General features: G+C 44.5%; 1 protein-coding gene across 1 annotated transcript; it reads left to right on the top strand.

Annotated features, from left to right (window-relative positions):
* Positions 1 to 9477: 9477 nt before the first annotated feature.
* Positions 9478 to 60576, top strand: LOC135404736 (calsyntenin-1-like). The gene is given in 7 exon segments (XM_064639480.1): positions 9478 to 10765; positions 10768 to 10805; positions 12476 to 12567; positions 13863 to 14088; positions 58732 to 58856; positions 60058 to 60204; positions 60429 to 60576. Coding segments are annotated over 7 exon segments (2043 nt in total). The 5' UTR covers positions 9478 to 9498.
* The last annotated feature ends 4272 nt before the right edge of the window (positions 60577 to 64848 follow it).

Here is a 64848-nt window from a genome sequence, read left to right as displayed (position 1 = left end):
TATAGCAAACAGAGCTAATAAACACCAGAAGTAAAAGAAGGGCCCAATATGGGACCCTTTAGAAAACCTTCCAGAAAATCCTCCTACCTATAATCCTGAGAAGAACGAAGGAAATGGGGCACAAAATCCAGATACAGCCCCTCCTCTAAGCCCTCCCCGCACACGGGAAAGGGCTAGGAGAGAACGGGAGTCAGAAGCACCTGAAGCGCCTGAAAAACTCTATCCCCTTAGGGAAGTTCCAATGCAGGGAATGCAAGGAGGAGTGGGATATGTAAATGCCCCATTAACTAGCTCTGAGGTACGAGAATTTTGAAAAGAAATGAAAATTATTGGAGGACCCACTGGGCTTGGCTGAACAATTTGATCCATTTTTAGGCCCAAATATGTATACAGGGGATGAGATGCAATCTGTATTGGGAACATTGTTTTCAGTAGAGGAAAGGAACATGATTAGAACCACAGGAATCCAAGTCTGGGACCGGGAGCATCCCCAAGGGATAAATGGACAGGGGGGAGAACAAAAAATGCCAATTGCACGTCCAAACTGGGACCAAAATACTGACGGGGGAAGACAGAATATGATAGATTACAGAAATTGCATTATTAAAGGAATTAAGGAGGCAGCCCCTTGAGGACACAATACGGCTAAGGCTTTTGATGAAAAGCAAACCAAGGATGAATCACGGTCTGAATGGTTAGAAAGATTAAAGAAAAACATACAACAATATTCAGGGGTCCAGTTGGACAGTCCGGCAGGGCAGCAATTGTTGAAAGCTTTTTTTGTGACTCATTCATGACCAGATATTAGACAGAAATTAGAAAAGTCGGAGGACTGGAATGAGAAAGATATGAATGAGCTATTGAAGGAAGCTCAGAAAGTATATGTTCGGAGAGACGAAGAGCAGGAAAAAGCAGAAGATTCAGTTAATGATAGCTACAGTTGAGGAAGTAAATAAGCAAGGGGGGGAACAAGCCTCAGGGCAGAGAAGGGCATGGGTACCACAAGGGAAATATGGAATTGGCCCCAATAAATATAAAGGACAGGGAACTCAATACCCTGGAGGACCTTCCAGAGCACTAACAAGACCAGGGATGCAAACAGCCCCTCCCAATGTACAAAGACAGGGAAGAACTTGTTTTTACTGTGGACAGGAAGGACATTTTAAAAGGGATTGTCCTAGGTGCCAAAAAGACATCCAAGTCTTCCAGTTACAGGAGAGCTCAGAATAGGGATGTCAGGGGCTCTTCCTCCTGGGGTCAGGAACAGGAAAAAAGCCCTTGATAGATTTAAAACTGGGACCCCAGGAGGACAATACCATCTTTCTAGTGGATTCAGGGGCTCAGAGGACATGTGTAACTCAACCTCCATTGGGAATAAAAGTATCAAACCAAACAGTCACAGTACAGGGAGCCAAAGGAGAACACTTTGAGGTACCAATAGCCCCATCAGTATTAATAAAAGGAAATGGGAAGGAGATTGAAGCAGATTTACTGATTACACCCCAGACGGAGGTGAATCTATTAGGCAGAGATCTAAGGGAATCTTGGGAGTAGGGGTGGTACCTCAAGGGGAGGGGGTGAAAGTTAAACTTTTCATCCTAAGTGAAGGTTTGGGTATAAATCCTGAAGTGTGGGCTGAAGACGGGAACAGGGAAGATTGAAAATAGAACCTTTTACAGTGGAGTTGTATACAGAAAATCCGATTCGGGTTCACCAGTACCCCATTCCCCTGGAAGGGAAAAGAGGCCTTACACCGGTGATAGAGAGTTTAATACGTGACGGATTGTTAGAACCTTGCATGTCACCATACAATACCCCCATCTTGCCAGTAAGGAAAAGCAATGGGACATATAGTTTGGTTCAAGACCTGCGGGCAATTAATAAGATAGTTCGTGTTCAACATCCTGTAGTACCAAACCCATACACCATAATGAGCAAAATACCTCCAGAGTGAGAATAGTTTTCAGTGGTTGACCTGAAGGATGCATTTTGGACTTGTCCCCTGGACAAAAATTCTCGAGATATTTTTGCATTTGAATGGGAGGACATAGAAACGGGCAGGAAACAACAACTCAGATGGACAGTCCTCCCGCAGGGGTTCTCAGAAGCACCTAATTTGTTTGGACAGGCTTTGGAAAAAATAATAAATGAATTTGAACCAAGAGAAGGAATTATTGTTCTACAATATGTAGACAATTTGTTGGTGGCTGGGAAAACCTGAACAGAAGTAGAAAAAGGAACAGTGAGGCTGCTAAACTATTTAGGAGAACAGGGATTAAGAGTGTCAAAGAGTAAACTTCAGTTTGCAAAAAAGGAAGTAAAATATCTGGGATACATCATAAGCAATGGTGGATGAAAACTGGGTCCAGAAAGGATAAAGGGAATCCTGGACCTTCCTCTACCAATGACTAAAAAGGAAGTGAGACAATTCTTGAGGTTGGTAGGATTTTGTAGGCTGTGGATTGCAGATTACAGTAGTAAAACAAAGCTCCTATATGAAAAACTAATGGATACAGCCTCAGGAAAAGTTTACAGTGTGGAATATTCCTCAGAAGAAATTGAAAAATTTGAGAAACTAAAAGAAGCCTTGACCCAAGCTCCAGTGTTATCATTACCAGACCTAAAGAAACCTTTTGACCTTTATGTAAATGCCTCAGAAGGGACTGCGAAGGGAGTTGTTACCCAAGCCTGGGGGGGAAGTAGGAAACCAGTAGCTTTTCTGTCAAAGATGCTGGACCCAGTAAATAGGGGGTGGCCGGCGTGCGTGCAGGCAGTAGCTGCTATGGCCATCCTTGTGGAAGAAGTGAGAAAACTAACATTTGGAGCAAAAATTAGGTTGGTTCATATACCACACACAGTAAGAACAATTTTGAGCCAGAAATCCGGGAGATGGATGACAGACTCCCGGATCTTAAAGTACGAAACCATATTAATAGAAAAAGATGATTTAAGTATAATAACCAATTCATGTGTAGATCCATCACAGTTCTTATATGGTCAGAACGCCATAGAAAATGAGGAAGTTGAACACAATTGTTTAGACATTATTGACTATCAGATGAAAATCTGAGAAGATTTGATGGATATCCCTATAGAAGGAGGGATGCACCTGTTTACGGATGGGTCATCAAGAGTAGTGGAAGGAAAACGAAAAAGTGATTACGCAGTGATTGATGGAGATCTCACTGTAATAGAATCAGGCAGTCTCCCAAACACTTGGTCCGCTCAAGTATGCGAGGTATATGCAGTAATTGGTGCACTACACATAATCGGCAGTGGGGTGGGAACCATATACACTGATTCTAAATATGCCTGGGGGGTAGCACATGTTTTTGGGAAAATTTGTCATGAGAGGGGAATGGTGACCTCTCAAGGGAAAGATTTAAGCCATTGAGAGCTTCTGGAGACCTTGCTCAAAGAAATCCAGGAGCCTCAAGAAATTGCCATTGTTCATGTTAAAGGCCACAGAAAGGGGAACGATATAATTTGCCAGGGCAATAATCGAGCAGACCAAGCCACCCGAGAGGCAACCCTGAGTCACAAGGTACCTGAGGCAAAGATAATGGCTCTAGTACTGATACCGAAGGAAACTCCACAACCAATATTTATTGACAAAGAAGAACAAAAGTTATTGGAAATAGGAGCTAAGAAGAATGCAAGGGGGGAGTGGTTCCTCCCGGATGGGAGGCAAATGTTATAAGAAGCAATTACGCGGGAAGTGTTAAAAGAACTGCATAACAGCACTCATTGGGGAACTCAAGCCCTGGTGGACACATTCCTAAGAGCTTATGGGCACCTAAGGGTATGTACATTTGCCAAGCAAGTTACAAGCAAATGCCTAATTTGCCAGAAAGTAAATAAGAGAGTGCAAAGAGCTCGTCCCCTTGGAGGACGAGAACTTGCAAGCAGGCCCTTTCAAAGAGTTCAGATAGATTTTACCGAGTTACCCTCGGTACAGAGATGGAAATATTTGTTAGTAATTGTAGATCACTTGACTCATTGGGTGGAGGCATTCCCAGTCTTGAGGGCAACTGCTCAGAGTGTACTCAGAGTACTATTAGAACAAATCATTCCCAGATTTGGATTACCTGAAGCCATAGACTATGACTGTGGACCACACTTCACCTCGAAGATTTTGAAACTAGTATGTGAAGCCTTGCAAGTAAATTGGCAACATCATACCCCTTGGCACCCCCAGAGCTCAGGAAGTGTGGAACATGTGAATCAAACATTAAAACGAACCATCCCCAAGCTGGCACTAGAAACGGGATTACCTTGGACAAAATGTTTACCGTTGGCTCTCTTTAGGATTTGAACAGCCCCAAGAAAGGATCTGATTGTATCTCCCTATGAAATGTTATTTGAGCTGCCTTATCCCTCATGTTATAAAGGTGTTAAAACCCCAACCCTGGAACTGGGCGACAAATACCTTAGGGAATATATCAAAATAGTAGCTGAAAGACTAGAAAATCTCAGGCAGCAGGGACTGCTGCCACAAATGGTGAAGTTAGAGATGAAAGTACACAATATCTCAGTGGGGGACTGGGTTTTGATAAAGACCTGGAGGGAAGAACCCCTCAAACTGGAGTGGGAGGGACCTTATCAAGTGGTACTAACTACCAAAACTGCAATCAGGACTATAGAGAAGGGATGGACTCACAGTACCAGAGTCAAAGGACCTGTGGCACCTCCTTCCTCTGTTCCTGAGTGGAAATGTGAAGGGGAGTTCCCCAAACTTAAAATAATTTGAAAGTAAAATTCTTTTACAGTTGCTCAGACAACAGCTGCTGACATGTCACTCCCACTGAAAGAAGCCAGGATCCAGAATCCTAGTAAAAGCAACAGAGGGCCATCGCCATGAAGGCTGGTAGTAAGAAAACAAACTCAACAAGACCAAAGCATAAATATGTGTCTTTGTTAAATTCTAAGTCGAGACTAAATGCGATACCTGTGATTTGCGCTTTACATCTCATTTGCAGTGTTTCAAGTATAGACAAACTAACAGGTTGCGTGACGTAGTGACTGAAGTATTACTGTCGCAAAACTTGCAGGTACACAAAGCGGCATGTTTGGCCTGTCACGAAGTGAAAGCAACAGAGGGCAAGACCAGGTTAGCCTCTATACTTGCCACAAGAAGATCTCTCTACCCTGCTGTCAGCTGCAACCCGATAGGCATGGGGAGTGGAAGTATATTCTATACTGGACCTCTACTTGCTTTAGCTGTGCTCCAGCTAACAACCATTGCCAATGATCGTTGCTCAAAGTGTCACCAAACTGCATACTATGAGACAGGTGTGGTAACCATCTTTATGGCATATGAGTACGTGAACAAAGTTTGTTATGATAAAAAGGAATTAGAAACCTGTATAGTAGGTGTAATGGTTTGAGAGTCCCAAAATCCAATTCTCGAGTCCAAGCCCCCTCCCACATCTCAGCCCAGTGTGAGATGGATTTTCCAGACACCACGCAAGACTCAAAATGGGGGGAAGGGATTATATTACAATGACTTTACAAATAAATATTCTAATACATCATATACAATCATAACTATCTTTTCTATGATAAAGCAGTATTTACAATGGATCAAATCTCTTCTTCCTCCAAATAAAAGTCCAGGAGGGAACAAGGAAGAGATCCTTCCCACTCTCAGAGCAGCAGTGTCTCTAGGGCAGCAGGCTCTCTTCTTCCATGCAGCAGCTGTAGCTGGATCTCTGACAGCACACACGAGGGGGGTCTCTAAGCCCCTCTCGGCCCTTCGACTCCAAGCGAGGGTCTTTCTCTTCCGTGGACAGCGTAGCAGGGACAAGGCTTGCCTCACCACGTCATATCATGGGGTGTAAGACATCCCATGAAGGTCCCTTCCTCGAGGGATTCACCCCTGAGTCAGAACATCTCAGGCAGCTTTCAGTTGAACGCCTTTGCCTCAAGAGTTCTATCAGAGCTCCTGTGCTCTGTCTCAGAGCAGTAAGGGGGCGAAGCCCTCCTCCGCATTCCTTCGGCCGTCCTGGTCCATCTCCGGGATGCCTTGAGCTTCTCAGCTCCTCTCTTTTCGGTGCTGTAGCACTCCATGACTCCTCTCAAGTAAGAGTCCATCTGCTCCTCCTCTCTAGGAGGTCTCAGAGGGGTTTGGGGAGTTTGTTTCAGTTCTTACCCAAACTCTCTCTCTCTCTGTAGAGCTTAGTTCTCTCTCTGCTGCTGGCTCTCTCTCTCAGACACCTCTGTGTCTTCCTGCTTGGCCCCATGCTTGTTTGCTGCTCATCTTCTGGCTCTTTGCCACTGTTCTCCGTACGCTGCTCCTGCTGCTGCTCACGGTGGAGGAGAAAAACTCCCAGCTTCTCAACTACAGATACTTAACCCAGTCTAACACTGTTCCAAGTCCCTGTAGCCCCCCAGCCGGGGCTGGGGGGGGCCATAGCCCCCCAGCGGGGCTCCTGCCCCTTCTCCTCGTAGCCTCAGAACATGGCCACCTCTCTCCAACAACCACAACTACAACTAACCTTCTTTTCTAGTCTGGGTGATATGTTTACATTTTGCAGAAGTGCTCATTGGCTCAACCCCAAGGGTAACCACCCCCTGGGGAGTTACCATTTTATAACTTTGGGGGGAAAACTGTTTTTTCCCCCACCACAGTAGATAACAGACGCTATGGGGTAGCAAAGAATTTGGGGCTGGAAGGAGCACGTCTAGGATTAAGCTGCCCTGTGGGTGAGACATGGATTTGTTGGGATATCACCAGCGAGTGGGGGGTCCCTGACCTAATATTGGAAGGGATTATTACAAATACTGAACAAGAGACAGCTAAAGATCATCTACTATTGTCAAAATTGAGTGATTTATACTCTGAATTGACACAGGAAGAGATCATAAATTTGGAACTCCCCTCAGAAGGACAAAACTTGTTAGTTGATTTAGCAGAAACAATTGCAAAAGGGCTAAATGTAAATTGCTGCTGGGTTTGTAGTGGACCTTTAATGACAGAGGAATGGCCCTGGAGGGGTTTTAGCCTAGATGCACGAGAAATACTCAAAGGGAATTATAGTTTTTCTCGTAATAAAATAAGTCGGCCACAAGGGTGGTTATTAAGCTCCATAGTGATTGGAAGAGATTGTATACTGAAAACAGGAATTAGGGGTCCCTTTGTACGATTCGCTTAACCGAGAAAAAAGGGCAGTTGGAGAAAAAGTACCCTATATTGGGATTAAAGGGCACTCAGTGGGAGGATCCCAGAAATGGGGAGATGAAGAGTGGCCCCCTGAAAGGATTATTGAATATTATGGACCAACCACATGGGCGCAGGATGGGACATGGGGTTACCGTACACCCATTTATATCCTTAATTGAATCATACAGTTACAAACTGTGGTCAAAATAGTTATAAATCAGACTGTGACAGGATTACAATTGAGAGCTGAACAGCAGTGTCAAAGTAGAGCCACAATATATCAAAACAGACTATCTTAGACTATCTTTTAGCAAAAGAAGGAGGAGTGTGTGGGAAATTTAACACCTCAGATTGTTGTTTACAAATTGATGATTATGAAGCAGTAATGGAAATAACCTCTAACATCCGCAAAATAGCCCATGTGCCAGTCCAAAGCTGGAAATCCATGCTAGATGGAGGGCGGTGGTCTGATCTATTTGGAAGAGCACGGTGGAAACAAGTGGGGTTTTTCCTTTCGTGTGCTATTGCCAGATTGGTATTTTTACCCTGTTTAATCCCATGTTTCATAAAATTGATTACTAGTGTTGTTCAAGGAATGCATATGGTTGACATGCCTATGGATCCAAAAGCTGCTGCAATAAGAGACCCAGGAACCCAGAAGATTATGGTCCTACGCCCCATCCCCAAACAAACGAAGGATGCGAAGAATGCGCAGAAATTGTTGCTTGAATGGGAACACTCCAAGAAAACAGAGGATATGGATGAAGCCATGGACATATTAGCCAAGTGGGAGAGAGGCCAGAGGATAAGGGGGCGATTTAATGTATAATCCCTTTAAACTTATCAAAAAAAAGAAAACAAAACCCAAAAAAAACCCTCTGAGGATTATGAGAAATAAAAATACGTTTTTTTTATATAGACGTATTGCGAAGTTGTAAAATATCCAAGTTCCAAAATCTGGACTTGAGTATCGGGGTCTTTTTCGGCTGGATAAGGGAAATATAAAAGTTCTTAAAAATTAAAATCTTTTGGGGCCATTTTGTACACAGGGGTTCTTTTCTCTCTTTGGGCTAAGAATAAAGAAAGATCGATCATCTTTGACAGGGGATGCCTTGCAGCCAATCAGAAGAAAGGGAAAGCCTCTTTTCAGAGAAAAGAAACCTTTTTAGGCAAAAATGAATATATTAAACTTATCTGAAAAAGGGTGGGATTTTGTGAAACTATAAAATGTATAAGATTTAAACCCAAAGGGTCTTTTTCCCCAGAAATTCGGTGAGAGAAAGACCTGGCGCACTGAATAAATTCTTCCTTTTTTCTTTGTTCCCTGAGTTTATGCCGTCTTCCTAAATTTAAAAGAGGGATTTTTCCCACACATCCTTGTCTTCACCAGTGCAGCTAAGACAGCAGTGCAAGGAAGAGTAAAGGATACCTAACTGGGCATCAACTACTTCAGATACTTGCCAGTCTTCTGTGAACTTCTCTGCCTTTATAAATTATAACTGAGAATCTGCAGAAAGTATGGGGGCAGAGAAAATGCAGAGATAGCTAAACAACACTTAAATCATTCCTGTTTGAAAAAGTTGACATTCTTTTAAAAAGCTTGGGTACAATGTCTGCTTCCTCTCAGTCACCAGCGATTGCATTTAGCAAGCTGTGGAAACGGAGCTAGACAAAGATTTTTTTTATTTTTTTTTTAATTTTTTTTTCTTAACAGTCAATTTAAACTTTGATTCCTACTGGTTCTTAAAGTCTTAGTTTACAAGTATTCAAAAAATGTTACAAACCTGCGTCTAGCTTTGTTGTGGCTGAAACACCCAGTCAGTACTTACAGACTACTTTTTTCTCGGATTGTATCAAACTACCAGTGCTCTAAATATGAGTGCTTCTGTATAATGTAGCCATCCTATGAAATTAGAGATTGAGTTTTTCTCTATGGCAGAAAAATGATGCTGTGCCATCTGGTTAAGCTTCATTTAGTCAAAGAGGGCTATGCACTGAGGAATAATTAATGAAGATCCAGTGTGAGGGTATAACATTCTGGGGAATTGTTTTGAATTTTTTTCTTGCCCTCTCCTCCCCACATTCCATCTTCTATTGGTATCTGTATAGCAGTATTTGGTGTCAACTTCATCCTTAAGCAAAGTGCCATTTAAAGGTGATGGTTTTTTCGTGGGTTGGGTTTAACTAAATAAAACTTCGTTATAGTAAAACCGAACTGCTCTGTCCTGACTAGTAGCTTCAAAGGTTTTCTTGGAATCCATTTCTTGGAGCAGGGATTTAAATTTTTTTTCTACTGGTCTGTTGCTAAACCGCCCGTGTCGCCGCTCGGCGCTGCCATGCTGGCCCCCGCCGCCTGCCCGCCGCTGCTGCTGCTGCTCGCCGCGCTGCTCTGTGGAGCAGCGGGGGCCGCCCGAGTTAACAAGCACAAGCCATGGATTGAAACCACCTATCATGGCATAATTACAGAAAATGACAACACGGTGCTCTTGGACCCCCCTTTAATAGCCCTGGACAAAGATGCCCCTCTGCGGTTTGCAGGTGAGATCTGTGGATTTAAAATTCACGGGCAGAATGTTCCCTTTGAAGCAGTGGTGGTGGATAAATCCACTGGTGAGGGAATAATCCGCTTGAAGGAAAAGCTGGACTGTGAGCTGCAGAAGGACTATACCTTCACCATCCAGCCCTACGACTGCGGGAAGGGACCAGACGGGGCAAATTCCAAAAAATCCCACAAAGCCACAGTCCACATCCAGGTGAACGACGTGAATGAGTACACGCCGGTGTTCAAGGAGAAGTCCTACAAGGCCATGGTGATCGAGGGCAAGAGGAACGACAGCATCCTCAAGGTGGAGGCCGTGGATGCAGATTGTTCCCCCCAGTTCAGCCAGATCTGCAGCTACGAGATTGTGACTCCAGATGTGCCCTTTGCCATTGACAAGGATGGTTATATAAAAAACACAGAGAAGCTGAGCTATGGTAAAGAACATCAGTATAAACTGACAGTAACAGCATATGACTGTGGGAAGAAGAGAGCTGCTGAGGATGTGTTGGTTAAAATTAGCATTAAGCCTACATGCAAGCCTGGCTGGCAAGGTTGGAGCAAAAGAATAGAGTATGAGCCTGGCACTGGTTCCTTGGCTCTGTTCCCTGGGATGCATTTGGAGACGTGTGATGAGCCAATAACCTCCGTTGAAGCAACGGTTGAACTGGAAACCAACTATATTGGTAAAGGCTGTGATAGAGACACCTACTCAGAGAAATCCATCCACAGGCTCTGTGGTGCTGCTTCTGGCACAGCTGAGCTGCTTCCCCCTCCTAGCAGTGCTGCAAACTGGACCGTGGGCCTTCCCACGGACAACAGCCACGACAGTGACCAGGTCTTCGAGTTCAACGGCACCCAAGCTGTGAAGGTTCCAGATGGGGTTGTCACAGTCAATATGAAAGAGCCCTTCGTGATTTCGGTGTGGATGAGGCATGGACCTGGAACCAGGGAGAAAGAGACAATTCTGTGCAACTCAGACAAGACAGATATGAACCGGCACCACTACACCCTCTATGTCCACAACTGCCAGCTCATTTTCCTCTTCTGCCAGGACCCTTCGGAGGGAAAACCTACAAACCTGCTGAACACCCAGCTTTTGAAGTTGTTCTGAATAGAAAGGGAGAACATTCTTCCTTTTCCTTTTCTGTGCTCCAGGGATTAAGATGAGCCGAGAGATATGCCTCTGCTGCACTTCTCCACTTGGAAAAATAGTAGTACAGTGTATTATTATATTTCCATAAAGTTAGTGCTTTGAGCCTTTTCTGGGGGAAAGGGGATATTAAGAGTTGCAAGAAGTTGTCTGTTTTACTATTGGAAGGGAAGGGGCCCCTTGATACTTAGTACTTATCCATGCTTCTTTCCTTCAGTTAATTAGGCAGGACTCATGGGACAGCTGTCTTATTGCTAGACACTGTCCTCTGCTGGGCTGTATTGGGGTCCTTCAGAAGGAATAGGTAAAGACACTGTGTGTGGTGTGGCTCAAATGCTCTAGGAGATACGTCTGGCTGCCTGTGGCTGTAGGCAGATATCACCTTCTGTCATCCTGCAGATGTTGTCATCCATGAGCAGGAGGGAGAGAAAACTATTTTGGTGTCTTTATGTAAAATACATATTTTTAGTGGATCCAAAAAAATGGAGCCTCTGGGCAGGGACAGATCTCAATGGAGCCTCTGAATTCACCTAGCTGTAGTGAAGATCCGATGCTGTTACTGCTCTCCCAATCTGAGAAGAAGGAAGAATCTCTCCAGTACTCTAAGTCAGAAGTGCTTCCCAGTTAGTAACTTTAATGTGCTTCTCAAAGCTTTGTTATAGCCAGAACAAAAATGACCTTGTTCTTCTGTGGTTTCAGTAATTCTGAGCAGCAGCAGCAAAGCCTGACAGATGCTGTCCAGTTCTCACTGTGCTCAGGGCATCAGCACAGGCACCAAAACTCTCTGTATGCACACTTAGACAACTGGTACTGAGTCAGTTTGCACCCTACTCTGACCTTTCGATTTATTTCTGCAAGCATAAAGGTTTTGGTTTTTCTTTTTTAAAACAAAAGTTCATTGGCTGCAGTTGAATGTCTGCTTTTGTAGTTCTCTAGGAAAGCTAGAGATCTTTTCTTTAAAAAGAAAATAAGAAATCACTAGGATATGAGTTAGGAGTGGAAGAACTGAGGAAGACAAGGGCAGAACTAATGTAACATTTGAAGGATGAGTTTATAAACCCAGTCCTTTGTCAACTCCACCCTCTAAGTGGCATGGGAAATTGGATCCACCCTGAACTGATTCTAGCATCAGGAAAGTCCTCCTAAAATAGCTCTGGGCCTTACAGAAGTTGCAGTTTCCTATCCCAATAATTGATGCTGTGGTGACAACCTCCATCTGGTACTTATGAGTCACAGTCATCACGTCTGCTAAGGGGAAGAATGTAACTTTCCCTTTGCTCAGAATCTTTTGCTTTGTCTGCAATGATGGTCCAAGAAGTGAAAAATTGTTTGCTAAGTTTGAGCATTTCTTGAAAGGGATGGTGTTCCCCATACTGGCAACTTGGAAATGAAACTTCAATCTGTTTGCTCAGATCAGTCTGAGAAAGAAACTGGTGGAACCATGCTCTGCCCTTCCTGAAACAGAAACAGGAACAGCCACCAGAAAAAAAAAGATCAAGGGGATCCTGTATCCTCCCCCCATCAGGCTGAAGGCAGCAGCTCAAAGGAAAGGAGGGAATGGAGGCAAGTCCATGCTCAGGGTGGTACGTGAGTCCCTTCCTTGCCCACCTTGTAATTCCAGGTTCCTCAGTACAACAGATATGAGGTTCTGGATGTGAAAGGCCAGTCAGTGGATGATGTGGACAACGGTCCATCTACACCAGAGTTGCCAAGGTCAGAAAGGCCTAGTGCCTGTATCACAACCACCTCCACAATGAAAAAAAGATGGGTTATAGCAAGTGGCTCCCTTCTGAAAGGAACAGGGTCCAATATGATGGACAGACCCTCCTCTTAGGGAACTCTGCTGCCTCCCTGGGGCCTGGATTAAGGACATCACTAGGAAACTTTCTAGCCTAGTACTGCCCTTGGACTATTACCAATTACTGCTTTTCCATGTGTGTGGCAATGAAGCTGCAACATGTAGTCCAAGGGTGGTCAAAAGAGGCTTCAGGGCCTTGGGATGGTTGGTGAGGGAATCTGGAGCACAGGTAATTTTTTTCCTCTGTCCTTCCAGTTGCAGGCAGCAACATAGGAAGAAACAAATGGACCCAGTCTATTAATACACGGCTCTGTGGCTGATGTCACTGCCACAGTTTCATAGTTTTTGGCAATGGGATGGCCTACACAGCACCAGGCATGCTGGCATCAGGTTAGATTCACATTTCTCAAAGGGGAAAGAGGTCAAGGTGTGTCTGGAGCTGAACTTGGCACGGGATGCAAAGAGTAACAAGAAGTTAACCAGAAAAGGAAGGTCAGAGAAGGTGTACCCCCTTGATTAACAGAAATGGCAAACTGGTAGCAATGGATGAGAAGGCTGAGGTAATAAATGGTTTTGCCTCAGTCTTCAATAGCAACCTCTCTTCCCACACCTCTCGAGTGGATGGACTGCAAGATAGGGACTGGGGCAGTAAAGTGCTTCCCACTGTAAGTAAAGATCATGTTTGTGACCACTTGAGGAACCTCATTGTACGTGGGACCTGATGAGAGGTATCCCAGGGTCCTGAGGGAATTGTCTGATGTAGTTGTCAACCCACTCTCCATCATATTTGAAAAGCAACAGGGAAATACCATCACTCCCATTTTTAAAAAGGAAGACCCAAGAGACTACAGACTGGTGAGCCTCACCTCTGTGCCTGGGAAAATCATGGAACACAACCTTTATGGAAGCAATGTTAAGGCACATACAAGACAAGGAGGTGATCTGAGACAAGCCGGCACGTCTTCACAAAGGAAAAATCATGCCTGACCAATCTGGTGGCCTTCTATGATGAAGTGACTGCAATGGTCAACAAGGGAAGACGGACCGATGTCATCTACCTAGACTTCTGTAAGGCCTTTGATGTGGTCCCACACAGCATTCTTATCTCTAAATTGCAGAGATATGGATTTGAAGGGTAGACTATTTAGTGGATAAGGAATTGGGTGTATGGATGCATCCAGAGAGTTGTGGTCAATGGCTCTATGTCCAGGTGGAGGCCAGTGATGAGTGATGTCCCTCAGGGCTCTGTCTTGGGACCGGTGCTCTTTAATATCTTTATCAATGACATAGACAGTGGGATCGAGTGTACCCTCAGCAAGTTTGCAGATGGCATGAAGCTGAGCGGTGCAGTTGACACAACAGAAGGATGGGATGCCATCCAGGGGGACATGGACAAGCTCAAGAAGTGGGCCCATGAGAATCTCATGAGGCCAAGTGTGAGGTCCTGCAGCTGGGTCAGGGCAATCCCAGACATGGGTACAGACTGGGAAAAGAACTCACTTTTGGCTCTAAAGCTCCAGTCCTGAAGCCTCAAGTTTTACTGGGAATTTTACTTTTATTTCAGACTTTCAAGAGTTCGCCCACTGAACTTTTGCAGAGCCTTTAAGTTCTTTGATACCTTGAACTCATGTACAGAGAAAAAGCTATACACTTTTCCCCAAGAGAACTTCTTTTAATTTAGTGATAAAATAAGTGTTTTGGCAAAAGGGTTTTAGAGGATTCCACAAAAGTACCCAGCACACAACAACCACAACTTAAGTAAAATACAACCTATCAGTTTTAAGTTACCCACAAGAAATTAAGGAAAGAAAGGAGTAAAGAAAGGAAGAAAGAGGTTAAGTGAAGAAAGAAGGAGAAAGAGGCTAGAATAGAGACTTCTATAGCTACCACCAGAGGTCACATGATGGCATGTTCCAGGAGAGAAGGCAGGACAAAAATGGAGGCCCTGTGCACCTCTATATGCCCTGGCAACTTTGGCCACACCTCCCAGGCGGGACATCTTGTTCACTGACCACTCATTGCCCTCCTAGCCGAAGTGAGGGGTGCCATAGCCAATCAGAGGCTCCAGGGAGTGTGGTGTGGGCGGGCTACCAAGCAGGCCTTATTTGATTGACATGCCAGCCACATGACTCCCATACCACATGCGCTCCATGCACTCCGCCATGTTGACTGCAGGCCTTACCATGTGAACAGGCCTGACCCCCCCCCCCCCCCGTCCCCCAGAGACAAGATGGTTGATTCGACACAACAAACAACCCAGTGAGATACAAATCTGGATTTTCACGGTGGCCCTGTGGAAAAGGACTTGGGAGTTCTGGTGGATGAAAAACTGAACATGAGCCAACAGTGTGCACTCACAGCCTAGAAGGGCAACCGAATCCTGGGCTGCATCAAAAGAGGTGTGGCCAGGAGGTTGAGGGAGGTGATTCTTCCCCTCTACTCTGCTCTCGTGAGACCCCACCTGGAGTACTGCATCCAGCTCTGGGGTCCTCAGTACAAGAAAGATGTGGACCTGTTAGAGTGGGTCCAGAGGGGTACCACAAAGATGATCAGAGAGATAGAGCACCTCTCCTATGAAGACAAGCTGAGAGAGCTAGGATTGTTAATCCTGGAGAAGGCTCTGGGAAGACCTCATTGCAGCCTTCCAGTATTTAAAGGGGGTTTATAAGAAAGAGGGAGAACAACTTTTTACATGGGCAGAAAGTGATAGGACAAGGGCGAACAGTTTTAAACTTAAAGAGGAGAGATTTAGAATTGATGTTAGGAGGAAATTCTTTACCGTGAGGGTGGTGAGGCACTGGAACAGGTTGCCCAGGGATGTTTTGGATGCCCCATCCCTGGAATTGTTCATGGCCAGGTTGAATGGGGCCCTGAGCAACCTGGTCTAGTGGAAGGTGTCCCCTGCCCATGGTGTGGGGGTTGGAACTAGATGATCTTTAACGTCACTTCCAACTCAAGTCATTCTATGATTCTATGATAGTCCATACTAAAGAACATCGTGCTGAGTATATAAACTGGGGTGAGTTGGCTGGCATAAGCTGATTGCTGCTCAGAGACTGGCTGGGCTTTGATCAGCGAGTGGTGAGCAATCATACTGTACATCACTTGTTGTTCTTGGGTTTTAGTCCTTCTTTCTATTGCAATTATTGTTATTATTAGTATTATTAGATTTTACTTTTTTTCAATTATTAAACTTTTCTTATCTTAACCCACAAGCTTTACTTTTTTTCTGATTCTCCTCCCCGCTGGGGGGGCTGGGGAGTGAGTGAGCAGCTGTGTGGACTTAGCGTCTGTCTGGGATTAAACCACAACATATATTTTGTGTTGCAACAAGTCATAAGGTGAGACTTTGCAAAGCAACTTCCCACATGCACTTAGCACAGCATTTGCTGGTCTATGCACAACTACCCTTGACTATCATTTCCCCCTTTCTCATAGGCATCTGAAGAAACAAGTTTTGATCTGTGGCTGTGGGGAAAGGAGGCAAAACCTTCTCCATCCTCCTTTCTCCAGTTTTACTTTCTGTCTTTGCATTAAAAAAAACTAGGCAGCATTTCTCATTTAATATTGCTGTAGTGAGTCTGTATTTCCCATGATAGTTCAGATTCTTATCTGGTATAAATTATCATAGTTCCAGTTGACTTCAATGAATTTAATAATTTATACCATCTGAGGATCTGCATCTGAAAACTCTATAATAAAAAGCAGTTGCTACTTTAATTAATCAGAAAAATAAGTGCCTAGTATGTGTCTGAGTCTAGATATCTTAATATCTGATACTCAGCTGCCAGCAGACCACCACATACTGGAGAATTAAAGTCCTTTGTCTTGTCTCTGAGTAACTGGGATTGTATCCTGTATTTTATCAAAATTGAAAGTGGAACAGAGACTGTCATAGTTCTTGACATCACCTTTACTGGGAGACCCAAAAGACAACATTCCCTCGGCAAAGTCCATGAGCTTGGCTGAGCTAGAAGCAAGTGCTGTGGTTTAACTCAGCTGGCAACTAAGTACCATACAGTGGATCACTCACTCCCCTACCCCTGGTGGGATGGGGAGCAGAATCAGAAAAAGAAGTAAAACTTGTGGGTTGAGATAAGAACAGTTTAATAATTGAAACAAGGTAAAATATAATAGCAATGATACTCATATAATCAAAGAGTCCTTGAGGTTGGAAAACACCTCCAAGATCATCGAGTCTAAGCTTTGGCCAAACACCACCATGTCAATTAAACCATAGCACCAAGTGCCACATCCAGTCATTTCTTGAACACCTACAGGGATGGTGACTTCACCACCACCCTGGGCAGCCAATTCCAATGCCTGACCACACTTTCAATGAAGAAATTCTTCCTGATATCCAACCTGAACCTTCCCTGGCACAGCTTGAGGCCATTTCCTCTTGTCCTGTCGCTAGTTACCTGGGAGAAGAGGCCGACCCTCACCTTGCTACAACCTTCTTTCAGGTAGTTATAGAGAGCGATAAGGTCTCCCCTGAGCCTCCTTTTCTCCAGGCTAAACACACCCAGCTCTCTCAGCCACTCCTCATATGACGTACTCTCTAGACCCTTCACCATCTTTGTTGCCTTCTCTGGACTTGCTCCAGCACCTCAATGTCTTTTCTGTAGTGAGGGGCCCAAAACTGAACACAGTAAATCAAGGTATGGCCTCACCAGTGCCAAGTACAGAGGGACAATCGCTTCTCCAGTCCTGCCACACTATTTCTGATACAAGTCAGGATGCCATTGGCCTTCTTGGCCACCTGGGCACACTTCTGGCTCATGTTCAGCACCTTCAGATCCTTTTCTGCCGGACAGTTTTCCAGCTACTCTTCCCCCAGCCTGTAGCGCTGCGTGGGGTTGTTGTGACTAAAGTGTATGACCCAGCACCTGGCCTTGTTGAACATCATACTGTTGGTCTCAGATCATCAATCCAGCCTATCCAGATTCCCCTGCAGGGCCTTCCTACCCTTCATCAACACTCCCACCCAACTTAGTGTCATCTGCAAACTTACTGAGGGTGCACTCGATCCCCTCATCCAGATCATCAGTAAAGATATTAGACAGAATTGGGCCTAATACTGAGTCTTTGGGAACCCCACTAATGACTGTCTGCCAACTGGATTTAACTCCATTCACCTCAACTCTCTGGGCCTGGCCATTCGACCAGTTCAGGTGAAGAGTCCACCTGTCAAAGCCATGGGCTGCCAGCTTTTCCAGGAGTATGCTGTGCAGACAGTATCAAAGGCTTTGCTGAAGTCCAGGTAGACTACATCCACAGCCTTTCCCTCATCCACTAGATGGGTCACCTGGTCATAAAAGGAGATCAAGTTGGTCAAGCAGAACCTGCCTTTCCTGAACCCATGCTGGATGAGCCTGATCCCTGTGTGTTCTGTGTGATCGCGCTCAAGATAATCTGTTCCATAACCTTCTCGGGCACCAAGGTCAGGCTGACAGGCCTGTAGTTGCCTGGATCCTCTTTCTGACCTTTCTTGTAGACGGCCATCACAGTTGCTAACTTTCAGTCACCTGGGACCTCCCCACTTATCCAGGACTACTGGTAAATGATGGAAAGATGTTTGGTGTCATAGGTTTACTTGTTCTAAAACAACCCAGCTTGGAATTTTTTCCCCTGCACCACTGTGAAAGAAAGGTGTTGAACGAGGGAGGGGGGTGACTAGAGTGATTCACACGCACAAAAGAACTATCCAGCAGCCCCACATTCCAAGCTAATGGGACTCAGAAGACTGGGGGGGGGGGAGGTGAGTTTTTTTCTCCGCAGGAAACAGCATCCTGACTTTACTTCTGCCCGGACTCAGAGAAGGTGTGTGTGTGGAGGGGGGGTTTTTTGTTTTCGGCCAGGTCATCTGGCTACCTTTGGCCCTGGTCTGCCTCTGTTCTCTTGCGCCCTGTTCTGCCCATGGCCCGGATCTGCCTCAGATTTCATCAGAGAAGCCAGGGCCATCTTTGAGGTGATACCTTAAGCCCCTAATGGTTTTTTATTTTTCTAATATTGGTAAGCCTTATAAGTTTTATAAGTAGATTTTAAAAGCAGCAACCCTCCCTCCTTTGTCCCTTGTCCCTTTCCCTTTCTCTCTAGCACCTTGTTTACACATTCCTTAACCCTCTTACCCCATTCTATGCTCCCTATATCAATCCTACTCCTGAATCCAGTAGAAATGTTTAGTCTTTTGTCAAGGCAAGGTCTAGATTGTTGGTAGAACAGCATATCAGGGCCTAAACCACAGAACACGGTCAAAAACTGGGTAACTACGTACCCTTTGTGCTCTGATGATGGTGAAGATGGGATGAACAGGGGGTCCCAAAAAGCCCCCCGACTTATTTTAAGGGGGTGGACCCGGGGCGGACCAGAGTAAAGGCCACAGGGTGGACACATCTGGGATTGGATGGATGGTATTATAAAATGTAACATCTCAGGCACGGCCGGTGCACGTCTTGTAACATCTTAGCCTTGGCATAATAAACCCTTTCTTATCTCACCCCTAATTAACTGCTCTGGAGATTTTTTCAGCACTTAAATTCCACGGCAACAGAGGGAAGAGGCCACCCCTCCCCTCCTCCGTTCACGTATTGGCAGCAGTTTGTACCCATCGATGAAGGGGGGGGGAATCTCAGCCAGAGCCAGCTGTCGACAACATGAGTCCATAGGAAGAACCCCCTTTCCCCTTTCTCCTTCCCCTTTCGGTGGGGGGGAGGATCTCCACTGGGCTTCTCCCATGCACCAGGGCCCCCATGTGGTGACCACCAGAGCCCAACAGCGCCCCCTGCCAACCAACACACAGCAACTGCAGGCTCTGCTCCTCCAGTGATCCAACAGCGCCCCCTGCTGATTGTGGTTAGAATTGTGCCAAAAGGCAAAAAGTACTGAACTGGTGGGATCTTTGGGTGCAGGATTGTTGTTTGTTTTTTTTTTTTGTTCTTTTGTTGTGCTGCCTATACACATATATCCTTTAATGAAGGGCTGTTATCTTTTCTTTCTCCATATTTCCTCAACTGGAGCCTCTCAATTTCGGATTTACAATTGCTTAGAGGGAGGAGCTTGGTGTAACAGACAGATAAAATACAAATGCCAAAAATTATGTTTCGCCATTGTTTCTGCCTGTCAAAAAACTTCCTACCAAAAATTCTGTCAGTTTTCCACCAGAAGTTCTCACCAGAATTTTCCCACTGGAGTTTTCCTGTCAAAGGATTCTGTTATTGTTCATGGTTATCATATCTCTTCAAACATCTGAATAGGTCTACGTGCCAAGAAACCACACACAACCTCCTTTGAACACTATAAAAGATGAGGAGAAATTTGGGAAAAGTAGGGAAAGAGGATTGGGAAAGAGAATTGGCTATAGCAGCTGAGAATCTCTCCCCCGCCTCGCCCTCACCTTTTCTTCTGCCACCGTATGCTGCCTGCCATCACCAGAGACTGGACCTCTGCCATCTTGAAGTGGACTGAGACCCACCATGCCACCTGCATGAGTTTCTCCACCCTGACCATATTTCTGAGGGCCAAGAGGTGCAGCTGGACTAGGACCTCTGTGAGCATCAAAGCCCACATCCTGGCTGCATTCCAGAGAACTAAAGCTGTAAAAGACCCCCTGCAGCTAAAGAGATAACATCCAAAGTGGCAGAGACAGGGAAAAAAAAGGGCAGAAAACTGCTTCTCTCTCCCTCCCCCCCACCCCACAGACCAGTTTGACGGAAAGGTAGTTTTTGGTGGTATCTTTTCTCTGCTTCTAAAAGTAATCTTAGCATTTTCCAAACTTTTCTTATTTTTTCCTCTTTCTCTTTGCATCTCTTAGCAATTAATAAAAACAGTTTTGGTATCAACAGATAACTTGTATGAGTTTTAATTTTGCTCAAGGGAATATTCGAATCTAAAAGTTCTTTCTGCAATATTTAAGCAGATCGTAACACTTGGTCTTCCTTGTAACTCATCCTCCTCAGCAAACACTTCAGTCTCATTAAACTGAGACATTTGGTAAGCTCTTCTGCCAGCTCCCTCAGTACTCTTGGGTGGGTCCCATCTGGCCACATGGACTTGTGGGTGTCTAAGTGGCATAGCAGGTTGCTGACTGTTGCCTCATGGATTGTGGGGCCCATTTCTGTCTACTGCCTCAGGGGGCTGGGTACCTTGAGGACAACTGGTCTTGTTATTGAAGATTGAGACAAAGGTGGCATTAAGTACCTCAGCCTTTTCATCACCCTTGATGACAATGTCCTCCCCTAGAACCAATAAAAGATGGACATTTTCCTTGGCACTCCTTTTGTTGTTGCTGTATTTATAAAAACACTTTTTACTGTCACAGCAGTGGCCAGTTTGAGTTCTAGCTGAGCTTTCTCCTTTCTAGTTTTCTCTCTACATGACCTAGCATCCTTGTACTCTTCCTGAGTTGCCTGTCCCTTCTTCCAAAGGTCATAAACCCTTTTTTTCCCCTGAGTTCCAGCTCCCTGTTCAACCAGGCTGATCTTATTTCTCGCCGGCTTGTCTTTCAGCACATAGGGACGGCCTGCTCCTGTGCCCTTAAGATTTCCTTCTTAAAGTATGTACAGCCTTCCTGGACCCCTTTTCTATTAAGGATTGTTTCCCAAGGGACTCTCTGAACCAGTCTCCTGAACAGGTTGAAGTCTGTCCTCTGGACGTCCAAGGTAGAGGTTTTGTTGACGCCCCTCCTTACTTCATCAAGAATTGAAAATCTATCATTTTGTGGTTGCTGTGCCCAAGGTGGCCTCTGACCACCACATCTCCCATCAGCCCTTCTGTGTTTGTAAACAGCAGATCTAGAGGGCCCCCACCTGTGGTAGGCTCATTTACCAGGTGTGTCAGGAAGTTCTCTTCCACACACTCTGGGAACCTCCTAGACTGCCTCCTCTGTGTTGATTTTCCAGCAGACATCCATCAAGTTCAAGTCTCCCACAAGAACAAAGGGTAGTGACTGTGAAATGTCAGCCAGTCATTTATAGAATACTTCCTCTTCATTCTGGTTGGGTGGTCTATAACAGACTCCCACCAGGAGATCTGCCTTGTTGGCCTTCCCCCTGATTCTCACCCATAGACAGTCAACCTTACTGTCACTATCATTGAGCTCTAGACAGTCAAAACACTCCCTAATGTAAAGAGCCACCTCACCACCTCTCCTTCCTCTCCTGTCCCTCCTGAAGAGCTTATAGCCATCCATTGCAGCACTCCAGTCAAAAGAGTCATCCCACCACGTTTCCATGATGATAATTATATCATAACTTTCCTGCTGTACCATGGCTTCCAGCTCCTCGTGTTTGTTACCCATGTTTCATGTATTGGTGTAGATGCACTTCAGTTGGGCTAAAGTTTACACACCCAGCACTGGCATGCCCAGGTAGGTAGCAGACTTCCCCATGGGATGGGTCCAGTTGGCATACAGGGCCCTCAGTTCCCCTCAGAAGGGAGTCACCTACTACAACTACCCTTCTTTCTTTCTTAACAGCTGTAGTTGTGATGTGTCTGGTTGACTGACTTGCTCTGGGCAATCCCCCAGATAGACCTTCACATTCACTACCATTTGCCTGACCCTTGAGTTCCAAAGCCTCATACTTATTCTGTAAGGGCACTTAGGAAGGCGAGGGAGGCCAGGAGGGGATTCTCCTACTGCCCTGAGCAGGGACCTGTTTCCATTCCATGCCATCTTTTATATGTCTTCCTTTTACCTGATGGCGAGAGGGTCAGGGCTCCTCTGACTCTTGCTGAACTTCCATCCACTGCATTTCTCTCAGGGATGGAAGGGTGTGACTCCACCAGTCTGTTTCTTTTTTGCACTCCCTGATACTCCTCATCCTCTCCACTTCCTCTTTAATCTCTGCCATCAGGCTGAGCAGATCATCCTGATGTCTTTCATGTCCATTTCTTCTTGTGTATAGGGGCAACTAATACTGACACAGGTTGGTTCTCTGGTTCCACTGCAGTGCCTGTCGCTGGGGTTGGAGCAGCTGCAGGGCCTGTTGTTGGGGTTGGAGTATCTGCAGTGTCTGTCATGGGGGTTGGAGTAGCCATAATGTCTGTCATTTTGTTGTCAAGTCCAGAGACCTTCTTTTCCCCTTGAGGGCACTGAGCAGTGTTGAACAGGGCTCGGTAGGCCTGAGCCAGGCCCCAGCATGTTGCAGTGATTTGTGTCTCTCTGGAATTACCAGGGCAACAACATACTTTTTCCAAATATTTTACTAGTGTTTCTGGATTCTTCACTTGTTCAGGGGTGAAGTTCCCAAACATTGGAGGTGCCCACTGCCCTCAGCACTTACCCATACTATCCCACACACCCTGCCACTCATAACTATCCAGCTTCAGGGCAGATCTCTGGGTGATGTTCCTAAATAGTTGTTTAATCATAAACAAGACATGAACAGCAGCAACATGCTGGTTCCTAGCAAAAGGACCAGGCTGGTTTCAAGGGTATTCAAAGGATATTCAAAATCTTTAAAATTCTCAAATGCTACTGTAATCAGCCAGGAGGGAGGGAGGTGGGAAGGCAGGAAGGAAGGCAGGAAGGCAGGAAGGAAGGAAGGACAGGTCTCCCCCCATAGGTTGGCTCTCTGAGGAGAAAAGACAAAAGGTGTAATTATTAATAGATCCCAATAGATGACTCCCAAAGTACAGAGGTGACTGAAATGCTGAGTACACATACCAGCTTTGCTATCCTATCATAAGCCAATACTACAAAGTACAACAAAATGATAATCTTAGCTCAGGGCCCATGGAGGATAAACATCACCACAGGGAACATATGCAGCAAGTAAGAGAACAAGCGCAACAACTCTAAGACCAAATAAATCAACATTGTGACCAGCAACTATTAAACCAAATCAATGAATGCTTATAACAAATTTGTTTTAACATGCTCTGGTCAGATCTGTCACTATTTCAACCCTTTGGGCTCCTCATTGAGTGCCAAAAAGGACTGACATGGTTTAACTCCAGTCAGCGACTAAGTACCACACAACCAGTTTGGGTCAACTGTCCTGGCTATGCTCCTTCCCAGCTTTTCATGCACTTCCTGGATGTCAGAGCATGGGAAACTGAAAAGTCCTTGATCTAGGGTAAGCACTACTTAGTAACAACCAAAACATCAGTGTGTTATCAACATTATTTTCATACTGAATCCAAAACACAGCACTGTACCAGCTACTAAGAAGAAAATGAACTCTGCCCCAGTCAAAACCAGGACAGCTATTCATATCTTTATACTGACTGTGAACATTACATATAATTATATACAATATTCTAGAGCAGCTACTTAGATCTGTCACTTTGTCTTTTAGTGTTAATTTCTACATTCATCCTCAAGGCATATGAACATTACTTGATGTTTGATATTAATTTGAACTTGGAAATAATATAGATTGCACATATATCAACTATTTATATCAATAATATGGTAAGAATTTGTAAAATGTTTCATAGAAAATATAGTCTCTGACCTATTCCAGAATGTGATACTGTAAATGAAGTGCCTATCACTGTGTTTGAAGAAAATGTGTCTTCCTTATTTACCGTTCTTGATTTAACTCTCTACACAGAAGAAATCATGATTTTTATATTACTGGAGTATCTTATGCAATTTTGCCTGTAAAGAACTCTTTTTTTCTACAAAGCATGAAACTTGCCCCTATTACTTTAAAATTTATATGCAATTTTGCTCTTTCTATTAGTAACAACAGGGCAAAGATATAAACAACACCTTTTCTATAAATCATGTTCAATCCTGGCTCAGGCATAATCCATGACTACTATCTAGTGAGAACACCTTTAGTGAATTACAGAAGTTTCTGTCTATACTCAAAAAACATCCTTAATAGGTCAGTGAGAAAAAGAATAAAATTTCATTCCAGCTTGTTCATCATAAATCACTGGTCTGACTGTCTTTACATCTTGCAAAGACTTTGCATCCATCTAGGCCTAAAAGTAACTTTTCCTGGTATGCATGAGTAGAAGCACTGATAAATGAGAGAATATTGGATTTTAGGACATGAACTTTTTTCCTGCTACCCAAAATTCATCTTTTACATCTCTAGGGCTGGTTGTTTCATGTTTCCTTTGCATCATCCCCTCTGTTTAATACCCTACTACATACTTTAGGAAATTGCTAGGTATTGCTAAGTCCTAAATCCTCCAAGTAGGGAAGGAGGGAAGTATTTTTGCTTTTTCCTCCTTTGTCATATTTTCTTAGAGATGTGTAAACAAGAATCAGCTATGAATCACCAATCTACAGAAACTAGGTATTTACAATCACAAATTGTGAGAGGTATTTTGACAATATTTGTCAGGTCCTACTACAGCCATGGGACTTGGTAAGGGGATACCAGGTTAGTTGCTTTGGACAATAGCTGTAGTTGCATTACCTAACAGAGCTTAGTTAGGCAAAAGGAACCCATTTGTCCTCGATCCATTCTCTGCCAAGCCTGTACTTGTGCTTGGGATTCCCCCAAACCAGGTGCAGGACCTTGCACTTGGCATTGTTGAACTTCATGAGGTTTGCGTAGGCCCAGCTCTCGATCCTGTCCAGGTCCCTCTGGATTTACTAGAGTTTTGTTATTCCTCCTTGCCACCTGACATCCTGACCTGTTTGGTCTCCCTTCTACAACTATAGAGCTTTATTCCTACCCTCTTTTATTGCTCCAATTTCATGTCAGTGCTAGTTTATGCTGCCTTAAAAAAAAGACAGATAAATAATAACATAAAAAAAACCCCAGCCTTAACATTCCTGCTTTCCTTGTGATCCTGTTCTTCCCTGTTCCAGCATACTCCATTTAATCTCAGGCTAGCCTACAAAGCCTGTTTGACAGAAGTCAAACCATGCTCACTACTGCTGTTGGAACAGCTACACCTGGAGACTAGAACAATACCAATTGCCTCAGTGATATTAGCTGAGGAAAGTGTTAGAGCTGTGTATTGATAATCTCCTCAACTCTTTTAGTTTGAGCAGTCCCTAAACAGACTCCAAATGCCCCTAGTGTTTTGGTGAAAGGTTTCAAATTCAAAGGGTCTGAAAACTGATTGTTCCTTCTCTCCTTTAAGTAGTAGTGCCATTTAAAAAAAAAAATGTCTACATCCTATCAGCCTGAATGGCATATGAACATCAGGCAGCAAAAGCTGGACGCTGCCATGTAAGAGGGAACAAACACAAGACTATACAAGACTATGGCAGCTGTAATATCTTTGTCCAGTCCTACTGCTGTGTATCTAAGTAGAACAAGCAACCCAATTTAATATAATTGGAAAATAATTTTCTGAATAAAAAATATTTGCCTCGTAAAAGGTTTTTATGCTTATTTAGTAATACACAGGATGTAGTGTACTCTAGGTGCATAGTACATCTACCTATCCAGAATCAGACCTAGCACAGACAAATGCAAACAACCTTTTCATAAGGGAAATGCATCCATTGAATAGTGGCAGCTTTGGTAACATGGACCTTCATACACAATGAGAACATTCATAGCTTCCTTTATAGCTGGATGTGAATGCACTAATCACTCATAAAAGTTCAAATCTTGTAGAAATCCTACTTATGCAAAAGAGCTTTTCACTCCCACTCACCTTGTGGGAGTGAACTCCAACTGCAAAAACCTTTCTTTTGTGGAAAAGGCATTTCCTTTGATGACTTTTCTATTTGTTATCCTTTTATTTTCACAGTGTGTCTTCTTCTTCTATTCTGAAATAGTAAATAAAAGCACTTTATTTCTTTCCTTTTTGTTTTTTATATTGTACACAAATTTCTATTGTATCTTAAATCTGTCTCCCTCCAAACACTGAACTATTTTCTGTCTCTTCATATGCAAGCAATGGATACTAATAATTTCCAGAGTCTCTGTATTTCTACTAGGCTTTTTTAATCTTAGTAGATTATTTTTTTTATTTTAACTGAGGACACGCTTCAGAAAAAAAGCATGAAAACCCTCCGCACAATATCTGATCCACACTTACTGCTAGCCCTTATCTAGATAGATGGCTTTTGATTAATATCCCTCTGACTTCAAGCAGGTGTCTTAGTTTAATGAGACTGAAGTGTTTTGCTAAGGAGGATGAGTTATGAGGAAGACCAAGCTCCTCTCTCTCAGCAATTGTAAATCCTAAATTAAGAGGCTCCAATTGAGGAAGTATGGAGAAAGAAAAAAATAACAGCCCTTTATTAAAGGATATATGTGTATTGGCAGAACAACAAAAAAACACAAAAAAACAACCCAACAATAATCCTGTACCCAAAAATCCCCTTCAAAAGGAAACAGTTCAGTACTTTCTGCCTTTTGGTACAATTTTAACCACAGTCAGTAGGGGGTACTTTTGGATCTCTGGAGGAGCAGAGCCTGCAGTTGCTTGGTCTTGGTCAGCAGGGGGCACTGTTGGGCTCTGGTAGTCACCGCGTGGAGCCCTGGTGTGCAGGAGAAAGCCTACAATGGAGATTTCCCCCCCACCACCGAGAAGGGGAAGGGAAGAAGGGGACAAAAGGGGGTTCTTCCCACGAAAACTCACGCTGTCTGTGGCTGGCTGTGGCTGGGATTTCCCCCTTTTTGTCGATAGACACAAACCGCTGCCAAACATGGGAGCGGAGGACAGAAAGGGTGACCTCCTCCCTGAAAGGTTCCTTGGTAGGAACAGATCTGGGCTGGGGGCAGAACAGGGCACAGGCAAGCTGGGGCCAGAAAACAGCCAGATGACCAGGCCAAGAACAAAACAAATCCGGAGCCTGTCCAACACACACCTTGCCCGAACCAAGGCAAAAGTGAAGTGTACCAGTTTCCAAGGAGCAGAGGAAAAAACTCATCACCTCTCCCCACAGCCTTAGAGAGGGCCATCAGCTTGGAATGCAGTCCTGCCAGTTAGTTCTTTTGTGTAGATCAATCACCCAAGGCAAAACCACCCTCCCTCATTCAACATCTTTCTTTTACAGTGGGGCAGGGGAAAGAAAAATTCCTGTTTGGTTTTTTAGAACAAGTGAACCTATGACAGCAGGCACAATTAAAGGTTATAGCAGGAGAAATCAAGCTGAATTTACCTCTACGCTATTTCAAATTAATTTTAATGTACATTTGCATATATTAAAATAATTTGCATGAGATTATCAGAATAAATAACAAATATATTAAGGGCACTAAAATAATTTAAATTCTTAAATATTTTCTAATAAAAGTCAGGATCGGCTAACATGCAGGAATATAAGCACTGACTGATATCGATAGCACCTCTTTTTTTCCTCATAATCCAACAGATTTGTATATGTATATAAATTTTTGTTGTCATAGTTATCCTTGCATTTAGCAATGCTTATATATACATTTGAACAGTACAACTGAACACATTTTGAAGAGGTAACAGCATTTAATTTGAACTTTAAATGTCTTGTTTTGAATAAGCAGTTACATTATGGAGTTAAATCAGTCAGCTTAACAACAAAGGGCAGTATGCAGATGAATTATGTATGTTATCTGCATTTTCTGCCTGCTGATAATTGACAGGTATCATAGCATCTTCTACAAACTTCCTGTAATTATATGCCACATATCAAATACTGACTTATGTGTAATGGTCATCTCCCCACACACATACACACAACATCGGTTTATGTTTTATTTAAAGCTTACAGCATTTTTAAATTTTCTGTTTCTTTCACTCTGGTTTCCAAGCTACTCTGCCACTCAACACATTTGACAATGTTAAATTCATAAGATTTCTTCAGTGTTACTTTGTCAGAGTCACTCGTTCAAGCTTTTGTTCCATTCTTTTTATTTCTTTTGTTTTAAAAAATTTAGTAAGGATTGCCCAATGTCAAAGAAAATTTACCTTGCCATTGTTTCAGAGAAATTACCTGTAGTAAAACAGATGACTCAGTTTTTGATATCAAGTTCCTGTCTTTACTGACAGATATGTTTTAGTCATTATGTATCAGCTTTAGGTAGTAACAGGTTAAAAACCCTAGTGTCTTAACAAAGCTGATTAAATACTTCATTCTTGGTAGTATTCATGTATTTCAGACTAACTCCACCTTAACAAGGATATATTAATTGGATAGCTCTGCAACTGGTCTCATTAGAGGCAAAGCTTACTAATTAAATTTAATCACTACTGGGTATCTTAACACATGATTCAGAATTATTTTTCTTCTAATTCAGTGTTCTGTTCCTTGGAAGGAAATTTTGCTGAGAAATATTTTAATAAACCTGTGATAATAAAGCTATAATTAAAAAGGTTTGAAGGGCTTTTACTTATATTGCCTCAAATACACAAATTTATATTTAAATCTAAGAACCTACAATCAGTAAATTATATCCCTGATATATGTAAAATAGCAACAGTAGTATATGCAGTAGAGTTCCTTGCTGTCATCACATACTTGACAGTATTCACTACCAGAGAAAATGCATGATACAAACCCCCAGCATTTACAAAAAATAATTGTGCATAAAGAAAATTTGATAAATATCTCTTTTGTTCCCATTAACTTAGACTTCATTTGTCAAGTTCTTTAGAAACCAAAGCTTATATTCTTATCCTGTATCATTGACTAAGTTGATTCTGACTCATACCCTAATTAAACAAATGATACTTTATATTGTTTCTCACTGAAAACATACTATTAAACATATTTATAAAGCTCCTTTCATCAAAAAACACTTAAACTTTCAAGATGTGATACCCTGGGATTCTGGTAGGAGGTAACAGCCTGTGAGCAGTCAGTGATGGAAAAGGGAATGTAATGTACTACCACCAGCTAGAAACATCCTGTGATGGTTTGACCTTTGGCCACAAGGTGCCCACCAAGCCATTCTATCACTCCCCTCCTCAGCTGGACAGGGGAGAGAAAATATGATTAAAGGCTCATGTGTTGAGATAAGGGCAGGGAGAGATCACTCAGCAATTACCATCATGGGCAAAACAGACTCCACTTGGTGAAATTAATTGAATTTATTGCCAATCAAATCAGAGTAGGACACTGAGAAATAAAAACAAATCTTAAAAACACCTTTCCCCACCCCTCCCTTCTTTCTGGGCTCAACTTCACTCCCAAATTCTCCACTTCCTCCTCCTAAATGTTTCAGAGACTGAAATGGTTAATGGCTTAAACATTGTCAAGATCACCAAAAGACTTTTTTCAAACTGCAAAGAAACAGCTGCTCATCCAGCAAAGCCCACCACTCCCTGAATATGCCTACTGCAAAAGGACCTTCAGATCAGATAAGGGTGTGCTGTTGTCCAGCTATCCCAGGTGCAGAGGGGTGTGCATACCTGAAGCTACAAACTGGATTTCCAGATAAGGGAAGAGACTGATAAGAGGAAAATCCTGGGAGATGGGATAATCCTTCTTACCATGTCCATGTCCTCCCTTACGTTATGACTCTACTGTGAAAACCCCTCCGGGGAGCATCGAAGACATTCACATCTAGCCTGGGCTATTCATCTTAGATGATGGACTGTAGGAGCGGCTGGACAGACAACACCAGCCACCTGGATGATAAAAGAAGAAGAAAATACTAAAGCAAAAATATTGTGGTCCTGAGCCAGCCAGAGCTAAGATTAGTGTGTGTGTGAAAAGAATCACAAGGTCAAGCTGGAAAGCCACTTGAAGCATGGTTGTTCTCTGTGGCTGGAAGCAATCACATGGGTGTGTGTGGTATGTGGGGAGATAAGGAAACATCTTGCTGGTTGGAGAGCTCGGACCCGGGGTCGGTAGAGAGTCTGTATATAGAAATGGAGTAATAAAGTTACAAGAGAGCTCTGCCTGGACAAATGAATCTTGTGGATTCATTCACCGCAAACGGTGCAGAGTGAGGGACCTTCACCGCAATGGACCATAATGGACCATGATTGATGCTGACATAATAGGCAGCTGTAACCTCTTAGAAGGTGTCAAAGACTTATGACATGTCCTGTGACATCATCCATTTTAAAACTCCCCACCCCAGGGGAGATATTAGGCATTCCCACCTGAGCCTGAGTGTATATAACTTATGAAATCTTTGAGTTTGGGGTGTTTCCCCCCACCCCTGACAGACCGAGACCATTACTTCGACAGGACTGTGACCACCACTTCAACCAACAGACATCGAAGATGCAACTACCAAGTTTCATTGCTGGATCCAGCGGGTGGTGACTATAGATATATCTTTCTACTTTTATCCTTTCTTTCTCTTTCTCTCCCTTATACATTTTCTTAAGTGTTATTTTTATGCTTTAATATTGCTGTATTACTATAGATGATAACAACCAAAATGGCTACACACCTGTTTTCCTTTGAAACAAGATTGTTCTAAAATAAATCCTACATATATATATATTTATAAACACCAATCATTCTAATCCACCCCAAGGGATCTATTAACAAAAACCTGGGTTACCCTCGCCTTCTGGGGCGGTTCATAACAAAGAGACAAAGGGAGACAGGGAATGGAGGTTGTGGGCAGTTCATCACATGTTGTTTCTGCCACTCCATCCTCCTCAGGGGAAGGACTCCTCACACTCTTGCCCTGCTCCAGCATGGGGTCCCTTTCATGGAGTGCTTTGCTTCAGCAACAGGCTGCTCCAGCGTGTGTCCCCAACAGGGTCACAGGTCCTGACTACAAACCTGCTCCAGTGTGGGCTCCTTTCTCCATAGGTCCACAGGTCCTGGCAGGAGTCTTCTCCAGTGCAGGTTCTTCTTGGGGTCACAGATTCCTTCAGGGTACATCCACCTTCTCCGGTGTAGGGTCCTCCATAGGTTACAGGGGCACAGCCTGCCTCACCATGGTCTTCATCACAGGCTGTAAGGGAATCTCTGTTCCAGCACTTGGAGCACCTCCTACCCCTTCTTCACTGACCTTGGTGTCTGCAGAGTTGTTTCTCTCACATATTCTCACCTCTCTCTTCTGGATGCAGTTGCGCATCAGTTTTTTCCCCCTTCTTAAATATGCTATCACAGAGGTGTTACTACCATTGCTGATTGGCTCAGCCTTGATGAGCAGTGGGTCCATCTTGGAATGGCTTCAAACTGAAAGAGAGTTGGTTTAGATTAGATATTAGGAAGAAATACTTGACTGTGAGGGTGGTAAGGCACTGGAACAGGTTGTCCAGAGAAGTTTTGGCTGCCACATCCCTGGCAGTGTTCAAAGCTAGGTTGGATGGGGCTCTGAGCAACCCGGTCTAGTGGAAGGTGCCCCTGCCAACATTAGAGGGGTTGGAACTAGATGATTTTTAAGGTCCCTTCCAACCAAAATCATTCTATGATTCTATGATAAATGATGAAAAGTGGCTCAGTGAGCACTACTGCCAGCTCCATCAGTACTCTTGGGTGGATCCCTATGGCGTTTGGGGTACTTTATATGATAAAGAAGGATGCACGCTCTTCTGAGATGGAGAACAAAGAGATTTATTTGAATTCGGCACTTTCCTTTATACTCTAGAACCATGTGACCTCCTTAACCAATAGGGTTGTCTATTTCGGCACATGCTCTCTTGGGCTTCTCTGCCCCAGTATGTCCCCCGTACCTTGCACACGCCTCCTACATCACCCCTCTCTCAATTATATAAGAAGGTCACAAAAACAGTGCAAAACCAACAGTGCAAACAATCAGAACAGTACATTGTAAACTACCAAAGCTTGCAATGACACAGCACATCACTTGCTTGGCTTCTTATACCTCTATGGTAAACCTTATAAAACTTTCTTACATTCCTAAAGGGTAGTGCAACTTGGAGAAATAACTTTATTAACCTAAAGGCCTTAACCCAACTGTGCATAGACTTATAATCTTTATTAATCTGAGGGTTTTGAATAACTGAGGAGAACAACTTTATTTAAAAAACAGGCTAAGCTTAGCAAAACTAAATTCTCTTAAAGTGACCCTGTGGCGGAGGTAGTGTTATCTTGTGAGGTGTTTTTGTGTTCAATACACTTGTCCAGTCAAACAACTCTCTTGTTCATTCACTTTCTCATTCATTGACGGCCGTCGTCCATTCATCTCACACACATTCATGGATTCTTTACAGACTGCTTTTTGCCACCTGGTCGTCCTTAATTGTAAACTTGAAACATAAACATAACTCCTTTATAACTTCTGCGTTACTCTGGTTCTTGCTGCTGTGGTTGTGTACCTAAGTAGGGCCTTACATACCTTGAAGGAATCCACTTAAGCTCTTTTCCTGCAGCCACACAGGTGTAGCCTCTCTCCCAAGTCACAAGATCTAGCGGTCCTGTCCACTGTCCCGAAATCAAGTCTCTTACCATGACCGGTGGTTTGGGAGAGGCACAAGCCTGGGGCCTGTGTTGCTTTTCATACCTGCTTCTTTCCAGCACTGTCACAATTTTAAAAAATTGATAACATACATAGCTTTTTACAGATGTTCTTGCGGGCTACACAGATTCCCCCCTTTTTTTGTTGTTTATCTAACATGTGTTTCAGTGTGTGATGTGCCCTTTCAATAATTGTTTGTACAGTTGGTGAGTGTGAGATACCTGTGACATGTGAAATTTCCCTATTTGATAGGAAGTAAAGCTGTTTTATTGTTAGTTTTTATTTGATTTGGGGTACTCAGGGTTGCTAAGCAACTAAGCCAGTGTGTTTTTACACTCTTGGCCTTTTTCTCCAGTGGGTGCTGTGGCAGTTATGTATTTTGAATGTGTGTCTACAGTTACATGTACATACTTTAATATGCCAAATTCGGGGATGTGTGTGATATCTGTTTGCCAGATCTCATTTGCCATTAACCCTCTGGGGTTAACGCCTTTCTGAGACGGCATGGGTGTGATTTTCTGACAGTTTGGGCATGACATTATGATGTCTCGAGCTTGATTGAGTGTTATTTGGAATTGTCTCTTTAGAGAACATGCGTTTTGATGGAAAAATGAGTGAGACAATTTTGCTTGCTCTAAGACTCTAGGTATGGCATTAAACATAGCTGCTTTATCAGTTTCTCAGTTTCCATCAGCTATCGACCCTGGCATGTCAGTGTGTGAATTTGTTTGTATTATATAGAAATCAAAACCTTCTATAATTGACAAGAAACCAAACAGAACGCATTTCAAACAACAGGTGAAAGTTAATGATATCTCGAAGAAATGAACTCTTGAGATGGGATACTAACTTTGCAGTATAACAGGAATCAGTTACAACATTAAGAGATTGTTCAGAAAATTTCCCTAAGGCAATGGAATGGTAGCCAGTTCCAGAACCTGCACAGAGTTTTGGTTCGTGGTCTGTACTTCTCATTCCATTGTCCTGTGTCAGGATTTACCCAAGTCATTGCAGCCTTTCGTGTTTTCCCAGATGCATCTGTGAAGACCCTGAGGCCTTTCACTGGTTCATGTTTGCATCTGGTTGTGGCCTTTAAAGGTAAACTACCAATTTCTGCCCACAATCTGTGTTTGGGGAGATGGATTGAAATGTCACCATCAAAGCTTGCTAGGGCAGCTTGGAATCTTGCATCCTCAGCTACCATCCAATCCAAGTTGAACTTCGTAGCTGGAATGTAGATGATGGCAGGATTCCTTCCGTCTAGTTCCTGCAGTCATCTTCTGCCTTTAATGACAAGCTTTGCAAACATCTCATTAGCAGTCTACACAGTTTTAGGTGGTGTATGGGGCAGAAACAGCCACTTAGAATTTGCAGTGGGTCTGGCTCTTTTCTGCACTCTTAGCCGGGCACTTAGTACTGTTGTTAACAAGTCAGTTTGATGTCCCACTGAGCCAATCCCTTGACAGGTGCGAACCACCTCAGCAATGCTGTAGCCTTCCCTTTCAGAAAGGGCCTGCAAAGCTTTTTTACAGCCTGAGTTTGCCTTTTCAAAAGCCAATTGCTTATACAGCATCTCTCTGGCTTTATTGTACTCAACTTGCTTGTTTAAAGCAGATTGCAGCCAATCTAAGCATCGTGAATTTGGTTCAGTACAACCTTGTAACACTTTTGTGGGGGACAGATTGCTATCTTGGTTTGTAGTGGGAAGGTTTTTCATAGCTTTTAGGGCCTGTTTGGTTATTACACTGTATATCTCTTTATGGTACTTAGATTGTGTATCTATTGAACTATAATTTCCATCCCCGGTTAACTGGTGTGCTGTGACACCTGCTCGTGGATCATTAGCATACTCAGAGCAATTCTTTTGAAAGTCAGCTAACCAGACTGTATATTGGATGTTATTAAGAACTAATTTCATTAGATTCTTCCAGTCATGTGGGGTGAAAAAATAGATGGAACTCAATGTCTCCAAATACTTGAAAGTATTGGTTAAGGACATGCCAGCATCTCTTACTGACTGCCTCAATTTCTCTGTAGCCTCATATGACAGAGGCTGAAATTGAGGGGGCTGACGTTGGCTAGTATCGATTGAGCATGCCTGAATATCTTTCAAGCCTCTCACTCGAAATGCCTCATCCTGACATTGTTCCCACTTGTTAGTTGACTTTCCCCTTTTTGCCTCCTCGCTCCCTCTTGCTGGAACCATCTCTGGTCCCTCCTCCTCATCCCTCCATTCCTCCCCCCCCTGTGGTCCCAGTAAACCCGGTTCCCTGTGGGGGGGTGGTGGTGGGTGGTGGAGGCGGCGAGGGGGCAGGGCTACCTCCCCCCTCATGCCTATGGGTGGGGCGAGGCAGTGCTGGGACCGGAAGAGATGGATCGGCTTTCGGTCTGTTTGGTGGGCAAGATGGCTGTGCCCAGTCCGAGACACATGGTAGTTGTTCATTCGCAGCGGGGGGGGCAGAGGGGCTGCGTTCTCCCCCTCATCACGGTAACAGAGCCCCATGCGCTGATCCCATGACTTTGAATCTCACATACCAGCAGCGGCATGCCAGAGGATGGCTCCTGACCCGCAACTTAACTCACGAACAGCTCCTTCCCCTCCCCCCGTTGGACTTTGTGCATTTGTGTTACTATGCCTGGGGGTTGGGCTGCTACTAGCAGTGTGGGGTGGTACTATGTTGCAAGTTTGGCAATTGCCTGTGTCCGTGTTTTGGTTCAGAATGTGTAGAGTTAATGTTTCAATGTTTCGTGAGGTCTCCATGGAAACAAAGTTCCCCATGTTTACCTCAGCTCCAGGCAGCTGCAAGCACACGTGGTTGGGAGTTCTTTGTTTGGCTGCTTTTACTTTCGGTTTCTGAATCGGCTGTTTCTCTGCGGTTTTCTTTCCTCTCGGCATCTCTGCGGGGGCCCCGGGGCTTGGGTGCGGCTGCGAGGGGTCCCTCGGTGCGGCTGGCGGCTCCGGCACGGCTCTCGCAGCGACGGCGGTGGCAGGGGGGCTTCTCAGCGCAGGCAGTGGTGGCGGCTCCTCGGCAGTGGCGGGATCGGCGTCGGCAGGGGGGTCCAAGCGCGGTCCTAGCGCCGCTCCGGCGGTGAAGCGGCGGCAAAAAGCGGCGGAGGTTCCTTTGGGGTCTGCAGTGCTCCTGGTGAGTCTTTCTGCGGCTTGGACGCATTGTGCTGTTGTTAGAGGCAGGCAGGGACCGGCAGAAGGCAGCTCCGGGGTTCCCGGGGTTCGCTGGGCGGAGTGGGGGGGTCTGGTTGCCGGCGGGGTCGTGGCGCAGCTTCGGCGGGTCCCGCGTGGCTTGTAAGCGTGGTGCGGGGCCGGCAGAGGCGGCGGGTGAACGTGGGCGGGGACGGCAGGCTGCACGGAGTTGCAGCACTTTCTGCTAGGCAGAAAGCCGATGCGGGCTTCCCGGGGTCTGGCGGTGGGGCTGGGGATGTTAGAGGGTGGCAGAGGGGCCAGTTCCGCGCGGCTGGTTCAGCCGCGGAGGTGGCGGGCAGCACGAAGTTTCCCGGCGGTTTTAGCGTGTTCCGCCGCCCGGGTTTCCGAGCTGCAGACACGGCGCCGCTCAGGGAATAGACCTGGCCGCGTGGTGGATGTTGGCGCTGCCTCTAAGCCTGACTCACCGCTTCGGTGGATGCTGGATCCCGCTCCGCTCTCTCTGGCTGCCCGCTGTTCCGATCTCCCGGCTTCTTGACTTCTTTCTTTTTTCTTCTGTGCACTTTTCCTAATATATTTTGAGGTCACTAAACTAAGATTACGTTTCCCAGACGCTGCTGAGACAACGATTTACAGACGTCTAGGGTTTTTTCGGTGAAAATTCCCATCTCCAAACAATTGAGACGATATCCGGAATTACCGAGTTTTCTGCCTGATTCAGGAATGCTAAACTAACCTAATATAGGTTCAAGTCCACGTTCAGGGCACCAAATATGGCATTTGGGGTACTTTATATGATAAAGAAGGATGCACGCTCTTCTGAGATGGAGAACAGAGATTTATTTGAATTCGGTGCTTTCCTTTATACTCTAGAACCATGTGACCTCCTTAACCAATAGGGTTGTCTATTTCGGCGCATGATCTCTTGGGCTTCTCTGCCCCTGTATGTCCCCCGTACCTTGCACATGCCTCCTACAGATCCCATCTGGCTCCATGGACTTGTGGGTGTCTAAGTAGTATAGCACGTCACTAACTATTTCTCCTTGGATTATGGGGGCTTCATTCTGGTCCCTGTCTCTGTCTTTCAGCTCAGGGGTCTAGGTACCCTGAGAACAACTGGTCTTGCTATTGAAGACTGAGGCAAACAAAGCATTAAGTACCTCTGCCTTTTCCTCATCCTTTGTCACAATGTTTCCCCCCTGCATCCAATAAAGGACGGAATTTCTCCTTGGCCCTCCTTTTGGTGTTAATGTATTTATAGAAACATAATGTAAGGAGGTAGCTGATGGATGGTACCTTACTTCTCTGAGAATTGAAAACTATCATTTCATGATCACTGTGTCCAAGATGGCCTCCACCATCACATCACCCACCAGTCCTTCTCTGTCCACAAACAACAGGTCCAGCAGGGTGCCTTCCCTAGTTGACTCACTCACCAGCTGTGTCAGGAAGTTCTCTTCCACACGCTCCAGGAACCTCCTGGACTGTTTTCTCTCTGTTCTGTTTCCAGCAGACATGTGGTAAGTTGAAGTCCCCCATGAGAACAAGGGTCAGCAAGCACGAGACTTCTCACAGCTGCTTATAGAATATTTCATCTGCCCCTTCATCCTTGTTTGGTGGTCTATAACAGACTACCACCAGGAGATCTGCCCTGTTGGCCTTCCCCCTGATTCTTACCCATAAATACTTGACCCTTTCATCACCACCATCAAGCTCTAGACAGTCATAACACTTCCTAACATACAGGGCTATCCCACTGCTCCATACCTTACAATCCCAGAGTGTCTCAGTGTCTTTTGTCTATCTTATATATATATATATATAAAAATATAAGAATATGCTCCTTTTCTCAAGCCCGAAGATCACCAACATTCATCTAGCTGTGCAATCACAATAGTAAATTAACAAGTGAGATTGATTTGTTATGTGTATATGGGAAACAAGTATGTACTTTATTGCCCCAAGCAGATATTTAATACATTTCTCACTCCATCACTTGGTGTTGATGCCTTAAGCCCCTAATGGTTTTTTTTTATTTTTCTAATATTTGTAAGACTTGTAAGTTTTATAAGTAGTGGAAGTAGATTTTAAAAGCAGCAAACCCCCCCTGTCGGGGTTGACAGAGAACCTGTCAGCAGCCTGGCAATTAGTGATGAGGAATGTAAACAACTTTTAGGAAATATTACTGTAATGCTGGACGGAACAAACGTAATGCAGCCCAGACCAAAGGTCACCAATCAAAATGTGTATAGTGTCACCAATAGCATGTCACAGCATGGACAGTGTCTTCAGTGTCACCAATAAGAGTGTGTGCAGTATCTACAGTTTTTTATGCTTGAGACTTTTGACCAATTGTGTTGTGGCACGATAGTGTACAAAGAGTATAAAAGAAACACTTGAGAGCAATAAACAGCTTCCTGTTCACCTTACACCTGGACTACGTCTGATATCTGTGTCGCTTTGGCCGTTCCGACATTATCAGCGACACCCCCCCCTTTTTATCCCTTGTTCCTTTCCCTTTCTCTAGCACCCTTGTTTATACATTCCTTAACCCTCTTACCCCATTCTATGCTCCCTATATCACTCATAGCCCCAAATCCAATAGAAATGTTTAGTCTTTTGTCAAGGCAAGGCCTAGATTGTTGGCAGAACAGCATATCAGGGCCTAAACCACAGAATACGGTCAAGAATTAGGTAACTATGTACCCTTTGTGCTCTGATGATGGTGAAGATGGGATGAATAAGGGGTCCCGAAATACACCCCAGACCCATTTTAAGGGGGTGGACCCGGGGCGGACCAGAGTAAAAGCCACAGGGTGGACACATCTGGGATTGGATGGATGGTATTATAAAATGTAACATCTCAGGCATGGCCGGCGCGCGTGTCTTGTAACATCTTAGCCTTGGCAAATAAACCCTTTCTTATCTCCCCCCTAATTAACTGCTCAGGAGATTTTTTTTAGCACCAAAATACCACGGCAGCAGTGTTACCCTTCTGGAGTCTTGCTTTTCCAGAAACACAGTGAGATGCAGAGCGAGGTGTCCAGGGGCAAGGGACTTCTCTTAAAGACCTAGTACACAAGTGGTTCATTCTGGAGAAATGAAAAGCACCTATCTGCAGTGGCAAGCCAAGGCTCTGAGTTCACTCCCCTGTGCTGGTATGTTGGGGCTTGTAGGGTGCACAGTATCTGGATGCATCTTGGCACGCGCTGTAATCAGTCAGGGGAGAACAAGTTTGGGCTTCCTTGTCCTGTCTCTTACAGGGAATTTAAACCCTGTTTTTATTGCATAAGATGCTATTAGAATAAGCAGTTACATTTTTTCCCTAGTGTCATGTTTCTTTGCATAGGTACAAATATCAGGTGACATACATGTTGCAGCATCGATTTATATGTCCATAGTAATTACCAAAGCAAATTACAGTGCATGAGTAAGCATAAGGGGAATGGAGAGAGGACTCCCCATCTGGATTAAAGTTTTCCATTGCCTGTGTAACATGTATTTATCCCTGTGCTTGCCTTAGAATGGATCTTGATCCAATAGCATGACACTGAATTATTTGGCACTATCAGTTTGCTGAGGTCCCCACACCACTGGCTATGTGGAGGCACTTGAAATCAAGAGGCAGCTGACTGCATCCATGACTGAAAACACCAGCTCTCTACATGTCCAGATGTTCCCTATGCTTTCATCTCTCAGTCTGTGAGGGTGAAATCACAGCTTTCACCTCTCAGTGCTTATAACTGAGAACAGAGGTAAAGAAACCACTAGGACTACTAATTTCTTAATCAGAGATGAGAAGATGTCCTATCTCAAAATAAGACAGTCTTCAAATCACCCAGTTATTGGGCGAGGGACAGAATAGTTGGTAAGAGAGGTTTAGAGAAGAGAGATTGGAGCTAAGCAGAATGCTTCAGTTCTTCCACTGCCACTTAGTCATTGCTGAGTTTTGCAGTGATAACAACAGGTTTGGGACTATAACTGAAGGGGGGTAACACTCCCTGAAAATAGCTTCAGTTGTAGGACATCTTTAAAAAGACTTTCAGCTTATTTTAATCCCAAGGTTTATGCCACTGTAAATCATATTGGCCAATACTTAGTGTCATAGAATCATAGAATCAGCTGGGTTGGAAAGGACCTCCGAGATCATCAAGTCCAACTCTTGATCCACTACCACTGTGGTTACTAGACTATGACACTAAGTGTCACATCCAGTGTCATCTTAAAAACCTCCAGGGGCAGAGAATCCACCACTTCCCTGGGCAGCCCATTCCAATGCCTGATTACCCTCTCTGTAAAGAATTTCTTTCTAATATCCAACCTAAACCTCCCCTGGCAGAGCTTAAGACCATGCCCTCTTGTCTTACTGATAGTTGCCTGGGAGAAGAGACTGATCCCACCTGGCTACAACCTCCTTTCAGGTAGTTGTGAGTGTCATTGATAATGGCAGCAATGCTCATATCACAGAAAAAAGGACTTGAATGATGATTCAGTATTTCCCCTTATAATGTTTTCAAAATTCTTTTCAGCAGCATTTTACCTGTTTGAGTGCACTGTTTTACATCTCTCTAGTTCTGCATGAATAAAGACCTAATGTTCTACCTCTCCAAATGCCTCTCAAATATTAAAAAAAACATAATATATATCACAAATAGCAAACTTTTAATGTTCTCTTTTGTCACTGGTTTGGTCTCACTGTAGACAACAATAATCTCCATTACTCTCTTGACACTGTTCTGTTATGAGACTTAAAGTGCACTTGCTACTTCACTGTGCAGGAATAGATTAAAAAAAAGAGACTAAGGGGAGGAATAATAGCATTGTAGTAAAAATAAACACAGCCTTGGATGGAGGAAGAGTCAGGATTAGCAGATACACACACTTCCAGTCATACTGCAGAAAGCAGTTTACACAGTTGGACTCACGCTGAGATCCTTTGCATGATCAACATCAAAGCATTCACAATTATGCCCCAAGTTTCACATTTTATTTCATTTCTCAATTCTCGATTATTTTTTTCTTGATTTGGCAATAGAACTTAAAGGTGGAAATGGGGGAGCCCATAGGAGTTGTGAGGTTGTCACAGAAACTGAGGAAGTGACTAGAGCAGATATGTGGGCAAGGAAGGGAAGCTGAGGAGCTGTGGAGAAGCAATGAAAAAAACTCCAGCAGAAAAACCATACCTAGGAAGATGGATGGGGAGCAATCAAGAGGAGAGAGAGAGCTAATATCAAGCAGGCAAATCTACAAACCATTTGGTCTCAAATATGCTCTGACACCCTTGCTAAGATAAAGTAGAATGGTTCAGATGGCTGACTATATGCCTAGGAAGACCTAAGGTACTCTCACCATATGGTACGTGCACTCCTAATGAAAGCCTAGGGCAATTTGCTATTAGCTTGTTCCTGTAAAACATACAAGATACGCACTGACTAATATTGCACTCCAGAAGTTGAAGAATTTTCTGACTTTTAGTATTTGGTTTCTCAATCCCAGCATTATTCTTACTTCATGCATGTATACATTCAAACATGTCTAAGGAAACATAACAAAACTACTACAACTTACTGAAAAGCCATATTCTCAGGTTGTCATCAGAATGCCATGTTAAATCTTTGACTTGCTTAGAAAACTGGAAATGTGTTAAAAATGCATTTAGACTTAATAATATACCTTATCCCCATTATAAAGGACAAACCTCAGATTGATCTGCTCACATGAAAATACCAAACGTGTTTTCTTTTTTTTCTTTTTAAAAAATATCCTCCTAAATGTGTTTCTTTTATCCCATTGCTTGGCATAATTAGCAATCACTGGTAGGCAGTATGTTCTGCTGTAGTTTATTTCCCTTAAGAAAAAACAAATGGATCTTATTTGCTTTCAAGCCAGCTCAGCTGGAGGTGCATCAGCAGAGTGTTTAAGCCTTCATGGACCTTCCTCAGGTGCAGGTGCCCTCTCTGGGGATAATGTAGTCACGGACATAGCTGTTTCAGTTCCCGGTTTAACTCTCTGCGGACTGTGTGATAGGTAGAGCATTTACAGCCTTCACAAACAAACTTTTTTCTGTGCAACCACCCATTTCACTTATAGGTAAAAAACAAGAGAGTTGAAAGCTGTGCAAAAAATAATGTCTTTTTTGGGATCCTCAGTACACCTAGGCAGCATATCTCTTCCTGCTCCCCCATATTCCTGTTCACTATTCCAGTCTGGTCGTAGCGAGAGCTCCTTCCTCTTTATTGGGTGTTGCCATTCTCCTTCGTCTTTTAAACTTGCTCACCAAGAGTTATTAGTAATCTGTAGTTGGTACCCTTTATTGCCCAGGCAAGACAGCTCTATTGGTTATTACCCTTAAAGGAATATCTCAATTTCTCACAGTGTCCCTTTCCTGGCATAAAATGGACAATTCAGGTTGCACTGAAAGTGATGGGGAGTTTGTAGAATGGAATAAATGCACACTGCAGGGTTCCCTGCCCCACCACAGCCAGAGCTCACTTTGCAGTGTGGGTTAGAGTCGTGTGTTGCCTTGCCCAACATGCAGCAAAGAAAAACTGCTTAGAGAACAATCATCTGGCAGTCTGTATTCTTTCTACCACCTCTGAGGAACATGAAACTGTTAAAGAAACCATGGCACAGTCAGCCTTATTCTGGCCCTAAATCTCATGTTTGTCTAATTTTGTCATAACAACTGGGGGTGTGTGCCTTTGGGTTAAAAATGAGTTTTGTAGGGTTTTTTGGACATAGCTTTTGATTCCCTAGCCTGCATTTTTAAAATAGGAGGGAAGCTTCCTAGTGTCAAATGCTGCATCTAAACATGTGGCTAATTACACCAGAGACAAGCAGTCTCAGAACAAGTTCCGAGAATGAGCATTTCCAGGATCACCCCAACATGCACATATTGACAGCCTGATGGTATTTAAACTGCTTTTTCTATGAACTTTCTTCCTAAATTTCCTTTATTAGGCAACTTGAAGCAACTGTGGTTCACTTCACTAAAGGTCTCCTATTTGCTTTCCAATACCATTTGGAGAAAGTAATTTTGACCCACTCATGACGACCTCCAAGATGCAGCTCTCCTGACTTGCAGTGCTGCTGGATTTCCAAAATAACTGTATGTTCCATCTCCTTTTAAGGTCTCTTGCATACCTTATGGATCAAGAGAAATATTTCAGTGGTTTTCTCTCTGCTGAATGCATTCAGGATAGTACCTGCATAATAATTTCCAGGTCTAGCACTTGTTGTTTGAATTGATAAGGCCTTATTTAAGGTTGTGTTTCAAAAGTACATAACACTTTAGTGTTTTTGTCTCCTTTTCTTCTTGGCCTTTGTATGCCAGGTATTTTTGTCTGCTTTTCCTGCTGGCAATTGCATGCCAACTAACTTATTGCTATGTCACAGAATATACCCTGTTTGTCACAAGCATTTTTTTAACAGAGTCTAAGTTGAGTGTTGAATGAATGCCTTATGTAGAGGAGTTTTAATTATTTTTCTGTCTGTGGAAGAGGGCAGTAGGGCCAGGATGAGGATGACTGGGTTGTCAGTGATGCCTTAAGCCCCTAATGGTTTTTTTGTTTTTCTAATATTTGTAAACCTTATAAGTTTTATAAGTAGTAGAAGTAGATTTTAAAAGCAGCATCCCTCACTCCCTTTCCCTGTAGTACAAATAGTTTACACATTCCTTAACCCTCTTACCCCATTCTATGCACCCCATATCACTCCTACCCCCGAATCCAGTAGAAATGTTTAGTCTCTTGTCAAGGCAAGGCCTGTTCTGTTTGGAGAATGCTTGTATCTTGGCCTAAACTGCAGAACACGGTCAAGAACTGGATGACTGTGTGCACTCTGTGCCCCGAAGAAGATGAAGATTGATGAAGAGAGGGTCTCAAAAAGCTCCCAGCCCCAATTCCCAGGGGGTGGGGTGGGGGGTGGATTGGGGCAAAAGTAACAGGCTGGACACACTTGGGATTGGACAGATATTGTTATAAAATGTAACATCTCAAGCACAGCCGGCACGCGTCGTGTAACATCTATTGCCTTGGCACGTTAAACCCTTTCCTTATCTCACCCTAATTAACTGCTCCCGAGTATTTTCTTAGCACCAGCTGAGCAGGCATCATCAGGAAGATAGCTGGAGGGAATCAGAATATATCATTACCTATTCTCAGTCTTCATCTACTTTAATTCTCTTACCAGACACATCAAATGTTAGTGCCGTAGGGTTTAAAAAATTTGGGCAAAGCTGGGGTGATGGGTGACTGATAATGACAACCTGTCTAAATGTCTGAGTGTCAGACAAGTGGAGAGAAAGAAGTTTGTGGTATGGGCTAGTTGAGGTGGAGTGATAATGTATTTGGGTTTTAACTGCTTTCTTTCCTGAGCAGGATTTGGCAGCTGGTTAAGCTGGCTAGCTGTACATGACCTTCGCAATGCTGTTTATTAAATTTTTTGCTAAGAAAAGTGAAATTTGGCAATCTCATCTTGCCCACAACTAATTATTATTATTGTTGCACAGACCACAAGCATGAATTACTTGAACAATTCTTGCTTTATCAGCAGAAGCAAAAGGTAGTCACAGTCAGATTTTTTTTCCGCACCTCCTACAAGGGACCCAAGTTAGGAGTCTGCTGTAGATGGAATTACTTGGGCAAAGGAGGAGCTCTCCAGGAGAGGATGTAGCTGCAGTTCTGTAATCTCTCCTTTCTATGAAAAACCACATCTATTCCATGTCTGTCTCACTATTTACAAGTGGAAATCTATTTTCTACTCCTTCGGCAAATCTGTCATGTGTTCCTCTAGCTCATTCAGATGTTGCACATGCATATATAGTTGGCACCATAGCCACAAGTAACCTGCAGAACCAGATCAGGGGTCCCACCCTGAGCCCTACAAGGCTGTGAGGTACTGGTTCACCCAGCACAGACAGGAGCCCTGGCACTTCCCAACGATTCTCATGGGAGATGAGATGTCTCATCAGCTCAGGGAGATGAGGCATCTCAGCATTCCTTTCCCTGCCCAGACTTTGTGATTACAATGAGCTTGCAAGCGAGGGGTAATATAGTGCTCTGTGCAACAATGGACAGGGTTAAAAATTAGAGGAGACTAAGAATTACAGGGTAAAATGCAGCTGCTGCTCCCTGGATGGAACACAGTCGACATGCCCCACAAAGGTTCCCTAAACAATGATAAGCACCTGTTACAGGACATGGAACGGAGAGGGAAGTGGAGTGGAGACACTGTGGCCTCCCTCCATAGACATCTCTGCATGAAGGGGAACATGGTTGATACTTTGTAGTTCAAATACCATACAGTATCTGTCAGCCAGGGGAGATAGATGCCAAGGACGACTACCCTATTTGCGTACTTATGACTAAAGTCACTCAAGCTCCACCTAAACCTGAAGAGATAGTATAAAAGTAAGTTGGGAATAGGGAGACATTGGAGGAAGACACCACCAAAACTGCTGGGATCAGTCAATGGGCTGAACCTGTCTTCTCCCCCTATAGGGATGCCTACTGGGTAAGAAACTCATTCTATGTGTGCTAAATGCTGTTATTAGTACTGATGCCTAAAACTGGCTCTTAAAAGAAAACCCCTAAGACTCAAATTGTGAGTTTTAGTGGGCAGCATTACTTTATTATGATGTCAGATGCATGAGAATATAATTTCTTCAAAAGCGTGCATGCAGAGTTGCAAAACCTTCTTGCTTTTTTTTAGTTACCTAATTAACAATTCAAAGCATTACCTAATACTGTTACATCCATTTCCAAAACCGTCCCTCCCTTAGTACCACCCTTGACACGCCTCTCAAATTAGAGTTGGAAGTCCCAAAGACCCCTTATCTTTGTCTTCCTCATCTTGTTCCTTGGTCTTTGGCACAGTATCACACCTTCTGGAATGGATTCAAGGCTTCTGAAAAGCTTTGACTAGTTATATCAGGTGTTATGTCTCTTTCTCAGTACATTTTTACAGATAGAAAACTCTTAACCTCATTAAAACCCCTTGTTTGTTGAAATTCTTAACAAAGAATGCCAAACAGCATTTTAGAAATCTTGTACAAAGGTACTTAGCAAGCTAAAAGTACTAACGAGCTATACTAAAATCTTATATAATATAGATTTTAAGGTATCAGTACTAGAGCTTGTGCTTATTTTGTAGTATTAGTAGATTGCTTTAAATAAGTTTTTGCAGTCAGACACTATCACTGACAACCTATGAACCTTATCAACTTGTCACAATTTGTATTAATAAACAGTATTATTACATAAACTGTTAGAGTGAGTCCTTTATAAGGTGCTAGCAGTTGCCGGCAGTGGATAACACATTGGGAAGACTTGCTGAGGAGTCTCCACACTGTTGGCTTAGCCCCCCCAAAAAGGGTAGACGAATCACCCTCCTATCCTGTGAATCTGTTCAGTGAAGGGTTCTCCCCTTATGAGATGCTGACAGACAGGTTGGACATAAGGGTTTCAGCTTTCCTGGGGCACTGACAGACAAAACACTCGGGCTAGAGAAAATCTCCCCTCTCTAAGAGTCGGGCAACCCCCACCCCCGCTTTCTCGTGACACTATCCCATCACTTTAGCATAGAAGACAATTCCCGACTTTAAAAACTTTTCCATTTCCAGTGAAAGAGTGCAGATGAAAAGGTGAGGAGCACACACAAGGAAGGGTGGGGTAGCTCTTACTCAACTGTGTCTATTTAAGTTAGGCATTTACCTGGAGTAGTCATAAGCCTCCACCTACAGACAAACAGGCGCATCCAGAGACACATTCATGCCATTTGAGACATATCTAAAGAGAGCATCTCTGGCAGGCGATTCATCCCATCTAGCACTTTCTCCACACACTAGAGAGGGAGTCTAGACAACTGGGTGTCTAACCTTCAGATGGCAAAAAGTAGATGAGCTGAGTTCAATGAAATATAGATAAAAATAAACACAGGGCATAAGAGTTTCCTCTGGATATCATCCCCTAGCTGTTCTTCTACAAAGTTAATGTTGTTGATTTTTTTTTAAATGTTAACTCTTACCTGAAGCCAAATATTTACTTAGTAAATAAACAAGCCAAACTAGCTGTTATAGATGTCTGTTGATTAGCAGCAGTTTTGTTACCACATAAGACAACTAATACAGCATTCCCATACTGTGCCATGGTAGCCTTTTAATCAAAGTCTATCAACAGATATCATAGAGCCTATGACATCCCAGGGGAAGATTCTCAATAGTTTCTCTCTTCCACTCCCTGCTGTTTAAGCAGAAAGCAAAAAGTTATTCAAATTGTTGCCTGAAAGAATCATTCGGGAGCCGAAAAATTACTAACCAGGCAATTATTATAGAGATAAGATAAAAGAACAGTTTTAATAGAAGGCCTTCAACCACCACGGGGGAACAGAGACATGTACACGTGTCCAGGGGGTTCCACAATTTAAGGTGTTTGCCCATCCAATCCCAGATCTATCTGCCCCCCAGATCCTCCCCCCCGGCACACCCCTCTGGAAATTGAGTTAGGGAACCTGAGACCCCCTCTTCTTCATCTTCCTCTTCATCACAGCACGTCCAGTCCTTGGAGCTCCTCCAAAGTTCTGGGTTTTGAAGGATGCTTTGTCTGTGGGGTATCTTGTTGTTCAAGCCAGGGTGCAAATGTTCTTAAACAGAAAGAAGGCCTACCTTGAGAGGAGTCTAAACAAGCTAAGGAATTTAGAAGGTTTGATATGAAATAGGGAAAAGGGTTTGGGTATATGTAAACTACTGTGCTAAAGGGTGAGCTAACTACAGCTACTTCTAAAATCTACAAAAAGCTAAAAATCAAAAAAATCCATAGGCATCAGTCCCCCCTTTAGAGATGGACAAAACTCTATCGTGTCCAATCTCTACTACCTATACTTAACATTATACCAGTAAGATGACTAATACCTACAACACTAACCATACAATAAGCTATTATGCAGATCTAACACTATATACAACTAACATGAATAGCTGCTTTATCCAGGTTCAGATTTGGTAACCATGAAGTAAGTTTATAGAAGATATCTCCAAGCTTATATATGGGTTCGAATAGTAAACTTTTTTCAAGCAATCACACTAAGGATTCTGCTTAGCAGAAGTCCTGATGTAGTTATTTCTGTTATTTCCCTTGAATTTTAACTTCCCATGCCGGTTGTAGCTTTGCCTTTTCTTTCTTTCAAAGCTTTCTCTGCCAGATCTCTCGTGTGCACAGTAATCAGATTTTTGTAGCTCTCACACGGTCCTCTGCACGACGTCCCAGTCCTTTTTGCACTGGTATTCGACTTCCTTTCTTTAATGACGTTCTGTGCCTGCTTTTAGCTTGGTATGCAACTTCTGGCTTTTTTCTGGAGAAGCGTTCCTCAGCTTTTAAAACAAGCTTGTTCGAACGCTACCATAATTCTCCTTGTTACAAGGCAGTCTCTAATCATCCCTGATACAGGGACTGCCCGACGTTCAGGGCGCCAGATATTGCTTATTAATATAATAAGTAAATAAACCATATGGACCCGGCTAGCTTGGGGGTTCACTGCCAAATCCTCTTTATTCAAATGAGACAACAGCTTATATATGGGTTTGAATAGTAACACGTGACTCCCTTGACCAATTACCAGGGGTTTCTCACTACCCATGTGTGGGAGTACTTCGAGATTTCTTTTCCCAGGATGCCTCGTCCAGCATCCTTCCTAAAACCAGACTCCTAAACTTTGCCAGCAACTCTGACCACGATGGAGATGGTCAGCAGAACTTGAAACAGTTCTTTCCACTTGGCTTGCAGGGGCTCAGTTCCATCTCTTAACATAGGCTCAGTCTCTGGGCTGGAACAGATGAACAGGAGTGTCCGGTCCCATGGGTCTAGATAACATGACGAATCTCTGTAGTTCCTGTAAAGCAGAGCCTAAACCATTAAACAATTTTGCAAATTAACCTTCCCTTAGTTGAATATAGGGACTTGTGTTGTTTCTCCACTTGTTGTATGTGGATTTTTAGTAAGGCCTGAACCCACATCATAGATATTTCTTGACAAACCCTGTTTATTTGTTATTTTGTCGATGAAGTGTGACTCTCTGTCTGATGACAATCTCAAAGGAATCCCAAATCTTGGAATTCCTGCATCTTGACTGTGTGAGAGGAACTTGAGCTTTTATAACATAAAGTGATTAACTGCCAGTCACAGATCTATAGGCCAGTTAGGAGCTTACCAGAAGCAGGCTGTGTCTGGATGCAACACCAAACAGCACCCTGGCAGTGCCAGTAGCTCATCACAGAGAGCTTGCACTCTCTGGACAGATTCCAGGCCTTATTGGGGAACAGGCCATCCTGCCACAGTCTCCCCCAGACTGCAGTCGGTCATCTTTACCTTGGAGTGGTAGTGCAAGTACCTCTTGCCTCCATGGATAAAAGCATCCTCATGTATTGGATTAGGTGCACTCATGTATATGTGCCTATATGTGTATATGAACACCAACAAAACAACTGTATTGCAATAAAGATAGGAAACAATCTAAACAAATCATCTCACTATGGAGTTACCAGTTTGTCTCAAAGATTGCAGGCAAGATGCGAGCCAGATCTCAGGGTCCCATGGAAGGGTCCACAGAAACAGTCCTTTGTTTGCAGTACCGCAGACACTTTCTTACCCCCCTTTCCGTCCTAACACAGGACTCTTCTTCTGTGCTTCACACACTCCTAGATGACACTGGATGACAAAGCATTTTAGAGGCATAAGGTAGATAAATTTGATCTCACAATCACATGAAATCCTATGTGGATTTCCCCACCAAACCAAACCAGGGAGGAATCTCTTCCACAAGCTGCAGTAGTCAGAGACACAGCTATTCCAAACAGTGCTCGCAAAATGCTGTCAAACTACTAGGACAGAATGAAACAGAGCAAGGATTTTTAGAGGCTAAAATCCTGCTCCGAGAAGAGGTTTACAGATACCACTTTGAGGAATGCTGCATTTAGGTTGTAATGACAGAGACAGAAAACGTGTTATGAGATTAATTAAGGGAGAGACGGTATCAGGCTCTGAGAGGCCTGTTTGTCCTTGGTATGCTCTATCCTAATGAAATATAACAAAAAGGTTAGCCTAGTAGTCATAAATTAGATAAAATGGACATTCGGGGGGTTGGAGAGCTGAGTAAAGGGGTTTTTAGTAAGACTTTCGCACGTAGTCAGGAAAAGTTGAAAAGTTTATGAAGATGAGGAGCAAGAAAATGACCCCCATGAGGCCGAAGAAAGTGGAGTGACCCCCAGGAATTTACCCAAAAGGATGACTCCGCCTCAAGCTCCACCTGAACCCCACCTGATATGAATATTATAACTAGATGATGTAATTGTAATAAATATTCATGTAAAATACTGTAATCCCTCACCAAAATTGTATAAATTACCTGACTTTTTACTGAGAACTTCAGAGCTAGTTTGTCCAGCGTGAGCTGGCTAGTTCTCCAACGTTGCTCAAAAAAAATACCTTTGCTGTTTAAAGACTTAAAACTGTCTCTAAGCAGTCATTTTATGCTGTTTTAGGCATCAAGAACACGTACAAATATGAACATTGCAAACTTTACAGCAATCAACGTAGCGAAAGCAGTATATGCTTTCAATTCTGCTGCAACTAAACTAACAGTAAAAGAAGCCTAAAAGCAACAAAAGACAAAAGATAACAAAACAAAAATACAATAGTCATTACACTGTCTGGTGTTCTGGCAGTATTACTCAGATGGCAGTCTGATTCTTGTGTATACACCACCTTTGGAGGTCACAGGCCGATTTTACAACAGTTCTTAACCGTGACAGAAGCTTTTCCTTATTGGTCTTTCTTGTTTACTTCAGATGATAAGGCCTCTTGTATTGGTGTGTCTCACTTGCAGTTGTTAAAGCATGTTCTGCTATTCATTCACTTCTGCACAAAGTTGTTTCCATGACTCTCAGCCTGAGTTCTGGTGGCACAGCTTTCAGGTCTGTCTGCTGGAAAGGCTTTCTGCAATCAGTCAATTTCTGATACATTGTTAGTTCACATTGAGAACAAACAGTGGCCCTCCTTTTGGTTCTGCCACAGCCCCCCAAGCTGAATCAGGGCACAGAGGGCAGGAATATTCACAGGCTGTGAGCCTGGAACAGGCCCAGAACACACAGGGGCCAACAGATAGTTCTTCTTTCCCCCCCTTTCCGTATTAGCCAGCTCAACGGTAGAGGGAAGGAGAGGTGTGACAGTGATTGCACGGACCCACCAGATTGGAGCTGGCAAATTGTTTATTAACAGACAAGCACACGTTTATATACCCCCAATGACATCAGAGGTTACGTAACCATAGAGCACGTGCTTCTTCCCAATGGTCACTCTTGAGCCTGTCCAGTGGGCATGCGCAGTTGAGCACTTTCTTCGGGGGCTTGCTGCAGAGACTACATTTCCCATCCTTCCTTGTGACATTCTTCCTGTAAGGAGTTAACCCTTTCCTCACATATCCCCCTTCTTTATTATAATAACAAGTTACAGAACAGTATAACTCTAAAACTTTTCTTAACATAAAACAACCTTATCTTAACTAGCTATACAAATCAGGGCCTAAACCTAAAGGGCCTGTATTAGAACTAATTACTCTATGCACTAAGTAACTTCATTAACCATGTAACCTTCATTAATCCAGGGTTTTTAACAGGTGGGTCGTGTAGGACTTTTAGATGAGGGTATGTATGTAACTGGGTGAAAAGCATCATCTTTATTTTAAGGGGAAATGTGTTAGGGTATGTATATTGTACTTAACTGTCATCTGGGGACATTGGTGTGGTTGAGGTAGTATTGTTGCATAATTGTACTTTTATTTGATGCATTATTTATATGAAGTGTTCTGGAATTCACACACACACACACATCTTTCCACTCTAACAGGTGGCCGCCACACTCACACTTCATGCACGTTTAAATCTTTATTCTGTTTTTGCCTTTCAACCATAAGTATAAATTAGCAGCAGTCATTGACTGTGTGTTCCTTCTGCTTCAGTTTCATCATTTGTCATTTCTGGTGATTGTTCCTGTTCAGAAGAAGAATTAATATAAGGCCTGACACACCTAGAGGGGATACATCTTAACTGGGTACCCATGGATATGCAAGCATATCCCTCTCCCCCAGGTCACGAGGTCCACAGGTCCTGTCAACTGTCCTGATATTAAGTCTTTTATCATGATCAGTGGTTTGGGAGAGAATAGCACCTTGGACTCATGTTGACGCTTGTATCCACTGTAATCCGTGTCATCACAGTTTAAAAAATTCAAGACATATAATGCTTTCCACAGGCATTCCTGTGGACTATGGATGGATTCCCCCTTTTTTTGTTTTTGTAACATTTCTTTTAACGTGCAGTGTGCTCTCTCGACAATAGCTTGTCCTGTGGGCGAGTGTGGGTCATGGGTTTACTTGTTCTAAATAACCAAATGGGAATTTTCTTTCCCCTGCTGCAATGTGGGGGAGGGATGTTGAATGGGGAGGACAGTTTTCTGCCTTGGGTGATTGACCTACACAAAGGAGCTGGCTGGCAGAACTACATTCCAGGCTGATGGCCCTCTCTAAGGCTGGGGGGGGGGGTAAGGAATTTTTCTCCCCTCCTCTCCTTGGAAAGCGGCACTTCGCTTTCTGCCTTAATGGAGGCAAGGTGTGTGCGTGTGTTGGAAAAGCTCTGAGGCTGTTTTGCTCTTGACCTGGTCATCTGACTGCTCTTCAGCCTCGGCTTGCCTATGTGCTGCTCTGTCTCCAGCCAGAATCTGCTCAGTTTTCATCGGAGAGTTTGTGCTCATCGACCAAAGGGAGGAGTCTTGGCTACAGCCAGCTGCAGACAGCGTGAGTTTAGTGAGAAAGAAACTGCCCTTCTTTCCCCTTTTCCCCTTCCCCTCCTCGTTGTGGGGGGGAAATTTCCATTGTCGGCTTCTCCTGCAATCCAGGGCCCCCACGCGGCGACCGTTAGAGCCCAACAGTGCCCCCTGCCAACCAACACCGAGCACCGCAGGCTCTGCACCTCCAATGATCCAACAGTGCCCCCTGCCAACCATGATTAGAATCGCGCTAGAGGACAGAGAAGTATCAAACTGTTTCCTTTTTGAAGGGGACTTTTGGGTATAGGATTACTGTTTAGTTGGTTTTGTGTTCTTTTGCTGTTTTTGCCAATATACATATATTCTTTAATAAAGGGTAGTTTTTTCTTCCTTTTTCCATACTTCCTCAATTGGAGCCTCTTAATTTCGGATTTACAATTGCTGAGAGAGAGGAGTTTGGTCTACCTCATAACTCATCCTCCTTGGCAAAACACTTCAGTCTCCTTAAACTGAAACAGTGTGGCATGCCTCTAATGTGAAATACACCCCAATCCTTAAGAAATGTTTTAACTTTCAGTGAGAAGTAAGCAGCACCATTACCTGTTTTTATAGGTTTTGGGACTCCTAAAACTGCGAAACAGTTAAGCCAATGTCTAATGATATCTCTTGCCCTTGATGCCTTAAGCCCCTAATGGTTTTTTATTTTTCTAATATTGGTAAGCCTTATAAGTTTTATAAGTAGGTTTTAAAAGCAGCAACTCCCCCTCCTTTGTCCCTTGTCCCTTTACCTTTCTCTCTAGCAGCCTTGTTTACACATTCCTTAACCCTCTTACCCCATTCTATGCTCCCTATATCAATCCTACTCCTGAATCCAGTAGAAATGTTTAGTCTTTTGTCAAGGCAAGGCCTAGATTGTTGGCAGAACAGCATATCAGGGCCTAAACCACAGAATACGGTCAAGAATTAGGTAACTATGTACCCTTTGTGCTCTGAGGGAGAGGAAGATGGGATGAACAGGGGGTCCCGAAGTGCACCCCAGACCCATTTTAAGGGGATGGACCCGGGGCAGACCAGAGTAAAGGCCACAGGGTGGACACATCTGGGATTGGATGGATGGTATTATAAAAATGTAACCTCTTGGGCACAGGGGCGCGCATCTTGTAACATCTTAGCCTTGGCAAAATAAACCCTTTCTTATCTCACCCCTAATTAACTGCTCTGGAGATTTTTTCAGCACTTAAATTCCACGGCAACACCCTCTCCCCTGTATGTGCAGTGGCATTAATATACTTAGAGTGGGTGTCTACAGTGACATGTACATATTTTAGTTGACCGAACTCAGCTATACAAAGTGACATCAGTCTGCCATATCTCATTAGCTATTAAGCCTCAGGGATTAACCCCTTCTTTAAATGGCATTGGGGCAAATTGTTGGCAGTCAGGATATGATAATGTCTCTGGCCTGGTTCATGGTAAGTTGGAATTGTCTCTTTAAGGAGCACGCAATTTGATGGAAAAAGAGGTGAGAGAAGCTATCATAGTGGTGACATCTGCTCTTTGATTGCCTTCCGCTATGGGTCCTAGAAGTTCTGTGTGAGAATGGACTTTCTATGATTGATAAGAAACCACAGAGTACGTAATTCTGCAAATAAGAATGGATTAGAGACACCTCGAAGGAAAGAGGCTTCGAGACGTGAGACTAATCCTGCAGCATAGTACGAATTGGTAACAATGTTCAGTGGCTCATTACAGAATAATTCAAAGGCCATGCGAATAGCAGCGAGTTCTAACACCTGTACAGAGCCTTTGTCGATGGTCTGTACTTGACTATTCCAGTGGCCTGTGACAGGATCTATCCATGTCACTGCAGCCTTTTTTGATTGTCCGGATGCGTCAGTAAAGGCAGTGATGCCTGCTACCAGTTGTGATTCGCAGCGGCGCATGACCATTAAAGGTAAATTCCCTATTTCTGCCCATAGTCGGTGTTTGGGAAAATGAATAGACAGGTCACCCATATAATCTGCCAGCGCAGCCTGGAATCCAGTGTCCTCTGCAAGAAACCAGTCCAAGTTGTCCTTTGTTGCTGGGATGTAGATTGCTTCTGGGTCCCGTCCATCCATCTCCTGCAGTTGCTCTAGACCTTTAATAACAAGCTTGGCAAACATGTCATTAATAGTCCACACAGTTTTAGAGGGAGTATGGGGCAGAAACAGCCATTCCAGAATTCTCAGGGGATCGGACTCAGTCTGATCCCATTGAAAAAGAACTGCAAAGGGTTGAAATTTGCTAGATATGAGAGCCAGGCGAGTGGGCAGGTCAAGATGTCATCGCCTGCCCTGTCTATTTTCAATGGCCTGCGAGCATACCTTTAAAACCTGCTTTGCCTCTGTTGTTAAAGATCGAGTAGAAGTTAAAGCAGGATCACCTTTTAGGAGCTCAAACAGTGGGTGCAGTTCCTCCGTGGTGATGCCCAGAATTGGCCGAAGCCAGTTAATGGCTCCAAACAATCGCTGTAAGTCATTTAATGTCATAGTGTCTGTTACCTTAAGAGTCAAAGGCTGTGGCATGATCTCTTGCTGTGTAATCTTCCATCCGAGGTAGGTCCATGGTTGAGTGTTCTGGATCTTCTCTGGAGCAATCTGTAGCCCTGCTTCTCAAACGGCATTGGTTAGAGCAGTCGTTATCAACTGTAACTCTTTTTCTTGGGCGGCAGCCACTAATATATCATCCATATAGTGATATAGGACAGCAGACAGGTAAAGTTTCCGAATGGGTTGTATTGTGTTAACCACCACTGTTTGGCAATTGGTCGGACTGTTGTGCAAACCTTGTGGCAATACAAGCCAGTGATATCTCTGCATAGGCTCCAAGTGATTTAAAGTAGGAATGGAGAAGGCAAAGCGAGGGGCATCATCAGAATGCAGAAAGATAGTGAAAAAACAGTCCTTCAGGTCAGTCACTAATAAGGGCCACCCAGCAGGAAGCATGGCAGGTGAAGGAAGCCCTGGCTGCAACACACCCATCGGTTCGATGACTGCATTAATTGCCCTTAAATCATGCAACATATGCCATTTGTCACTCTTTTTAGGAATAAAGAACACAAGAGTATTCTACGGGATAGAAGTTGGTCTTACATGTCCAGCACTCAGCTGTTCCTGCACTAGGCTTTGTAGGTGTACTAGCTGTTCCCTTTTTAGGGGCCACTGATCGACCCAGATGGGATCATCTGTTTTCCATTGTAGCTTTATAGTTCTGTGGAACAGCTGATCAATGACCCCTATGGAAAAGCCTGAGCATTTTTTGTTGCAATCTTCATAACTGTGCCAAATTGTGCTAAGATATCCCACCCCCATAAGGTACATGGCATGGGAGCTATAAAGGGAGCAATCTGGGCAGTCTGTCCCTCTGGCCCCAATACCATGTGCAGATATGTGCTCTGCCTGGGCCTCTGCATGCCACCTACCCACAGGATGGTCGACGCAGGGAACACTGTGGGCCAGTCAGAAGGCCATTCAGTGTCTTTAATTATAGACATATCCGCATCTGTGTCCACTAGGCCTTTAAATCTGCGCCCATCAATACGACATCATCATAGGCTGAGAGGCAGACATTGTCTTGGCCCAAAAGATTTGGAGCTCGCCTGTGCTTCCAAATGCCCCATTGCCTCTCTTGCCCTTGCCCAGGGGGAAAGCACTATAAAAAGGAATTAACTGAGCAAGCCACTGCCCTTTAGGAATGTGACAAGGTGGCACAGGCATCCGAGCCGTGATCTGAATCACACTATGAGAATCAGAATCAACCACTCCAGGTAGGATGAATAAACCCATCTTTGTAGTAGACGAACGTCCAATTAAGAGGGCATGGACCCGTACCCCCAGTGGCCCCCATACCCCAGTGGGTATCAGGACCACTGCAGTGGACGTTAAAGTCACTGGTTGGTTGGAGGCCAGGTCCAGGCCTGCGCTGCTGGTGGTGGCTGCGAATAAGTTGCTGGCCAATTGCTTTGAGCTGTACTTCTTTGATTGGCAGGGGCATGCGTCTTTGTGCCCTGCATCCAGTTTCTCTGTGGTGCAGGCTCTCCTCTATAATTGACCCAGGATCTGCATTCGCCAGCCCATTGCTTCCCTCTACCACATCTGGGGCAAGTTGTCGGAGGGGATCTTTTAGGACAGTTCTTTCTAAAGTGGTCAGGTGCTCCACATCGGAAGCAGCTGTTCCTCCCTTTTTCCCCTTCAGGTACTCCCAGAAAAAGGGGAGGGAGGTAACCCAGGTTCTTATCAATAATTCCCTTGGGGTGGATTAGAGTGAAACACACATCAGTGTCTGAAAACATATATAGGTAGGGTTTATTTTAACAATTTTGTTTTAACAGGTATGTTAGCATTTTGGGTGTTATCATATAACAATATGACATAGAGATAACCGTTGGGGGGGGGGAAATGCATAAGGGAGAGAAAGACAGGGTAAGGGTAAGGGAGAGTAAGGAAAAAGAAAAGATGAGAGTGGAAAAATGTATATAGTCACTGCCCACTGGATCCAGTGATGGAACTTGGTAATCCTGAAAGCAATGGTCTCGATTCGCTGGTGGTGGGCGAGAAGAAAAACCCCCAAAGAAGTTACCAGTTAATACATACCCCCAGCATACTTTTGCACCTCCCCCAGGGCGGGGAGTTGTTTTCATGGAATAGTGTCACCGGCCGTGCCATGAACCCCCAATATTTTTCCCGCCTTTCATGATTGGTAGAGTTCCTGTGAGGGGCATGGTAACAAAGTCCCCAACGTCTCGATCATCCCAGTGCAGAGTTCATGTAGAGGGCATGGTAAACTCAGCTCTTCCTGCCTTTTCAGGGCTTGACACCTTCAGCACTGGAGGGAGGGATGGGCCCAACTGCCCATCAGAGGTATAATGCAAAAGTCCCGCAAAAGCCTGCAAAAGTCTCCTAGAATGCATAAATCATTAACTCTTTCAGTCTCTGACATACTCACAACTGGGCAGCTAAAGCCGCGGCTAGTGAAACCGTATGGTGGTCAGTAGATCCCACATTTTGGCAAGCCCGCACCATTTCAGCAACTGTGCAATGCTCTCACTTAGGAATAGATTGCAAAGCCTGTCGGCAGTCACTATTTGCATTCTCATAAGCGAGCTGCCTAAAAAGCAACTCTCTTGCATCCTCATTCTCTGTCTAAGGAAGCCTGCAATCGATCTAGAAACTGGTTATAAGGTTCAGTGGATCCTTGCAAAACCTTAGCAAAAGACAAATTTGTATCTCTATCAGTGCTTGGGAGTTTCTGCATCGCTCTTAACACAAGCTTTGCAATCACCTCATAGATTTCGCAGGGATAATCTATCTGGGATCCAGGTGCCACATGCACCTTCTCCCCTGCTAGATGGGCATAAGTCATCCCCGCTTGCAAATTGCTCTGGTCACCAGCATAAGCCATGCAGCTTTCCTGAAAATCCGTAAGCCAGACACTGTACTGTGTAGTTGTTAACACCATTTTTAACAGTGCCTTCCAGTCATGAGGCATGAACACATGCGTGCTACTTAATGTCTCTAAGAAGGAAAACGTGGGGCGATCAAATACCACTCTCTTTAACTATCTGCCTCAGTTCCTTAATAACCTCATACGATAGACTTTGGAACTGAGGGGGTTGTCGAGGGCGATAAATGACAGGGCATGCATTTACCACCTTCCAATCGCCCACACGTAACACTTCTTCCTGGCACCTTTCCCACATGCCCATGGAAGCACCACCGCATGACCACCTATCCTCATTAGGAGGGGACATGACCAATTCCCTCCTTGTGTCCTCCATAAACTCACTGCCTCCCGGATCATCATACTCTTCATATGCCTCCTCAGGCAGGGACACACATGTCGGCGGGGGCAGAAGAGAAGCCTCCACTTCCGCCCTGCAACGGGAGCAACCCTGGCCACCAAGCAACCGCCACATGGCGGTTCCGCAACGGCTGTGCAGCAGGGGCGAGGTAATGGTTCCCCAAGAACCGCACACCGGTGACAAAGCAGCGCTGAGCCAGGTGTCACGTCATTCCCCCCCCCCGTTGTTGGCAGTAGAAGGGTGGCACTGGGTTGGGCGGCATGCCATCTCCTTCCCATTCTCCCTCCTCCCTCAGTCCCGAGGGCCCTCCCGCATCCTCACTTTTGCACCCCATCTCTGGGGGAACCCTCGGGGGAGCAGGGGCAGCAGGAGGAACAGGGGGAACGGGACCCATTGCCGTGGCAGGAGCTATTCTCCTTCGCACCGTTTTCAAAGCATCCATTATTTGCCTCCATGTGGCTAGGTTCCTAAACGCTTTTAAGTCTCTAAAAATCGCTCTCTCATAAAGTCTCTTGCCGATTCTTTGTCAAGCAGCTTGGCTTCCGTTATTTCTTTTTTCTGTCTTTTTAAAAACTGGTGTAAGGCTTCAGAATTCTGTTTCATCTCTCAGGAATTACCTCTCCCCATCCCTGGCTGCTCACCTCTGGATCGAGTGCTGAATTTTCTTCTTTTTTCCATATCTTTATAATTCTGACTCCTATAGTCCTATAATTCCAGAGGTGATAGGCGCGTGCAGCGTCCTCGAGGAGCTCCTCCTTTCCTTTGAGTTCAGCCGGGGCTGTCACCGGTCAGACGTCCCAGCAGCCTATTGCCCTGGTTCCTGACGTCTCTCCTAAAATCCCTGTTCCAGGGACGCCATTTGTGACAGTGATTGCACGAACCCACCAGATTGGAGCTGGCAAATCATTTATTAACGGACAAGTATGCATTTATATACCCCCAATGACATCAAAGGTTATGTAACCATAGAGCACGTGCTTCTTCCCAATGGTCATTCTCGAGCCCGTCCAGTGGGCATGCATAGTCGAGCCCTTCTTTCGGGGGCTTGCTGCGGAGACTACATTTCCCATCCTTCCTTGCAACATTCTTCCTGTAAGAAGTTAAACCTTTCTCCACAGAGGGGCCGTACCCTGCCTCCCACACTGTGTCCATTCCCGCCGGGCTCCTTTTGGGAACCCCCTTTTTCGCTGTTACAAAAAGTATCTTTCCCTGTTTTCAACTACTCCTGGACTCTGTCGCTATGGCAACGATTGCGAGCCAGAAGCCTGGGTAGGCAGGACAGTGCCAACTCGGGAGGCGGAGCGGCTGGCCCGGAGGCTTGCCCAGGGGTGCTTCCCTGTCTGAGATAGAGAGCCGCCCGACCCGGTCGATGGCTCCGCCCACGGCGGCTTCGAGGGTCCGGAGCCGAAGCCGGGCTTCCCCTCGGCACCAGAGGCTCTGAAGCCCCGCGCTACCCCCCTCACCGGGGTGGCAACGGAAGCCACAAAAGCTGCAGGGTTGGGGCCGTCTGTCACCGTCCCCTTTCATTCCCCAGCAACCGAGATAACAGTGGGGGGAGTGGGGGAGGTCGAGCCACCTTCGGTAACCGAAGTAGAAACCGTTTCGCAGCTTGCTGCAGCCACCCCCCCCCCCCCCCCCCCACTCCGAGCAGCAGTAGCAGTGCCAGTTATGACTAAGCCGCTTGGAGCGGCGGAAAAGTCCGGTGTGGCGTCACCCGCAGCATCCAGAGTGCCCGCAACGGCTGGGACGGCAGGGACGGCTCCCGCCTCCGCCGGTCTCGTGGACGCGGCAGCGCCTGGAGTCCCCCTCTTCGTGTATTCGGAGGGACCAGCCGGTCCCCATCCTCGCCACTCGAGCCGCTGACATAAATCTGACTAGTGGGACACTTTTCATGATGTTTCCCTCTATCTCTCTGTATAACTGACAGCTCTATTACTTTAGGAACTTTTTCTCGTGCTTGATGGTGATACCACTGCCTCAATAAAAACGCAGAAGGTCCCGATAGGACCTCCTCTATGGATTCAACACAGCCCATGATAACTATTAGGCAGGAAAAAAATGGAAGAGAAAAAGTTTACCGGGACCATGTCCCTTCAGTTATTAAACCAAGACGCAATACCCTGCGCCACCACCGACTTCAAGCGAGGGCAACCTCTACAGGAGAGGTCTTAGAGAGAGAGCATCCTCTTTCTCTTTCAGCCATACCGAGCCAATCCAAAAACCCCTAGCAAATCCAGGGAATATGGTACAGCCCACTGCTGCACCTCCCTTGCCTACAGAAGTAGCAGGGGGAACATCCACAGCCCCCTCTTTTCCCAGGCAAAACACCAAGTGAAGAAAATCGTCTTGGACAACTCTTCCACAAAAGTGGAAAGTTTCCTGCTTTTCTCCATGAAACAGATCCCACACTGACTGGCCAAACCGCTTCTGGGTCCCGTTTCCACCCACGAAAGCCACACCCCAGTCCTTAACCATGTACCCCCTATTTCTGGAAAAAAACACTTTCCAGTTGCTAGCAAAATTAACCAAAAGCTGCTCTTTTAGCTTACCTCTGTGTGTGGTTCTGAGGAGCTGGGCTTCTCAGGATCGGTGTGCAGGGAATTCTCCAAAATATGCTGGCAGAAGAAGAATTTTCTGCTGGATGAAATTTCCCGATCTGGAGGAGTCACAGGTCCCAATTTTTTACCATTCTCAGTGCCAAAAACTGTTGCCTGAAAGAATCGTTTGGGAGCCAAAAAATTATCAGGCAATTATTATAGAGATAAGATAAAATAACAGTTTTAATAGAAGGCCTTCAACCACCACGGGGGAACAGAGACACGTGCACATGTCCAGGGGGTTCCACAATTTAAGGTGTTTGCCCATCCAATCCCAGATCTATCCGCCTCCCAGATCCTCCCCTGGCACACCCCTCTGGAATTTGAGTTAGGGGTCCTGAGATCCCCTCTTCCTCATCTTCCTCTTCATCACAGCACGTCCAGTCCTTGGAACTCCTCCAAAGTTCTGGGTTTTGAAGGATGCTTTGTCTGTGGGGTATCTTGTTGTTCAAGCCAGGGTGCAAATGTTCTTAAACAGAATGAAGGCCTACCTTGAGAGGAGTCTAAACAAGCTAAGGAATTTAGAAGGTTTGATATGAAATGGGGAAAAGGGTTTCATGGCTGGGCTTCGCGAACGAAGATTGGGGAAAAGGGTTTGGGTATATGTAAATTACTGTGCTAAAGGGTGAACTAACCACAGCTACTTCTAAAATCTACAAAAAGCTAAAAATAAAAAAAATCCGTAGGCATCAAAATGTAAAGGTAGCTGGCCTTATATAAATATACAGTCTATAGTTGTATTGGGTCTGGCTGAGATGGAGTTCATTTTCCTATAGCAACCCTCACAGTGCTGTGCTTTGCATTGGTAGCTAGAAAAGTGTTTTGACTTCTGCTGAGCAGCACTGGCACAGCATCAGTGCTGTGTCTCTGACATTCTGCCCCTCACCAGTAGGCTGGGGGTGGGCAAAATCTTGGGAGGGGACACAACTGGGCCAGCTGACCCAAACTGACCAAAGGGATATTCCATACCATATGACATCTGCTCAGATATAAAAACTAAGAAAAAGGAGGAGGAAGGGGTGGGGGAGCATTTTTTAAGAGCCACAGGTATAAAGAATTCAAATGAGCCATACTGCTGAGTGCAACAGACCCTGGAAGACTCCCTTACAGGAGACCACCACTGAAACAGTGCAGTTTAGGTCTGGAGAGGAAAGGTATTAGGACTACCATGACTGCTTTCCATTAGCCCATACTCACAGCAGAGTGGGAAGAAACTGTAGCTCATTAGCCTTACCTGCTCGCCTCCTCTTATCCATGTCCTGGTGCTATTGGTGGCTCAGACTGGAAGAGCAGGAGCAAAGTACTAGTGGCTCATGAGAGGCTCATACACTTTTTATAGCCTTGGTGCAAGGGTTTATTTGCTTCAGGTCTAGCTTACTATTCAATCTTTGCAGTAATCAGAGATCATGGAAATATTTCTAACAAGCAAACAAAATAACTGCAAACATCTCTTTCATGTTCAAATGAATATTTGTACATCTCCCCATTCCCTTTACCCTGTCTTTAGGTGTGCATTCCTCAGCATTAACATCTAGCTGTGATTTATTTATTTATTTACAGAATGTGATAGTTTTCACCCTAGGCCTTCCTGGAGACCAGCTTGTAACCAGGAAGGAACTAGGAAGGTGTCCTAGTTAGAACAGCTGGGACCGATTCATCACTGGATGGGTATAGCCCAAAACTGTGTATTCTATGGCCCTCCATGCCATTTCCCAGAAACTGTTGTCGGGGGGGGCAGGGGGGGGCCTGCCTGTGGGGGGATGTTCCTGTCCTCATACCCTTTTATGGAATTCCCCGCTCTGAGGGAAGGATTGACCATTCCTTTTATGGAATTCCCCGCTCTGAGGGAAGGATTGACCATTCCTGCCTGAACTGGAGAATATATAAACCTGGAGTTTCAGAACTTTTCTACCACTCGTGGGATCCAGAGGAAGACTGCAGCTCATCGCTCTCAACCAGACTGCAGCTCACCACTCTCAAACAGACTGAGACCAACACCTTCAAACTGGACTGCAATCACCACTTTTGACCAGACTGCAACAGCTCTCCCACCAGCAGGTTTTTTTCCCCCTCTCCCTTCACTTTGGACTCGGGGGGGGGGGCAAGGAACACCATTTTGTTCATGCCCCAGGGTGCTGGGTTATACATTTGGGTTTTGTGGGTTAAGACTAATTGTTTGTCTGTATAATTGTACTTATTGTACTATTTTAATAAATTGTTATTCTGACTTATAATCTCTCTTTTGAGTTGAGTTCATTTCCCCTGCTGGTTAACTTTTAAACCAGCACAGAAGGTGACCCAGGAAGTATTCCATGCTATTCCTTTCCGTAACACAACATATAAAAAGGCGCAGATAAGAGAGTTCGCTCTCATCTTTCTTCTGGTGGCTGAAGGCGACAGGTCTCTTCGCAGATGGTTTTTGCTTGTATAGGCCAAAACTTGCCTGCTCCGACCTGCCGTTATCTCCAGTCTCTTCGGGAGGCGTGGGGGGAAGTTGGCTGCTGTCTTGCACAGCTCTACTGTCCCAATCAGGGAAGTATTTAATTCGTTTTTATATTTATTCACTAACTCTCTATTAACGGGTATATTTAGGAGATATTTGGTTTTAGGTTTCTTTTTATCCCTCTTTCCCCCTCCCTTTTCCCTTTTTCCCCCTTGGGAGCTCCCTGTTGTGGATAATATATTCAAATTGTATATATCTAATTGTAAATATATATTTTTTGATAGAATCCCGTTTCATTCAAACTTCTTTCAGTTTTTTTCCTGTGGTTCATTTTTTTCTTCCCTCTCTGGGAAGCAGGCCTTGTCAAGTTTTGGAGACTTGGCAAGAAACCAACTTGAAACTTGCACACACACTTAGATTTATATCTCACAAAGGCCAGCTCAGGGCAAAATCCAGGAAAACATAAGGTTGTGCTTAAAATATAACTTGTAAGTCACCCTGTAGTGGGTTTCTGTGGCTGGGTTTTGGTAGTGGAGGGGGGGGTACTACAGGGGTGGTTTCTGTTAGAAGCTGCTAGAAGCTTCCCCTGTCCCGTGGAGCCAATGCCATCTGGCTCCAGAACAGACTTCCTGCCACTGGCCAAGGCCAAGCCAATTAGGAGTAATAGTAACACCTCTGTGATAACATATTTAAGAACAGAAGATTGTTGCACAGAAGGAATTCCAACCGGGGAAGAGCAGAGTGAGAACATGGGAATAACAATGTAGACACCAAGGTCAGTGCAGAAAGAGAGGGAGGAGGTGCTCTAGGTGCCAGAGCTGAGGCCCCTGCGGCCCATGATGCAGACCATGTTGGAGCAGGCTGTCCCCCTGCAGCCCATGGAGGACCATCGGGGTGCAGAGACCCACCTGCAGCCCATGGAGGAGCCCATGCTGGAGCAGGTGGATGCATGAAGGAGTCTGTGACCCCGTGGGAGGCCCAAGATGGAGAAGGGTCCTGCCAGAGACCTGCAGCCCGTGGAGAGGGAAGCCCACGCTGGAGCAGGTTTTTTCCTGGGTAGGACTTGTGTCCCCTGTGGGGGACCCACGCCGGTACAGCTC

This window comes from Pseudopipra pipra, chromosome W (assembly GCF_036250125.1).
Source record: "Pseudopipra pipra isolate bDixPip1 chromosome W, bDixPip1.hap1, whole genome shotgun sequence".
Classification (NCBI taxonomy): domain Eukaryota; kingdom Metazoa; phylum Chordata; class Aves; order Passeriformes; family Pipridae; genus Pseudopipra; species Pseudopipra pipra.
Note: the sequence above shows the minus strand (reverse complement) of the source record. Positions and strands in the feature narration are given on the sequence as shown.